Source organism: Dermacentor albipictus, chromosome 5 (genome assembly GCF_038994185.2).
Source record: "Dermacentor albipictus isolate Rhodes 1998 colony chromosome 5, USDA_Dalb.pri_finalv2, whole genome shotgun sequence".
Taxonomy (NCBI): Eukaryota; Metazoa; Arthropoda; class Arachnida; order Ixodida; family Ixodidae; genus Dermacentor; species Dermacentor albipictus.
The window spans coordinates 124,919,013-124,991,101 of NC_091825.1; the positions used below are offsets into that span (position 1 = coordinate 124,919,013).

Sequence of the window (72,089 nt, forward strand, 5' to 3'; positions counted from 1 at the left end):
CCGAAAGCGGGTCGTACGACAAAACGAACATTCGTGCGACCTCACTAAACTCTATAAAGAAAGTGACGAGAACCTCTTTCTCACGTCACTTTTTCTGGCGCACAAGGACGAGCCAGCTGCACTGGCCCGCGGTGCATTTCTGCGGCGGAAACGAATTTCCTGCTCGCGGGATGCAGACAGCGGTGCATTAATATCGTTCAGAGAGACGGCGTCCGCTCGGAACAGACCACCCCGCCCAGCTTGGATTCACGATGTCCGGCAGTGTTCTGCCTGATAGATACGTCTTCTTCTTCTTTCTCTTTCTCTCTTTTTGTTTTTCCTGCGCAACCACGGCTCCACAGTCGGCGTGATTGAGGATGACGCTGCGAGGCATTAGTCTGCAAGGTGTCCGTGGACAGGCGTACGCCCTCCCCTCATCCCCTTCCTCCTCCTCCCGTCCCACCTATACACTGGAGCAGTGTGGGTGTATACTATGCACAGTGAACATGTCATTAGGCTTACTTTATCGTTTCGTTCTCTGGCCAAGCTGGGCGCATTATTCAGGCAAGAATGTGGGTTAGGCCGGACTCGTCCTCGGGTCGGTTTCATCGTCGCCCGTTTCCTGGCGTGTAGGTGTGTCATTAATAAAGGAATATGGGAGACAGTATAGTGCGCACTATGCAAAGAATGCTGAACACGTGCAAGCGAGGTGTTCGTGATTAGGGTCAATTATTAATGAATGCTGCTCGCGAGGTGCAGTGCTGCTCGCTTGTATTCTTTTTCAGTGGCAAGAATGAAGTTTTTTTTTTGTTGCGACATTTCCTCGATGTACATACATGTACACAAGAAATTCTTTTTTTTTAATTTACCTCGAGGAGACAAGATAGTTATGGATGACTTCTAGTTTTGGTTGGAGGAGAAGATTTACACGTAGAGGCGAAATTAGTACCGTATCCTCCCAAAGCCGCTTCTTAACATGCTTTTTAACCTAATGGAAGTACGGATACTCAACGCAGAAGGGGAATAACCGGAAGTACTCTGCGAATTGCAGCCATGCCAACAGGGCAACAGAAATGAGATTGAGTTTTCGCTTCTTCGTTCAAGGACTAATAATTAAAACAATTCGAACTGTATGCAGGTTGCGAGGATAGGCTTGAAAATGCACGAAAGTTTTGGCAGTTACACCTGTTTACCACAAAGCCCAAAGCTTACGAAAGTGGACATCACGTATGTGTGCCAAGTTCGAAGCCAAGGCTGGGGCATAACGATTTAATTTGCACAAGAGTACGGGTTGTGAGGAGAAGGGGGCAGAAGTACCAAAACAGCTCTTCGTTTGTTATGCCGCGTGGCAACCCAGGCGAAAAAAAAATAGACATTGGCCTTGCGGTTGGCGAAATTGGTGGTGAAGCTGCAATTTTCTTTATCATTATGCGATTCCTACAACCTCATATTAATGTTTGCAAACTCATTGTAGGTTAACAAGCTGGGTTAATTTGTCTTAGTTCAAAGGACGCACTTTTCCAGCGGTATGTTTCAACACGTAGAGAGAGACACAAAGTACAGACAAATTGATAATTTTTTGCAATTATCTTGAATCTTTCAACAAAGCCAGATCATAAATCACAAGAAATGTAGGGTTTATTAATTGTTTAGTGACGTACCATTTCACTCGAGCAACCAATGGGAACTACTAACTTTGTAACAGCTAAATAATTATACCAGTGTGTGTGACGTGATATATACATTGAACAGCATCTTTATGGAGGTTTGACGATGAAGCTACACTTTTGGGCTTGTTTAAAGAGGCTTCTCTTTGAGGTTGTTTTGAAGCGTCATTTTTGTCCGCTACAGGAGTTACAAAAAAGGACGCTATAAAAATAGAGTCAAATGGTAGAGTCTCTGGTTCCAAGCAAGTTGAAGAGATTTCTGCACAGTTAAGATGTGCTTATACAAATGGTGACCTAGCGATATTAATATCGGTGTCTAATATCTGCAGCAGCTATGAATCAACCTCAAGCCTTTATATTGACTAAATCAATGTGGCTCTTTGTCCAGGACTACACATTTTATAGTTGTGCTTCTTCTCGCACTCAACAACATTTGTCTTCTTTTTCACCACGCCATCTTAGTCATCACACTAAGGCTGAGTTCGACGAACGAAACATCGTCAATACGTCGAGTTACTTGGTGGTTCACCTTCGCAGTCAATCTACGCGTTCACTCGAAAAGCTACGCCTTTGCTCAGACCTTACACAAGTAAACAGGTCTTGGTTCCAGCCGTTCAGAATTGGCCGAAAAGCCGCAACATTGCCTCGGTGACAGTCTAAGAAACCACAAGCTGTGCATGCCAAGAAGCAAAGATATGTGACACGTGGCCGCATTCGGTCCTACTCAATAAAACGGTGATGAAAAAAGAGTGCCGGCTGCCTGTCCTCCGTCCCGCTTAAGGTGCGTGCCATGAGGCTCACAAAACGTTGGAAGCTGCACCCCTGCACGTGTCGCTCCTCAGCTGGGATGTGACGGGAATATCGTGACAGTTGTTTCTTCGGGGCAAAGAAGATTAGCGGGCATATTTTGTCCGAAGCGGCTTGTTTTATCGTTTTTTTCTGCCGGCCGCTGTGGCAGAGAGACGTAGGAACTGGCAGAAGCCAGAGAAAGCGCGCCTATTCACTGAGTAAGGGCCACGTGACAGCCTTTCTGGCTGTTCCCGTGTTGAGTCTAATGCGTCTTACAGCGTTGATGACGTTTCAGCTGGAGACAACCAGTCAGAAACCGCATTAACAGAGACGTCAAACAGAGGATCATCAGCTATTGACCATCGCCAAGGTGTCATAATGTTTCATAGAAAAAAAAACGCCCAAAAGACACGGAAGAGTAAGAACACAATTTAAGCGCTGCTTTCTGTCTGACGCCTAACCAGCAAGTCCCAGTCAACACGTGACTGAACTATGAAGTTGTTACCTAGCATCCATGTTTCAATAATTCATACAAATCCGCACAAACAGTACACATGATTATCTGTGAAACTTATAAGAGTGGACGTAAATGATTTTTACGTATGTTATTAACTCGTAGAACGTTTGTAAAAAAACCTCATAATTTAATACGACCTGAAAGACTACGCGTTTATGGACTGCCTAAAAACAATATGCGTGCCTGTGGCCCTAGGCTTTGTGTAACTGCTGTATGTAGATGATATATATGTCGACTCTGCATAAATACAATCTATACTAGAACGCCGTAGTCTATGAGATACCTAGAAAAGGTCTTAAGGCTGGCAGAACTATTTTTACGAAGACTAACCTCGATCTTGTATGAATATTTCTGTCACCACGAACCACAAATTTTTGACGCCATGTAAAGCTTCTACGACAATGCACGGTTCATGTTTAGATTGGCGCGCTTCTACCAACCACGTTGGTAGAAGCGCGCAAGCGAAGCAAAGCTTGCGAAGCCTCTTCTTTTTAAAATTCTTACGAGTCAAGCAACGTGCCATCCTATCTCTTGTTTTGCTGGTCTGTCTTTGAGCGTGGACATCCCAGAATAAACTGTCGCACTGTGTTGCTATGTATGGATGTGCGTCATTGCCGCCTTTGCCGATCTGGATTTACCATCGTGCCCAGTCAAGGCCGTCTGACTGAGATGTAATCATTAGGAATTAATTTTCACTCGTAGTTCAGTGCATGCGGTTTTAAACGAGCTAATACATAAGCGTTCGAGGTCTGCATTTATACTCGACGAACCCCCGTCCCATACGATCCGTGAAGCTATAAAAAGAGGAATTTCGTTCATGGTTATGGTATTTTAAGGTTTCTTTTCTCGTTCTTTCGTAACCAGTAAGTGACCGAGTAGCATGCTTTTTTGAGTGCCTTGCAGTGGTGGGGCAGACCGGCAAGATTTTCATGGTCGTGGACAGACATCGAAGAGATGGCGTCTTGACGTCTGAGTGCAGGTTTGGGTTGGATTGGTAAGACGTGCACTCGTCCTTTACGCCAAGTGTCTTCGCAAAAATTTTTTTTGTGACTTAGAAGTGCATGTATTTTCAATAGTTTTTGGACGAGCAAACTAGCTAATGCCAATAGCTACTGTCACTCGACGGTAGCAAAATGTGAGAAACATGAGACAAAAAAGACGGATGAATAAACGACAGAATCACAGGCGAGAAGAGAGGGGGCGCAGGCACGTAATTTGCAGCTACCGCAACACGGACTAGAATTAACCATTTCCTAACCAAGACGCTATTTTCAAAAGTTGACAGAACTCGCCAATCACCTTCGACCATATAGCCCTAGAAGTTGAAGAAAAGAGAGAGAAAAAAAGAACACGTAGTCGTTATTTCGCACAAATGGTTAAAAACAGCCTGAAAGATGGTGTAGCATATTACCAAAAAGCAGTCGTGAAAGTTCCAAGGGAAAATATTGTTTGATGACCCGGTGCAGGGGTCATTGGTCTAGGATGTTCAACAGACTGCAAATCTCACAGAAATCTCAAGAAGGGTATTCAGCTCATCTTGGAGGGTCTTTTAACCCCTCAACTGCCTTTCCTTTACAGAATCTGATTAGACCTCTCTCTGACTCACTACACAAGCACGCGCAGCTCTCCTTCAGTGAACCCCACCAGGCTACGCTCAAGCAAGTCAGCATCGCAGCACGGTTCCCAACTAGGGGCTTTTATGACGTCCTCACTCCGTTTGCAGTTGCCCCACATGCCCTATGATTGAAAGCCACGGGCGAGACAGAGGGAAGCGGAAAGCCGTAGCCGAGCGGACGAAGCGGTGGAACTAACGAGCTCGTAGCACGTATAGGGCGTACCTGCAGTAAATGAAATTGCGGAGATAATGCTCCTCCATGCTGGGGGCAATAAACCGATGCGCTTTGGGAACTTTCGGAAAGAAAAAAAAAGCTATGGTGAGCGGTTTCTGAGCTTTGCCTGGCCTTTGCTGCTCTTGTGTGTGTCAGTGCATGATAATTACAGATACATCTTCGTTCGCTGCGTGTCATGGCTCCCTCGTGGCCGGCCACTATAGACCGGTGTCAAGTCTGTGACCCCATTACTTTGCGCCACCGCTGTTTCACCACTTCTATTTCCTACTTCACGGGTGCGCAAGGTCTCCACATCTCTGCAAGTTTGCAGGTATAGCTAGCCCGTTCGTCTTCTGCAGGATACTGAATGAGAACCGAAAGGTGTGCATACGCTGTATTTCAAAAGCATCTGAACAACTGCAGTGGTGTGCTGTGGTGTAATACTAGTGTCTCCTCTAATACTGAAAATGTTGGCATCACAGGTGTTAGGTTTGGTGAAAGCCCCATGTAATTGGTGCTATACGACAACCAGCTTACATACTGAGTTCATACGTTTACGGACTCTCTTGAGAAGTTTTGTATTAATCGTGTTAACGCACGTTAAAGAAATAAAGTGGTGAACCAAAGGCAGCCACAGATCGCAGCCAGCGTCTTGAGAAGGAAACTTGTCTTCGACGAAGACAGTGGCTTTAGATCGAGGCTGTCTGTCTCCCCACTGTTCATCACTTCAAGTGTATTCCTCTTCCTGCGAGTTCCTGACTTATGTTAGCATTTGTTATTACTAGCTCTGTATTCTATCTAGCGGACGTTTCCTGATGAATCTCATCAATTTGTTAAAACACCGTAAATGGTAGTGCATTTTAGAAATATCTGTTAGCGTAGTTCGTGACGAGCCAACTTAGTATTGTTTTGCTTTTAGGCAAGGAATTCGTGGCTCGCGTTAGTGCTGTAATTCTGTTCAGTCCAAGGGCTCATTAGTACAGTGTGAATGAAATAGAAAGAATAAAGAAATAAAAAACTGCGTGAGGAGCTAACTCCTCAAAGATACTTCGTTTTTGCGTTTTCAAATGATTCCAAAAACTTTGTAACCGTCATCGGAGTCATTGATCAATAAACTGAAACGTTGCCTAATTGCATTCAATCGTACTTGTGATCATTCACAGAGCAAAAAAATACAGGCTATTCCGATGCAAAACCTCCGTAAAAATACATTCGACTACACGCAACCATAATTACGCGCTGTTTTACAAAGATAACTGTTTAGGGTTGCTTCAGCCCTTGATGTCTCCGTTTTCATGAGTTTGCGCAGCAACCATCAAGATTATCATAATGTCCCGATGGCAAAAACAAAGTAAATAAGATATAGAAGGAAACCAGTGGTGTCCGCATCGCAGCCATCAGGGACAGCTCTCTTGAAACATTGAAAATTTATCTCAATGGCCATGCTTTAACAAAAAAATAACACAGTTTCTTCATAAGGGTGAAGCGATGATTGCAACATGTTAGAATATTACACGAAGTGTAAGACTCGCAGCTGTAGTGGCCGCACGAATGGAAGTAAACATAAGCTGACTGAGAAAAAAAACAAGCTGTTGTGCTAGGGGTCCTCTCTTTGAATCCTACCATCGGCCAATTTCATTTACGTTTATTAGTGAAAACCAACGCCTGTCTTAGCGACTTTACCACAACTTTTTCCGTGTCGGGTATGTTTCAAACCTCTTTCCTGAGGTGATTCCGGAGATAGTGCCAGCAGCGCCGATAAAACTACGTCACTTTCAGGGTTGAACTGTGTTATTGTTTCGCACTTTTCCTATTTAAGTCTCGGAAGAATTAAGTCAACAGGCATGCACTGTCGGAGTTTTGTTTCATGGCGTTTGTGCGCTGCCGTTCTCAAAATTCTGAGGAATAATCTTGTCAAGAATGTAAGACCTGGTACATGGGCAACTTCAGTGTTAGAGATGGTGCGGTAATTTAACCCGCATATACCTCATGTCACATAGCAAGGCTTGGCATAGATCATACCTATACCTAAATTTAAACGGAGTCTCACGGCGACACCGTGAGACTGTGAAATGGTTACCCGTGAAATGGTTACCCCAATTCACTTGGGGTAACCATTTTGCCCGCTATGGGGCTTATCCTGCATGCCCCAAACATTAATCGACATCTATATTGTACGCACTTAGTGCTACGCTCATGGTACTTCTGGGAGACGAACGGTGCGGTGGCATCACTGTGGCATAGCCCTCCTCACAGAGCAGCGTTGGTGGTGCAGCGTTAAAGAAAAAAGTGCATGCGCAACATGAAATACAATTGTTGCTCGGGAACAAGATGCACCTCAAAGGGTGCAAAAAGTTTTTTTTTAGTGTGCAGGCTTTCAAGTAATGCAGACACTGAAAACGCGTCATCGCCGTCATGTCTTGAACGCCACCTCTAAAAGCAGGAGAGGGAGAAAAAAACGAAGGAATAGAAACAAAGAAAAACAAAGAAAAAGTAAAGCAGCAGGAGAAAACAATGAAGAGTGTTGAAATGTATTTTTGTATATTTAATAATAATACAGTAGATAGTCGCAGACGAAAGAAGCGGTTCTCGAAACACGTTTGTTTTTTTTTTTTTTACTCCGCGGGGAGACCAGAATGAGAACCATTGTGCGGTGACAAGCTATTCCAGCGGGAAACTTCATCCAACATCCGGATTTCCCTGAAACTGCATGTTGAATTCACTGAGGCAGCTTTTCTTGAACTGATGTTGTGGATCGTTGCTGCCTCCTCCTGCCGTTTCCCCTACTTACACTATTTGCCCATCTTGTCATTTATGATTAGCTCGAAGAGCGGTTACGCCACACCTAGTTGGCTCGAAACTAAGGCACAGCGGAACTTGACGACATGGCGGGATTCATCAAGGTCCGAAATAGCAAACGCGCCTCGCGGGCCGTGTGCAGCATGTGCCACGTGTGCCACTGTCCCGACTCTATTCCTTCTGTTATACTTATTATCTGTCGCCGAGATTTGACAATAACGCACTTAGAGCGGCGGCGTGAGAATGAATGACGAATGATGGGAAGAAAAGAAACTAAAAATTGTGATAAATGCACTGTCCGGGGTGAACTTGTTTTGGTTGTGCGACATCTGTTACTCGAGGAGAAAGTTCCCCTTTGTAGAGTATACTGTAAATAGGTGGGTGACAAAAAGAAAAGTTTGGTTAATTAACGTCGAAGGATTACTGATGGTAAGAGGGATGTATGGGATAATGGGCTGTAGAAGGACAACCTGAGTTTTCTCTGAATGCTAAAGAGAAAAAAAAATGACAGAAAGAAGATAACGACGACGATGAAGCAGTAGAAAAAGAACCTTAAGTTTTATTTTTTTCTCTTTGTAATATGGTTAAAACACTCGGTGCACTTACCACTTTTTGGTTATCAATGCTTTGTCAACTTGTTGAACGATCGATGAAAACGTCGAAGACACTTAATTCTCGTGATAATAAAAACGACATGCAGCGTGCCTCACGCAGGCAGCATTCTGTTTGGATATAACATTCATCTTTATTGCAGTACAAATCGTGGCGACACGGGACATTGCAGCAGTATGAAATATGAAGAAAACAGCTTCACAGCTCTGTACAGGCTTCACCCACCACACAAGCATTTTTCAAGATGTGTGAATGTATCGAGATTTTCAGTGTCGCTCACAAGGGCTCATCTAGGACACATGCCTGTAAGGCCATAGCAGTAAACATTTCTGACGTTTCGGTGTACACTAACAACAAAGGTTAAAAACGTAAATTGGTTGGTTGTACCAAATATTTATTTTATTTGCACTACTATAAACAATGTGATCTCTATATGCTATAATATTATGGTGAGAAACACTAAAACTATTTTTAAAGTAAGATTGCACTTATCAGTCGAACAAAACAAAAATGATTTCGGTTTTGCTCGACAAAATAAAAAATATATACGAAATTATGTTATGGCAGCAAATTTGACGCTTGCCTTTCGTACCATTATAAGCACTTACTCCCACGAACCGAGAACCACGTAAATGTATACTTGTAGCCATTGCAAAATGCTTTTCAAAATGTTTTCGGTACGTACCTTCTGCATCGCAGGCGCACAGCTACGTTTCATAAGGCATATAGAAGGCTTTAAGCTATCATTCCAAGCGGAAATTGCCCGTTATCCTGAGTAATTATATAGAGCAGCCGGAGGCTGTCACATTGCAAGGGAATGGTTATACATTTCTGAAGAATAAAATGACACGGGGTAATATACATACTCGAGAGTGATACACTCCGTACTCCGTTGAAGACACGCAAAATGACTAGATGCACCAAACTAGGTGCCTATCTGGGTAAAGACAAATCTTTCAGAAAAACAACAACAACAAAAAAGAGAAACCCCTATAGTGGTATGCACTCAGAATATTGCATCTACCCGAAAAGAAAATGCAAGTCGCATGCCCGCTTCTGCCGCAAATATTCAGCTTTGGGGCTTTTAGTTAACTGCGTACATTTTTGTGTATGCAGTGCCGTTCAATAGTGCTAGAAAAAAGAAATGTCTTAGGAGGCGCATTATCACCGCAATGTTGAAAAACGGCTGCCCCGAACGTTGAAACCCGTTATAACTCATTGAAGCAGGTTCAACCTTGTAGGAACCTGCCGTAATGGGATGGGAACTTGCGGTTGTTGGTGCTACAGGGACAAAGTGAGATCGCGCGCAGAATCGTATCACACGACTACTGCGTCCTTGATCAACTTTCCGTAATACTAACCTCAATCAGCGCCTTGTTAGTGAAGGCATGCAGTCTCAAGGCACGAAATAGTGAAGCACAGCTCATTTGAGACAATAATTAAAAGTGAAGCAGAAACAACGTTAAGACGCAATGATATTGGCTTGTCTTTTTTCTTTTCTTTTACAGAACCTTGATAGCTAACAGCTGTCGTAACAAAATTAAATACTTCAAACAGCGTTTCCTCGAATGTACGAACTCTGAAAAGATTGTTTTCTGAAACTCGTCTAAACAGCAACTGTTCGATTGCGGCACTAAGTTCAAGTTGCTCATCATATGCACGTTGGGAGACGAGCGAGGTAAGAATGAAGCAAAGGAATGTGCTAGCACTTGAATATAAAACACATCTGTAAGCGAAGACAATACAGCCATTTCGCTTAGTTTAAAGGCGACGGATAGCAAAATAAGTGCTGATTTCTGACGAAAGTGTGCGGTAAATTATCCTTCGCGCAATCGAATTGACTAATCTCTCACACTAAGATAAGGGCAGAAAAAAATAAGTGAGGAGCGAGAGACAGAGAGAGATAAGTGTGGAAACCACGTGGATGGAATTTTACCACCGTTCAATATACTTTGTAGCATCATACGGCTATTATTGCCAATGGCGCCCATTCCGTGCACGTTATCCAAAAAGGGTTGCGCATCATCTCATTTCACGTGATTGCTTTCACAAGAATAAAAATGATTCGCTTTAAGAGAGCGTAGGTAGTAATAGTGCATGTTCTCTTTCATTTATTATATATCTTTGTATATCTAACACGCACAAAATGGCTTGCATGATAGAAAAAAAGAGAATAAATTAAACATTGTATTCAAGATGCATTATGTGGACGAACATGTAATTAGTTGTGGAGAATACGATATGTTTTAGCTATCCAAGAGTACATATATTTATTCTTTCAGATAACAGGCCTTACAGTGTAAGTATAATACATATAAAACACTACGTCATTTAAGAATCCTCCATCGAAATGAAAAGGCGTAATTGTGGGCTTTAAGATGAATTCTTGTTTAAGCAACTTATTGATAACATCGTGCCACCCACGGGAATACTAATACTGCTAACTTCACACAAACTCCGATGAAATCACTGGGGCAATGACTACAGACATGACTTCCGAAATGCCTGCCCCCCACCCCTCATCGCTCAGAAAGCAAAACTTCGTGATAGAATCCGAACTACAGTTACACAAGGAAAAGTTCGGTAAATGTCGCCTTTTGTTACAGTCACAGCAGCGAAGAAAGGACATTACATTGATGGCGCTGCTCTCAGGCACTGAAAACAAGATATGAAAGGCTGATTGACGTGTTTGGTCCCTGTGTACAAAACAAGTGTGACACATGCACCGGTTACTTGAGTAGATGTGTAAATACGATAAGTCGAGCTGAATGACGACATTCAACAAGGTGACGATACGATATCTAGGTTCTGTTTCTTCGTAGGTGAAGCTGAAGGCTTAGGTATACAGTCTAACCATCAGGACTTTTCGGCTAAGATATTTCTCTAGGCATTCGATGAGGGCTGTTTTAGGGCACATAAAGAATGCTGGTCGGACGCCATGAGTATTTTAAAGATAAAAACACGGTTGACAGAACTTGAGTTTTAACTGATTAGCGCTCGGTCTTCCTAGCTGCATAAAGCGTGGTTATCTGCAATTTATTTAATTTTCAACGGCTGGTAAAAACGGATACCAAAGGTGTGAATTACACGTTTTGTTTTGCTTCCAAGGGGGTCGAAGGTGTTCATTTCTTATAGTGGAACTTATTCAGACGCCATATATGCGCCGACTCTTCAGATGCCTCTTTGAAAGAAAGAAAGAAAGAGAGAAAGAAAGAAAGAGAAAAGAAAGAAAGAAAGAAAGAAAGAAAGAAAGAAAGAAAGAAAGAAAGAAAGAAAGAAAGGAAGAAAGGAAGAAAGAAGGAAAGCTGGCATCTTTTGTTTTCTGCTAGTCAAGCGGGTTGACTATATCCAAATCTGAGGGCATCTCATGGGCATCTGCTTAGACAATGCAAGAGAACACTCGAGTCCGAAGGCTAATACACTATGGCGGTGATCGCAACGCAATGCCCTTAGCTTCACCTACGCTGAAGCAGAACACACATGGTAGGTACGAGACATGCTGGTCGCGCGCAGCACCGGACAGTCGACGCTCTTTTCGATGATAAATGTAGCGTCATTCAACAGGGCGAGGAACAGTTAATTAGCATTGAAAATCTGAAACTGCAGTCAAGTGGCTTACAATGGAGTAGACTTTCAGCTTTGTTAAGTCAAGCTGGAGAACGCGCCACAATGTTAGAGGCGCAGCCAAGAACCTTTTGTCTAATCGAGCGCGGAGGGAATACAAGGAACCTCGCTTTCTGTAGCATGGTAATGGGACGAGAAATGGTTTGACAGTGTCTCGTGGAGAGTGAGGGAGATGGGACCGGCACGAGCTTTGCTCGCCGTCTACCTCGCTACGTTCGTGTACGGCGCGTATTAAAGAGAAAAAAAAAACTTGTCGTTTCGACGGTAACACGTAACAGCCAAGTTTAGAAGGAGTATGCATTGACGTTATCGCGGCCGCTACAATTTTGTACAGCCAGCATAGGAAAATTGTGCCATTTATACTGATCCACTTGTCTGCGACTATGTTAGGAAAGCTGTAAATAAGTCAAGACGTTCATGACGTCACGTGGTGCGCGTAAAATTAAAATTTAATTGTGAGGTTTTACGCGCCCGAATTCCGATCTGATTATGAGGCACGCCGTAGTGGGGGACTCCAGATTAATTTGGACCACCTGGGGTTTTTAGCGTGCACCCAATGCACGGGATGTGGTGATACCCCTCCGAATAGTACTCGGGAAGCAATCTTTGACCGACCGCCAATTCTCCAGTCCCTGCCACGTTCAACCGCAGCTTTAGTATAAGCATAGGCTTCAAACGCGAACAATTTCGAAACTACTCCAATGCATTATTCTGTTTGAAATTTCACCTACATCTATATCAGTGGCTTAATTCGAAAACGTACAATTAGGACTTCTTCATGCATAGAAAGCGGCTACAGAGTGACTAGGCGTCGCACTTTCACGTAATTATGCATAAGCGTTCGTTAAAATTATGCTGACGGTACGTTAGTGTGGCATGAAACAGTTTTATTCACCATAGCATTACCGTATTATCGTTACCATTACCGATGTCGACTACCATGACTCTGCCCGGTAAACTCTGTGCATGTGCATGCTGAGGGACTCTAGCCTCGGCGTGCGACTCCGGGGCCACTCAGCGAGGCGAGGAGGTGGCGGCGGCCAAGCACCGCCTGACCCCCATCCCTCCATGATATTTGTTTTCACTTTAATGAAGTTGTTTCTCCCTTTCTCTCTATGTGGATGCGCAGTCGTTGTCGCCGGTACCGGTAACGGTAAGACCGTACAAACGCTTCGCTAAAACTCCCTACAATCGTCGCCCTGCCCAGCGCGCCGCGACCGGCGTCCGCCCTGCGCCAGACTAGATGGGCTCCATGTGGTGCCTGTCCCCGTTCTGGACGTGTTGCACGCGGATCCTGCTGAGCACCAGGCCCATCTCGTAGAAGCACGGCGCGCAGCACGACTCGAGGATGATGCGCATGTACTGGCGAACCACGTGGCAGTTGACGCGGCAGTGGCGGATGGCCGGCCCGATGCACCAGATGTGCTGGAAGGACAGGCACGCGAAGCTGATGCCCACGATCAGCGCCAGGGGCACGGCGCACAGGAGGCTCAGCGCCCGGTAGCAGATGTTCTTGGTGTGCGTGAAGGTGAGCGTGGCCGCCTTCCAGACGCCGTTCAGCGAGTACGTGCCCTCGGGCTCGGCGAACACGTCGTCGAACTCCACCTGCGCGTGGAGGCCACACACGTGCAGACGCGCGTAAGGAAATCGCCCGTTGCATCGCTCTTCCACTCGTGGTAGGCTTGAACGCACGCTGAGAAATGTGACCAGCCTCGTATGATTCGTTATCGAAGGCTAGCAGTCGCTTCATCATCACCACCATCATCATCGTTCAGAGAAGGTTAGGAATTAAATTTTTAAAAATTTATTTTCAAGTTCCAGCATCCGTATTTTTAATTCCATTGTGTTAGCCCACGATTCATGGATAATCCACGACCGCTCTGGCAAACAACAACAACAACAACAACAACAACAACAACAACAACAACAACAACAACAACAACAACAACAACAACAACAACAACAACAACAACAACAACAACAACAACAACAACAACAACAACAACAACAACAACAACAACCATATTCTGTGTTTTACAAACATATTATGGTAGTTGATGAAAATTCCGTCTCTATCTAAAGAACACTAGGAAAGGGAGAAACGAGCGGAAGGTAAAGAAATAAAACGTAGCTGTAGCAAAGGTATTAGCATCAGTTTCTGCAAACCGCCCAATTACTGGCCATTCCCACACGGTGGGTATTTGCCACTTGCGTAGAAGAACAACGACAGCAATAACATTAGCGCATAAGTGAATGAATGGTTGGCAACATTGTGCTTTGCCGCACAACGGCATCAGTTAGCGGTCGACGCGCTACTAGAAAACAGCCCCTGGTTGGCAGATTTTCTTGAATAATTTTCTCTGAATGAAGCCTGTGTTGTCGATGAAGTAAGTGATTTTACTTAACGTTTTAAGATGTTGGCGCGAGACCGGGTGAGAAATGTTTGCGCACTGATATTGAAACATTACACACAAACGCAATAGTGTAACAGGTTTAAAAGATAATTCAGGAGAGAATTATGAGCGGGTCATTGCTCCTAAGACGATGATGATATCACCGTGATGAAGCAAACAAATGAACTCATATACGAAATATTCAATGCCCTCTGGACCCTGCTACATTACTTGACAGGGTCTTTCGAATGAATAGTTCGTTCGTACATTGTTTTGTTCTAGTATCCATTTATTTTAACTAACATGAACGGTCTTGCCAGATAGTGACAAAATACGGGTTTGAATGTAATGCATTTTTGAATGTTTGGCTTCTGATAATGGAAATACACAGCGAAAATTTCTGAACTCGAGTGTTGTCCGTGTTTCAAGAACGCATCCGAACTATTGCATTACAAGTTAAACTAAATTGCATTACAAGAGCCCCAACCGTGAAACAGTCTGTGTAACACACACACACACACACACACACACACACACACACACACACTAACACACACACACACACACACACACGCACACACGCACACGCACACACACACACACTTACACACACTTACACACACACACACACACACACGCACACACACGCACACACACGCACACATGCACGCACACACACACACACACACACACACGCAGGCACGCACGCACACACACACACACACACACGCACTCACGCACGCACGCACGCACGCACGCACGCATGCAAACACGCAGAAAAAGAAAGGCAGCTTAGTATGGCACCCTTTATATATCCGTGTATCTGTAACGGATTGGCAATGAACAGGCGTGTTCTTCATACTTTATCGGTATTCCACATAACTTCAAATAAAAAACTAAAAGACAAAATAGATTCAGTCATCATTACCAAGCAGAGTCTTTTGGAAGGACGTTGCGAAAAAAGTAGCAAACAAAAAAGTTGAAACTTTAAGGCCGATGGTGATGTGATAACAAAATATGATGTCAAAATCTGCCATTACAGACACGCTGCAACATTGAAACTAAGACAGTGCATATCGCTGGGTGTGTTCTGAATTATACTTTACGCTTTCACGGAAACAACTGGCGCCTCCAGTCCCCCGCCAGATAAATATTCACAAGGTTGTCCTACATTATTAATCAAAAAAGAAATACTCGGTACAATCTGATACGAAGTGCTTTATTGCGACCGCTTATTGTCGGGACGGCTGTCGACGGCGAGGGCAGCTGCAGGACGAAGAAATCATGACTCGAATGTTAGAAAAGATTCACGAGACGATTCCATTTCAAATGCCGTCTTGGCACGAACCTCTCGCGACACCGTGCATACGTACAGCATTGCCGTGAATAACATTTGGACCATCCTTACTTCGCGGCTTGTTCTTTCTGCTGGGTCTCGTCTTGAAAGATTTATGGAAACATGCGAAGTGGGGGGCTGTGTGCATTCCACCGCTGACATTCTTTGAATAGCCTCGACTATACACGCGGTGACTTACTCGCAATCTTATAACTTATTCCGGTAATAACCCTGCGAAATGGCGCTGGCGGAATCACGTATCGCGGGAAGACTTGTGAAAGACGACCGACTATGTTCGGCGATTGCGAACGTCAAGACACAGTACAATCCGGAAGAGGGCGTTGTTGCCTTGAATCAGCGGAAACAGCGTACAAGGGTTTGAGACACGAAAGCAATGGAAAAGGAAAAGTTGCCTACAGATCAGAGGGGCTGAGTCGTCAGAATATTGACCAAAATCGACACGCAACATCAAATTATTTACATATATTACAAAAGTAGGACTGTGATGACAAAAAAAGAAGTACTGATGTCGTAACGAAACCGCATAGGCTTGCTTCACGGCGAATATCAAAGAGCCGGAATATCGTAATAACGAATCAAATATATAACTAATATTAACGAATATAATATATAACGAATATATAACGATTCGAATATAATGAATCAAAGAGCTGGAATATCTGGGCTGAAAAGTCGTGCCTAAGGCAGCCTCTTCGTGGTACGGAATGCGAATATATATGTGGCATTACTGGTGCAAGAGTATCAGCTCGCAGAGGATTAACCGAAAGAGCAAGTAATCGCTTCGTGTGGTGTCTTTTTGTCAAAGGCCTGTCTAACAGGACCGGATGTGACGCCATGAGTGGCGTAACGGCTCTGAGGTGACCGACAGTAGGCTCAACGCTGCGTAATTCATACAGTGGTTCCTACGTAAAATTTTGGCAACTGAAGACCTTAGCGGGACAGCCCTACGTAAGACACAAACTGGGTGCGAGGAAAGCATACGTCGGTATACATCTTGGACTGCAGCAATGAAACGCATTTTGAAGTCTTCCTTTAATTCCTTGGCTTATCTTGCACTCTCCAACAAGGCCATGGGCGGCTCGTTCCCACGATATATAGATTCGTTAAATAATAAAATCAAGAACGATTGCTTATTAATTAGCTCACAAATATTGCGTGGTGCCTATAGTGGGTATTGGAAAGCAGATTTTCGCTTAGTAGTAAGCGATGCGCGCGAACGTCTTAGACGGTTCCTAAGTGGCTGCACTTACCAAAAGTCACTTTCGCTTAGCAGTGACGCTTACTTTCCCAAACGGTTCTATTTTTTATGCAATTAGTGTAATAGCACAAATTTATTTCTGACCTGATTGTTCGAACCATCAGCGTATTTCAATACGAATCATATAGGAGCGTGGGCGAATCACGTTACGTCAGACGAACGACAGGGGCAGCGAGCGAACTAACGACAATCGGCAAGAGACACCCTGTTATTTAAAATTTTTGAGAGGATATTTAGCCCAGAACACAGAGCACTTTAGGGAAAACACGTCAGACGGAAACAACGTACTGCACGAAGCAGAAATGTTGTATCAATTTTTGGTGACTGAGGAAAGATTTCATTTTGGTAACGAACGGCTCACTTGGACTCGTGTTCTAAGACCTCAGTGACAGTTGGCTTCCACTTTGTTCAAGCTAAGTTCCATGCAAAGACAAAAGAGCACGAGCTGAGTAAGACACTACGCAACGGAATCCACCCTTCGTCCAATCTCGTGGGATCCTCTTAATATAGGGCACACGAATACAAAAATAAACAAAATAAGGCTGACAGCTTTTTTGCTTTTTCCCCGAGACAGAAGCCAAACAATTGCTAAACCGCATTCGTCAAGGCTTCACGCAGAGTGAATACGACCAACGTGAATCCTCAAGAGTGCCGAAGCTTCCAGGGAGCGAAATGGCTGTGTCTGCTATATGGGGTGCATAAAGTTATTAAATTATTTATTACGAAATAATACGAGTGTAACGCAGCACGACCTGTATTTTGCTAATTAGCGAAGAGATTTGAAGGGCTCAGCTTTTTCGTTAGTTGCGACAATGTGAAGCAAACAGACAACGAAGCCAGCGGAGGGAGGCATAGGGGAGAATTACTCGTTACATTTAACAGGCTGCTAAAAAAAAGGAAAATGGACACACTTTCGTTAGATGACGGGAAATAATAACATCTTCCTTTTAACTCTAGCTCCATATACTCCGTTCTCGTGTGGTTGCGTTATATACGTCTACACTACTTTTCCACTGCCTCGCTGATTTAATAAATGAAATCTTGCACAATTACTTCAATTATATCCTTCGCTTTATTGTGGTGTAGTTTGCCGTGGTTAAAACACCTTAACGCATACTTACAGAAGGCATTGCAATTCCCCTATTTCTGTGTATGATGTTTATTACAGAAATACATATGAATACATTACCTAAAGGCTGACAGCATATGCTCGCAGAAAACTGACAACATTAATATTAAACTCACATCCCAGGTAGCCCGTGATTTCATCGATACCTCGGTAATCACTGCCCTTATTTGTGTATTCATGGTCAGAGTTTTTCGAATGGAGGTTTTATCTTGCTCCTGCTAGCGAAACGGTGGCGCTAGCGACAGTGTGCGCCGACCATTCGTTATCGATGTTTACAGTGACATGCTTTTTCGCGATGTATCCGTGTATCTGTTCCTCTGTCTTTCTCGAGCTGTGTCCCCTTTGTTGGGTCAGCTAACAAGCATTTCACCAGGAAGCAAGAAACGCTCGTAGCCGGCAACAAGCAGGTGTGAGTCAGGCTATCTGAAACGTTTGCAGACCTCTGTAGCATACGTACGTAGCTAGCTGTATTTAATCATCACAATGATCGTCATTTGACGCTCTTTCTTCCTTCTATTTTCCCTCCCGTCAAGCTTTCCAGATGTTTCCCTCGCTCAATATTTCTCTCTTTCCCTTCTGCACTTCTCGCATAACTTTATTGTTCTCGTCGCTCCGGCACAGTCTTGCACAACCTCGCTCACAGAAGAAAGGAACAAAACAAGAACAAAAGTATGCTGGGCCAATTTGTGGTGAGTAACGCCGACACGCTTCCGTCAACAAACACGTCCCTGAGGCTGGCATGCAAATATTCCAAAGAAACACCTATGTAGTGCCCCTTTATAAGGGCTGCAGCAAAGTCATAAAGCTATCTGTAGTTCATCTCTCTCTCTCTCTCTCTCTCTCTCTTGTACGCCCTATGATCACACTGTCCTCCCGTGACTGCGCGTATTCCATTTTTCATATGAACGAGATCTAGCCGATGGCGGCTACGGTTGCTCTGGCAAACACATGAGCACACGCTTGGTCACACTTTGGTGGTTGCATCTAATATTGGTACTTTATTTACGCACTCTTCTATTCTGTTGCCTTACACGCAGCCTGCGGTTTCCCGCCGCTTCCTGCGAGTCATAATCTGTTCGTGGGTGAAATATCACCTTCTACGTGCTCTTACCACACGGCTTATTGATTCGACCACGCATCACGAAAACAAAACCTCCAAGAATCACCCCAAGACTGTACCGAAACAAATGAAACCAGAAATGAAACAACAAATCTACAGAAACAGAAGAATCGGTGGGGGACGACGACGACGAAGTTTCCCTGCTAAGGTGGCTGCTCACCGCTCCTGTGAAAAATCTCGCCTTCCGCGTAAATACGTTCCATACATCAAGAGATTGGACCCCAAGACATCTGACGACGCCCCGGACGCTCATGCGCAGTCTGGTTTTCTGACATTCAGCGAATGTCACTACGTCGGCCCTGCAGCTGCATTGTACACCGGGACTAGGCCTAGTGACTCCGGTGACGCGCTGGCGGCGGTAGATTCACCGGCGGCGCTCGTCACGACGGCGTTAGCGGCCGCACAATTGACACCTGAGCCTGGATCCCAGCTCCTGGTTCCTGCTCCAAGTCCTTCGGCTACAGCCCACCCATCGCCTTCCCCAAATGCACATCAGACCGTGAGTGATCTACCCACAGGGCGGAGCCCCGCGATGGCTTCCCAGACACCGATCGGGAATGGGGCTCCAGTTGTTGTGCATGACGAACCGAGTACCCCTATGGACTTGTCTTCTGCGCTACCATCTGTGGCGTCGGCACCCCGTGGTTCTCAGAAGCGTCCTTCGGAGCAATCTGCACCAGATTCGTGTTCGGCCAACAGCGGCTCCCAAGGCAAGCGTTCCTGTCTAACGACTGACCACCCAGTTGTGTCGACACCGGGCTCGGCTTGCTATAAAGCAACCATTAAGGCTCTGGCCCCAACAAGCCTCACGGAGATTCCGAACAAGATTATTCAGGTGAACCTAGACGCTTGTCTTGGCACCACAGGCTTCCGCGGCTTCGCGGCCCGGAAGAAGTCAAATACCATCGCTGTGTGGCTCCCGACATTGGCTGCTGTCGAGCGTTTGCAAACGCTTCAACGTCTCTCGATAACGAGCGAGGTCACCGTGCCGGTCCAGGTGTACCTGGTAGAGGGCTCGGATCTACAGCGCTGTGTCGTTTACAACGTTGACGTTGGCGAGGACCAGACTGCTCTCCAGCGTGAGCTCTACTGTCCTACTCACCGTGTCATTCAGGCGCGTTACATGGGAAAGGGGCGCTCTTGCATCGTCACCTTGCAGGGCCCACCAACTCCTCCAGCCCGCCTGTACTACTATGGCTGCATTCTACGACCTCGGCCATATAAACCCAGTGTCGTCTATTGTTACAACTGTTTCCGACCGGGCCACATGCGCCGATTCTGTCCATTTACAGCGCCAGATGAAGCTGTATTAGCTGGCGCAGTGTCCTATCGATGTGGACTCTGCAAGACCGACGACCACGAGATCACTTCTCCAACTTGTCCCACAAAGCAAAAGGCCACTCAGAAGGTTCGTCGCGGGATCCCTAAGCAATGGCCTCAGCATGCTGCAACACAACCAGTGCCGACATCAAACAGGTTTGCGGCGCTCCAGTGGGATGACGACGACTGGCCAGAGCTTTCCGAGCCCGACCCGCCTGCACCCCATTCCCAACAGACTTACAGTGACAAAGTTCGCAGAGACCGCCGTCGCCCGCTGGTTATACAGAAGCAGAGCGGGCCGGAACATCCGCGTGATGATATGGCAGCAGTTGACAATCAAATTGCCCGCCTTTTAGCGGAGGTATCCAAGCTCCGACAGCACCGTGAGCTACTTGCGCGTCGGCGACGTTCAGTGGATTCTCACACCAATAGAAGTATCGATTCCGCTGCATCATCATCTCTGTCACGCCCTGCTGTATCGGTCGCAGAGTCTACCAGACCTCCAGCTCCGTTGCCGGATAACTCTACAACATCCCTTTTGCGGTTCATGGTCAGCCAGTTATCCAACCTGACATCTGTGATTTTGCAACGCCTGGACTCGTAATCAAAATGGCGGGCACAGGTGTTTGTGGCGTGCTTCAGTGGAACTGTAGAGGGCTCTCCACGAAAGTGGGGGAGCTTAAATCCCGTCTACGTATGAACAAGCTGCAGGTGTGGGCCCTGTTACTACAGGAGACCAACGCCTTGCCTGCCATTCCGGGCTTCAGTGGATACGTGTCTCCTTCGATGAGTGACCGTCGCGTGCACACAGCTGCCCCTCCAGGAAAGGCGGCAGTGTATGTTGATACGCGCTATCCTCAGGTCTGCCTTTCTCTTGAAAACTGGTGTAACTCATATCAGGAGGTAGTGGCAGTAGCTGTGAAGTTACCCAAGTCAACTGTTGTGGTAGTGTCATACTACGTAAGACCAGCCGGTGGCTCTGCTTCAAGAATTAATCTGGGCTGGTTAGTGAATGTCCGTCGCCAATACCCAGCGTGTCCTATTTTAGTTGGTGGTGATTTCAACGCCCCTCACCCAGATTGGGGTTACCCTACTTCTAGCCCTCGAGGTAGGCGTGTGCGGGACGCCTTCGCGGATGCGTTGTTTGTACTACTGAACCATCCAGATTCAGCAACGCGAGCTGTGCCTCAAGCTCGACGTACAACATACGCACCGGATCTTACGTGGTGGTCGGGTCCCGGCACTCCTACTTGGCACCTGGAGCCCGACTGCTGGGGTAGTGACCACCACCCTATCATCATCGGCCTTCATCCGTCGCAGGCCCGCCGATTGCGCCGCAAGTGTTCTGTGGTCAATTGGGACAAATTTCGCGCCGTTCTCCAAGACACCTCTGTGGACTCGTCATCACTACTTGTTGACCGCATACAAAGCACGCTCAATGAAGCCACAACCATCAGCTGGGTAGACGTCAATCGACCGGCACCGGATATCGGCCTGCTCAACTTGTGGGCTGCTCGCAGACAAGCTGAGCTGGCAGCATCCCGAGACCCCACTTCTGCACAAGCACGTATAAGACTGAATTTCCTTACTGCTAAGGCCCGCAGATATGAACGCGACCTCTCGCGGAGGCACTGGCATACGTGGTGTGAGCGGTTTTCATCCAAGACATCGAACGCTTCTCTCTGGCGAACCTTCCGCGCCATGGAACACGGTGGTAGCCGTCCAGACGCGGCAGCCACAGCCTGCTTCGCTGCTGGCTTGTCGCCGGATGATTTCGCCAGAGAAGCAGCCCGGAGGTTCTTCCCGCAGTACGACGTGTTGCCTCAGACAGCCAATGGTGCTTCCTTGGCAGGCATTCCGACACATATCGACAGGTTACCATCTACGGCAGACTCCGAGGGGATTTCAAGCTCTTTCACCATGCCTGAGTTGCTTGCAGCGATAGATGGTACCAGTCGCAAGACAGCACCAGGTCCAGACTCTATTACTTATGAGGCCTACAAGAACCTGAGCTCCGCTGTGCTGCCTCAACTCCTCGACACCATTAACAAGGTATGGCTAGAAGGCGTTGTCCCTACAGGCTGGAAGTCAGCTATTGTGATCCCGATTCCAAAACCAAGCAAGCCGCCGACTGACCTTGGCAACTTCCGACCCATTTCCCTAACGTCAACGTTGTGCAAGCTTGCTGAGAAAATGCTTGCCACACGAATGTCTTGGTGGCTAGAGCACCACGGTTTCTACCACCCTGCTCAAATTGGCTTCCGTCCATCCATAGGTACTGAAGATGGGCTGGCTGTCTTGGCATCCTCGGTTTTATCGTCAACTCGTAGCCACAGTGTCCGTACTGTCCTCGCTATGGACGTCGAAAAGGCGTATGATAACATCAGTCATGCTGCCATCTTGGCTTCAATTGACATGCTGCATTTTCCCCCCAGAGTACGGAATTTTGTCAAATCTTTCCTTGAAGACCGACATTTTGCAATTCGCCTCAGTGGTGACGCCGTCGGCTCATTTGTCCCTCTTCGTGGCGTACCCCAGGGATCTGTATTATCACCCACATTATTCAATATTGCTGTCATCCCGCTTGCATGGCGCTTACACGATGTACCCGACATAAAGTTCTTGTTGTACGCTGATGACATCACGGTATGGAGCACTCATCACGACCTGCTGACTCAAGCCGCTGCCCTTCAATCAGCTTTAGATATCACGGCGACTTACGCTTCTTCGGTCGGCCTTAGGCTTTCCGTCAGCAAATCTGCTTACATGTCAGTCGCCAATCGCTGGGGCCGGCGTAAACTCTCTGCAACACCCATTCGTCTTCATCTATCCGGAACCCCTCTTCAACAATGTTCAACTATAAAAATTCTGGGTCTGACGGTACACGAGTCGGGAACCGGAACTGCTTGGCTCTCCAGCGCTAAAAAGCAGGCAATTCAAACGTTGGGTCTGATTAGGCGCATTGCTCCTAAAATGGGCGGCGCCAGCTCATATGTTGCGCGACAATTGGTAAAGGCGGTAGTGCAACCACGCCTTATTTATCAAGCCCAATTCCAGCATTTGACGAGGGCACAATGGGATCGCCTTGAGGCTGTTAATCGCGAGGCAATGAGGGTCATCACTTGCCTTCCCCGCATCACCCCGATCGTGGCTCTCCAAGAAAATGCGCAGCTCAACACACTAGATGAGCTGGTGCAGCAGCGGCGTGATGCTCGCAGCCTTAAGGCCAGCCTTTCACACGCAACGAGTGCTCTCAGGGCTTACGCTTTCTCGAACTCGCTTCAACCACCACCATCGCCAGTTCTTCCTCCCTGGAGTTTTGTACAGCTGAGTGACAACAAGCCAACTGATATACATCGCCCGACATCAACTCACGCGGCGGCATCGCTTCGTGACCGAATTGTAGATCAAGATGCCCACCTGCCGCTTGGCTCCATCGTCCTTTACGTTGATGCAAGCATTAAGGGCTGTGAAACAACCACTGCAATTTATTGCCCATGCGCACCTGCCCTTAATAAGACGACCCGGTTTCAAGTCCAAGAACCTCCTTCCTCCTTTTGTGCTGAGCTCCTTGCTGTCCGAGAAGCATTGTGCTCTGTGGCCGCCTTTCCCTTGGTCCCCACGGCCCGCATCGTCATCCGCACTGATGCTCTCCAGGCGACGCGGCTTCTGCGACGCGTCAGTCGCAGCCCTGACATATGCCAACAGATCCATCTTCTGGCGGCACGCATCCCGCAGTCAATATCTGTCGAGTGGATCCCACGCGACCTTCTAAGCTTCCAAAGCCGTGCGGATTCTGCGACCCGTCTAACGACATCTCCATCGTCACCGCCTCACCTCTTTCACCTAGATAATGCCACCCTCCTTTTAACAAGAAAGGAGCACCTCCGGCGCCGCACACGTGCTCTCATACCTCCGTGTGCGGTAAACCTTCCCCGCGGTCTTACCCGTGCAGAGGAGGTTGCGCTTCGGAGGATCCGGGTCGGGGTTGCCCTCACTCCTGCCGTGACTGGGAAGTGGCCGCACTTTCGCCCGCTATATCCTCGTCCTGAGTGCCCACTCTGCAAGTCGCCAAACGTTGAAGCCGACATCCACCACCTGCTGTGGGTTTGCCCTGCTCTGAAACCGACGAGGCTCCGGCACCTCGCAGCAGCGGGACTCTCGCCGCATAATCTGAGCCATTACAATGCTTGGACGCAGGGACCGCATTATCGATCCCTCTTGGACTTCATTAGGTCAGCAAATCTATTTTCATTCATTTAATCATCCTTGTTCACCCCCATCCCATACCCTTGTATGCCCTGAGGCATTTATCCTCGCATTAAAAAAAAAAAACAGAAGAATCACTCAAATAATGGTGAGTTTTTTTTTGCTTTCTGTCCTACACTATCGCCGATACGCGCTACGCAGGAGACTACGTGAGCTTCCGCCCCAGCGATGGCTACACACACCTCCGCAACACCACCGCAGATTATGAGCCGAGGACGGGCTATAGCCCATTCGCTGAGCGTGACACCACAAAAAAAAAAGAAAAAAAAACACAAACATTGCTATAAAGTGGGTCACGCGAGCTGCGAAATCATGCGCTCGCTGGGACTTTTCATACTCGGGTAAAGCGAGCAAAAACACGCTGCTGGCCTTTCACGTATGCGGGGTCTAATAGTGCCTCTTCCCTTCCCGCGGTCCCACCTCCAATCGGCTAAACCCCCGTTCTCTTCCTCTCCTCTAGCTACCCTCTCTCAAATGAGGTACAAGGCTCCCCGCGGGCGGTTGGTTACGGGTCACAAAGCCGCGGGTGTTCCACTCAAACAGCGGAAACCGCGAGTGCCAACAGCAGCTATACGCACAACGCAGGAAAGTGCTCGTCGCGTCGATCGATGGAACGGTACGGGTAGGCACGCGCTCCGAGAACGACGGCGTCATTATTCGGAGAGTTGTCGCTTTTTGGAAACGACGCGCGGTATTGCGGTTGCGTGGCCTCGTGCACGAAATAGCAATATAGCGTAGAATCACCGGAAGAAAGTAACAGAGAAAATCTTGAACCATACAAACATACAAATACAATATGCAGGTACATACAATAGTGCAGAAAAGAGAAAGAGCCTGTGCTACCTTTGCTGTACAGCCTTTATCACGCCGTAGGTTAGTTTCTGCGTTTTTGTTCCTTGTTTGTTTTTGCTTTAGCCTGGAGGCATGTAACAGCGGTGTTTAGTTTACGTAGTTTTTTATATTTTTCTCGTTGTTTTGCCTTTTAGTGCCCACCTGGCCGTCTCAGGCTGACGCTGGCACTGGCAGTATGTAGGCGTCAGGTTCGTCCTTAATTACGTGGGCGCAGCGAGAGAGCTGCACCATTACTTATGTCTTATCGGCAAGGTTTAGCGCTGCACGTTGTACCCATATACCCCCCCCCCCCCCCCGCCCTTCCCGTTCACCCCCTCCCCCGCCATCTCTTGCGCCTATAGGGGTCTATAGAGCGTGCACATAATACTTCTAAGCATCCCACCTAGAGTGTACAGATGCTTATCACTAGAGTTACCTTATACTGCATCGATGGTATGCCGGAAATCTTACAGGATACATATTTAAGCGAGCGTGTAAATACGTATTAAAACGTGTCGTATCTCATTTTGCTACATATTGCGTACGTCGACATACACGTCACCATACGGATCGTGCCCTGATGCACCTGTACATGGCATCGAGTTGGCTGTGACGGCACTTCAGACAACAACGTTAATCTGTGTACAGGACGTCAGTCGAAGCTTTCTCCTTTCGTAAATGTTAATACTGATGTGCGTAAAACCTGGGTTATCTTCCAAGCTCAGTTGTTTCAAAGAACCTAAGCACTCGAATTACATCACCAGTGCTCTACTGTAGCCGACTGCGTCGCGGAAAAGCAGTGTATTGAACGTATGACAGGAGTTCGTGTTAGGAACGTTGTAATGTAACAGGGGCTGTTTCACATAACAAGAAGAAGGTCGAATAACAGGAAAATACAGACAAAGACATTTAGTAAAATTAGGCGGAAACAGTCAGCGTTCCCTTCGGGTCGTACGAACGCATTGGGGTGTAACAAAGTTGACGCACGTGTTCTGAAATCGCTCTTGCGGGCGCTCAGTACTCAATCTCGCCTAAGGGGGCGGGGCTCTATGCGTTCAGTGGCCCGATGAGAAAAGAATCCCGTTAAAAGGTCTCATTCAGGAGAACGTAGCGCGGCTCGGAAAATAACATAAAAGCAAAACACAAATTAAAAAACAAATAATCTATCTATGCGTCCCGTACACACGTCGCATTTGTGCCCACAGGAGCGCGGAATCGGTAGTTATTTGCTGAACGACTCGTTGTTCCATGCCTAACTGCAACAGCGGCGTTTCGAATTTCAGTACAGGCGGGAACCGTGAAAGAGAGCCGCCGAAAAGGATTCGCTTCATCATGGCTGAATTCGCGGTGGGGTTGTTGGGCGTGACGGATAGAATCACGCTTAGGTCAGTATCTGGAGCCAATTGAGAGGAAACGGGTTATGGTTAGTGGGAAGGGTATAGGGTGGATAGTGCTGGTTCGTTAAGTGGAGACAACAGAAGGACCATTGTCTCCCATTTGAAAATAGTTGTTAACTAATGTTTCACATATAATGTTTAATAACACATTGCGTTCGCTCGTTATGGCAGCTTAGGGATTCGCGCAGAATGGTTGAAAGCTAGCAGTGGATCCAATGTCGAATAATAATTCCAGACATATAAAGTGCGAAAAAAGCGGGGCTAAAATTAAAGCAGGGAACACAAGGGGCACGATGTCTATAGCGAGAAACTGTATTAATTTGAAGGAAAAAAAATAACGCTGACTAAGGAATCACATCCTGTGCGAGTTAGAGAAATATTTATGTGGTTTTATTGCCGCGATTTTTTTTTCATATCACATTATCTTAGCATTCTTTGCTGATTGGATAAACTATAGTTCGTGGAAAAGGCGGTGACACAACTCTTGCCAAGATTTCCTAGTGTCTTCAGAATAAATCACTCAGAGTCACTAACCTCGTTCTCGTTCGCAGGGCTTCTTCAGAAGATTGTTTTTGCCGAAAATTGCACTGCCGTAGTTGTACGTAACCCTCTAATTTCCTACAGGCCAATGAAGTAACTCTGCCAACCAATATCAGTTTCGGGCGCTCTTGCAATATGAATTAGGACATGAGGAAGCCAGGAAAAACGAGCGAAGATTATCAAGAAACAATTACTTTTGTGATCATTCACGGGTTGCGTGATTCTTGCTTGATTCGGCGTGATCTTCAGTGGGGGGTGAAAACACTAAGTATGGTATACGGCTTTAGCATAAATTATCTCCCCGATTGTCGGCAATCACTCTGACAGAGCTACTTAGCCAATGACAGCAGCGGGGCTGAAAGTAAAAGTGCGTGTAGTTTTATTTCAATGAAGTTGTTTCTACCTCTTTCTCTTGTCAGTTTGAAAACTTAGTGAATATTAGTATTATCTCGTGATGTCGCCTACGTCTCATTCTCTCTCTCTCTCTAACACACACACACACACACACACACACACACACACGCACACGCACACGCACACGCACACGCACACACACACACACACACACACACACACACACACACACACACACACACACACACACACGCGGCGCGCGCGCGCGCGCGGCGTCTTTCACGCTCGGAAAAACACTTTTATGTAGCACATATTTAGCAGCAAAAAGCTGTATCGGGAGTTCTTTTTGTTGCTGTATAATTTTCTCATTGACACATTTCGTGGATTTATGACATTTGAGAAGTTCATTAATTAAGACTAATTATGTAACTAGGTGGAACGTTAAAAAATAATCTTAGTATCTCCAAGCGACGGCAAACAGCTTTACCTTAGTTCTGTCTAGCTACGTGGCACTTGCATATCTTTAAATCTTGGTGCATGATACTTGGGACACCCTGTACATACATTATGCATGCGATGCTCCTAAAAATTGAGCTACGCGGCTTCGTTTTCCGATCCACTTTCTGGGGTATTCATGTTTACCTACCAGGACTAACCCTGGGAGTCTTAGCGCCACCACTCGTGGCCTTGGCGGCGGATGTGGAACGTCCTTTCTGCCGCAGGCCTCACGTCTACGTGAAGTTAAAGCTGCAGATAAGTTCCCCTATGCTGTTCATGACGTCATTGTTGGTTGGCTTCTTATGATATTGCCAATAAAAATTGGGCCTTTCGCTTTCCTTTCATCGTATGAGCATAAGATCATGCGAATATGTTAACGATAACAGAACAGCCAATCATCGCCGGTAGAGGTTCATCCAGTACCGAGCTTAGGCAGTTGTTCACTTGCGGTGTCGGTGCACTTACAGGCAGTACGTTTATCAAAATATCTGTCGTACTGCAGCAACTTTAGTTACTTGCAATCCCTTACACTTAGCATGTCAGTGGAGAAAACCTATATAATTTTTTTTTGTGTGTGAAAAGGTCCAGCAAATGGGTACAAAATTATCTATGACCCGCACATGGCCGGTATAACTGTGAAAAGAATTTTAATTATCGTGGTGTTGTTCGCATGATGCAAATTCAAATTATGGAGGTCATTCCTGCTGGCTTTTGGCGTTATCAGGAGCCTTCTGAATAGCTTGATTTTACCTCTCCCTCCCCACTCTCCCCAGCGTAGGGTAGCAAACCGGATCGCCTTTCCCCTTTCCTTTGTCGCTCTCTCTCTTGAATAACCATCCCGTTAATTATACCACTTGCACGGGACTTCACAAATATTCACTTTGGGCTCGGCGCAAGGCATGGCATTGGGCGTTCGCACAGCTTAGGGAGCTCGTCGCCGGCATTCCTCGAATGCCGATGCCCGAAAGCCATTGTTGTTCATTCGAATTGTGCCTAACTTGAACGTGGTAAAACTTGGAGTGTATCACGCATCTACGGTGATGTGCGACGTGCATATGTCTGAGTGCCTGTGATGTGTTTATGAATGCGTTATAAGCTTCTCGGTTATTTTGTTATCAGATTTGTTGATTTGCCACAAACTGTACGCGTAAAAACGTGTAACTTTAGCACCAGCAAATATTGAAACGCGAATGGGAAACAGAATATGAGAACACGTATAATTACATAAAAGTGAGACATGAAATCACTCCGTAACCGGTTTCTAATTGTTGAAACTTCTTCCAGGCTGCCCTGCTATCATGATCATCGTCATCCTCACTTTGTTTTCAGTAAGTGCGACCATGTCCCTGAAGACCATCTCGTAGAAACCCGCGAAGGTCTACACAGGCAGAGCGGTCGATGTATAAACGTTTCGATTTTATGGAACAACAATGATGATGAAAGCAGGTGAGCGAGGAAGAAGTTTCAGCGCGCGGAGGTGTGCCAGGTATATCTTTTGGAGTCTGAATTAAGCCACTGTTACAAATGCAGGTAAACCTAGAAACCAAATAACGCACTGGAGTAGTACTCGGAATCGTTCGCGTTTGCATATATTCTTATAGTGTCTATTGCCCTGCGTAATGTGCTCGCGTGAATTTTCTATGAACTGCCCATGAAATCCAGTACGACGTCTTTCCGCATATATATATATTTTCTGATTTCTGCAATCTTCATTAATGCTAGCTGCTATTTCTTGCTCGGCTAGGCTAAAATTAATTGCAAGCACAACACATGATGCCAGTGTCTCATATACATACACGTTTCATGATAATAATAATAATAAAATAATTTCGCAGTGTACCAGCACAACCAACCATAGTTGCGGAGAAATGAGAAGCGGCATGTCCGAGTTAAAAGCGCCAAGGTTGGGTTAGATTATTATTATTATTATTATTATTATTATTATTATTATTATTATTATTATTATTATTATTATTATTAACCACGTAGACGTATATAAACATCACAAAGAGAGGAAGAGAAACGGGCTAGCAATTTTCTACCAAGGGCGACACCACGCTCACCCGCTTGAAGAGAAAAGAAAAATGAAGGAAAAAAGAATGGCTGGGACTTAGCTAAGGTTAAGCCTGGATATCTTGAAGCGAAAAGGTTCGGTGATGCTTACGGTTTAGCTTATGGTTATGCTTTATGATTTACTCTATGGTTATGCTTACGGTTTAGCTTATGGTTATGATTTATGATTTAGCCTATGAATATGCTTGCGGTTTAACTTATGGATATGCTTATGGTTTAGAGAGAGAGAGAGCAAATGATAAATGAAAGGTAGGGAGGTTAACCAGGACTGAGCCCGGTTGGCTACCCTACACTGGGGAAAGGGAAATGGGGACGGAAAGATTAAAGAAAGAAGAGAAAGTCCATCGGGGATAACGTTCAGTCACTCAGTCCGGATTACAGACGCTCACTCAATCCTGTATGTTTCAAATATCGCAGCAACGCTTTTGTGGCCTTTTGTAGCTGCGATATACGAGGCCATGGTCCCAAGATCTTGTTCAAGGTGAACGGTTTGCTATCTAACTTGTTGAGAGCTGTGCAGAGATCTTGTCTTTCATTTTCAAATGATGGGCAGCAGCACAGTAGATGGTCGATAGTTTCTTCGACACCGCAGGCATTGCACTCGGCGCTATCTGCCATGCCAATCAAAAACGTATATGCATTCGTGAATGCGACGCCCAAGCGTAAGCGACACAACATTGTTTCCTCATTACGCGGAAGCCCTGGTAATAGCCGCAGTTGCATAGATGGATCGAGGGAATGCAATCGATGTTGAGTGAAATCAGGTGTGTGCCACTTCTCCAATGTCATACGGTGCGCTAGCTTGCCTAAGTGTTGGGCTGCGTCAGTACGCGATAAAGGTATAGAAACAAGGGTTGCTCCTTCGTGTGCTTTCTTAGCAGCGTCGTCAGCGAGGTCGTTGCCGGAGATACCGCAATGGCCAGGCAGCCACTGAAACACGACGTCGTGCCCTTTAGCAATCATGTGATGGTGAAGTTCTCGTATCTCCGATACGAGTTGTTCACAGGACCCGCGACGAAGAGATGACAGAAGACATTGTAAGGCCGCCTGTGAATCACAGAATATTGCCCACCGATTAGCCGGTTGGTTGCTAATATAATCAACGGCACCTCGGAGGGCAACAAGCTCCGAACCGGTCGATGTTGTCATGTGAGAAATCTGGTATCGAATGCTTAGTGATCGTGATGGTATAGCCACTGCCCCGGTGGAGCTGGTCTGGGTGGAAGAGCCATCCGTATATATGTGGACTCGGTCAAAGTAGGAAGTGTGCAAACAATCCAGAGCTGCTTGCTTCAAGGCCAAGGTAGATAGGTTGGTCTTCTTTCTTATTCCTGGAACCGTAAGACGCACTTGAAGTTGTTTTAAACACCACAAAGCTGAGGTTGAACGTGCTGATGGTGTAAACCCCGATGGTAGGGAGGCACGGTACTTGCGCGAACCTGCAGGCGAGTGACCGCTGATGTCCAGATGCAGATGTCGTCGGCGTATATTGAAACACTCACTGTTTCCGGGAGGGATTCAGCCAGCCCCAGAAGCGCGAGGTTGAAAAGAACAGTGCTTAGAACACCGCCTTGGGGAACGCCTCGGCACGTGTAGTGGTCGGTAGTCGGACCATCTTCCGTACGCACGAACAAGGACCTTTGTGTCAAGTAGTTTTTGATCCATCGATATACTCGCCCTCCTAGTTCAACTGTGAGAAGTGCGTCGAGAATGGTTTGATGGGAAACATTATCGTAAGCACCTTTCACTTCAAGAAAGAGTGCGGCTGATAATCGCTTCCGAGATTTTTGTTGTTCTACAGAAGATACCAGATCGATGACACTATCGATCGATGAACGGCCTCGTCGAAATCCCGCCATTGAGTCAGGGTAAATTTTGTTGTGTTCGAGGTACCATTCGAGACGCATGAGGATCATACGTTCCATGAGTTTCCCGACGCAGCTGGCAAGTGCTATCGGCCGATACGATGCCAGTTCGAGCGGTGACTTTCCTGTTTTTAGTAGTGGTACCAGGCGGCTTCGTTTCCATTCCTGTGGGACGACACCATCTCGCCATGAGCTGTTAAAAAGGCTGAGGAGTTGTCTTCGTGCTTCTTGACCTAGGTGGCGCAAAGCACTATATGTTATCCCATCGGGCCCTGGTGAAGATGAACTCCTACAGAGCGCCATAGCAGCTTCTAACTCTTCCATAGAGAATGGAGCGTCCATACTTGTATCTCGCGGACCGGGGATGTCACCTGAAGTCATGTCAAAGGCTAAAACTGTGCCGCCGGCAACTTTCGCACAAAATTCCTCCGCAATTTCTACCTCACGGCGGTTTTCATAGAGAGCAAGGGCGTTGAAAGGGTGTCGTTGCTGGGGGCTTGAGCTAAGGCCCCGTAGGGTACGCCACACGCGGGATAATGGCTTGCGGGGGTCCAGTGACTCGCAAAAGCATTTCCATCTTTGATCCGCTAGCTTATCCATTCGCCGCTTTATCTTCTTTTGCATACGCCGAGCTTCTCTGAGGTCATGAATTGACTTCGTGCGCCTGTACCTCCTTTCTGCTCGGCGACGAAGTGCACGAAGCCTTTCCAACTCAATGTCATTCTCTGTACGCTTTTTCGAATGTGTGAAGCAACGCGTGCAATCTTGCATTGCGTCTGCAAATACGTCTTCCAATCTGCGTGCGATATGTTTCTTGCAGGTGTCTTCTACTCGATCTTGAAAGACTGACCAGTCGATTTGGCGAGATACAATCGGTAATGCGGCGTTGAGTCCATCGATTCTCACATAGGTCGGAATGTGATCACTTCCATGGGTTTCAATATCGGTGAACCACTGCACGCTCGAAGTCAGGCAACGTGACACAAAAGTCAAATCAAGGCAGCTGCTGTACGTTGTTCCTCGTAGAAATGTCGGGCTTCCGTCGTTTAGAAGACATAGGTTGTGGCCTGATGCAAATGATATTAGTGACCTGCCCCTCGAGTTTATCCTGGAGCTTCCCCATATATGGTGGTGGGCGTTGAAATCCCCTGTTATTATCCAAGGACCGGGAGTAGCAGTCATAATATCTTCTAGTCGTTTGCTATTAAACTGACTGGTTGGGGATAGGTAGACGCCAATAAGAGTAAAAGACAGCGTCTTCTTTTTCACAGTAACACAGACGTATTGGTTACCGTCGTGTGGCGCTACGGGTTGGGAAAAATACGTAAGGTCTTTGCGGATGTAAACCAAAACCTTACTACTACGGACACACGTGGTTGAAACAAAAGGTTCATATCCTGATAGTCTTATGGAGGCTGATAAGTTCGGTTCGCAGATAACCAGTATAGGAAAGTGGTTGTCAAACACGAACTGCCGCAACTCCGAAATACGTGACCTCAGGCCTCTCGCATTCCATTGGAATATGGAGGCACTTCTGACATCATCCCGGAACTATCGCTGTTGCTGTCGATGAGCCATGGTTCTGCTGTAGAAGCCCTTAAGCACTGGACTTCTGAAGGCTCTCAAGAACCGGATTGATGGCATCCAGCACTTGCAACGCACTTCGAGCTATTGGTGTCTGTAGCTTGTCCAGAAGAACACGAATAGCACTCATCAGAGAGCTTATCATGACAACAACTTGTTGATCCTGGTCTGACAATTTATCAGGTGCAGATGAGGTATCCTTTGCTGTAGAGCTCTGGTTTCGCTCAGTAGGGGCATGTAGCCGCGGGAGTGCAGGCCAAGCGTCAGCAGCCATGCTGTTCGATGCACCTGTGTCCTTTGAGCTGACTGTGTTTGGCCGGGGCGGAAGAGCGGGTGGTAATGTACGCGGCTGGCGTTCTGCAGAGGCTTTGGAGGTTCTTGATCGACGTCGGCGACGTGATCGTCGTCGCTTAATTGATGCTGCTGCTTCTCGGTGAGACGAGTGGTCTCTAACCATTTTTCTCAATATGGCCATTTCCTTTCGTATCAAAGGGCATTCCTTCGAGGATGCATCATGAGGGCCGCTACAGTTTGTGCACTTCAGCACATTGGCCTCGCACGTGTTAGTGGTGTGTGGCCCAGTGCAGCGAGAACAGACGGTAGTGTTCTTGCACACACTACTGACATGTCCAAACTTCATGCATTTCCAACACTGCAGCGGTTTTGGTATAAACGGGCGAACTGCGTGTCGAAAGTGGCCCACTTTTACATGCGATGGGAGGGATTCGCCCTTAAATACGATCTTAACACACCGTGACGTGCCGAGGCGAAACGCGTTTGTGATGATGGTGTTTTCGGTAGCCGGCTTGATTAAGATCGACAGATCAGAGTCGACAATGGTCTCGTCAACATCGTAAATTACGCCAGTACTGACTTGTTTGCCCAGCGGAATATGAGGGCGGACTTTTATCCCGTCAAGTTCCGTGACATGACGCAAAGAATCCAACGCAGCTGCGTGTTCTACGTCAATCGCTAGGACGTTCTTGCGGGTGTTCACTCTGACGTCTTTGATTTCGTTCGGAACTAGCGCCTCTAGATGTGAAGACACGGCTTGCCTGTTGAGGCGTCTTAGGTTGTCAGTGGCGAGAACTGGCGCGAACAGGATGGTGAGTTCCTCGGTATTGCGCGAAGATCTCACGGTGGACTCACTCGAATTCGATGATGCGCTGAGAAATCTTCGCTTCGCTTTACGACTCCGCACTAGCTCGAAGGTGTCGTCACAAGAATCTTCACTGCTGACATAGTACTGCATCGTGTCGTCGCTGTCAGTGTCGCTCTCGGTGCCGTTGCGCTTCCTGGAGGCAGCCGCCGCGGGCACTGCCTTATGGCACTTATGGTTTAAGTTATGGATATGCTTACGGCTTAGCTTATCGTTATGCTTTATGATTTAGCCTATGGTTATGTTTACGGTTTCACTTATGGATATGCTTTGGTTAGCTTATGGTTATGCTATACGTGTGCCTTGTGTAGTTATGCAAATTGCTTATCAATGATATATACCGTAAGTTATGCAGGATTATTAAACTTCTTTTTTCATCATTGTTGGGCACATTGTCTTGCGATTTCTGGCAAGCGGTTACATAGTCGGCCTCCGCGATAAACACGCGCTTGCGGCGAACGTCAAACGATGACGCATAGCGCGCGGCAGTGGCCACCTGCGCCGACTGCGAACACGCTTACGGAGCCAATTCAGACATACGACGGCTCGCGCGAAGCGCGGGGTTGACCAGCGTAGTGAAGCTTTTCGCTTCAAAAGAAAAAGGCACAAATCAGTTACATATCACGGGCCGCATATGCGAGTATTACAGACGAGAATCGAATCCCGTGGTTGGCAAGAATTCCATTTCAAGTCTGTGAACCTCACCTCGAGACGTTGAAGCGCGATCTTTAGGAAGCGAAATGTCGTCAAGTGTTGCTCGATCAAGATTAGGTTGCCCGAACTTGCTCAGCAGTACACAGAGACAAGTGCGGATATAGTTGGCCGGGTCCTAACTTTGAGAGCTCAACCAGCAACGCGCTCACACAACTGCACGCGTTCGATGCCCTCCGTAGTGCGCGTTGCACCCGATCTGCGATGAGGCGCAGGTGAAAAGCGGCACCAGGCGCCGGTTCTGTTCAATGCACGGTACGATCATTAGCGGAATGCAATGAAGCCAATTAGCCTCCGCCCAACCCACCGCGTCTTCTCCCTTCGCTCTTTTCTGACCCGCGTTGCAAGCGTTCAATTAAGTGCCCGGACGCCCGAACCCTGGCGCAGCTGTTAATGGAGGATACATATAGGGTGGAGTTTGTGGGGAGCTGTGGGAGGAACTTGCGGCGCTGTCGTCAGCCGCGGCGTTGCGTACGTCGAAAACAAATGGGAGTTGTACACTTGCGCACTGTCTCGTCACTCCTTGAAATGTGGCGGAAAATTTGAGAACGAGCAAAGTGACAGACACCGAGATATATAAACAAGTCGCGGTCGTTTAGTGGCTATGGTGCTGCGCTGCTAAGCACGAGGTCGCGGGATCGAATACCGGTCGCAGCGGCCGCATTTCGGTTCGGGGTGAAATGTAAGAACGCTCCTGTCCCGCGCATTGGGGGCACGTTAAGGATTTCCTGGCGGCCAAAATTAATCCGGAGTCACTCATTACGGCGTGCCTCATAATGAAATCGTGGTTTTGATACGTGAAATCCCAGAATTCAATTCAACGAGACTTGTAACGCCTTCGCATGCTGTCGCATGTTTGCTTATTCGTTTATTTCTTTATCTTGTTACACATAAAACAAACTATTTCCAAAACCACATGCTGACTAAAGTCGAGGTATATTCCTCAGTAACAACGCACGATTGCCCAGCTATCGTTAACTGTTTGAGTATATATAGGGCGTTTTTTTTTTAGGTGCACTAAGTTAAAGAAAGAAAAGAAAAATCTGCGACAGATAGCAAAATTCTAACGCTTGATATTAATTACTCGCTGGGGTGGCCATACTTCTACCAGAAATCAAAATGGTTAATTTAATAATTAACATCATCACTTCATTGTGTTATCATAATAACATCATCACCAGAATTGTGTTATCTGCGACAGGCAATTTTTCAAAAATTTGGTGGATCTAAAAAATGATACCTTCTATAGCTGGGCAGAAAGCGGAACGCTCGAAAGCGATCGGCAAATGCTTATAAGTATTGTCTGACATATCATTCGCTACTGAACCTATATACAAACGACGGTTTTTTTACCTGATTTTCTCAACGAATCTGATCTACGGTAATATTTAATTCTGCTTGCAAAGAGACTGTCACATCAATATTCCCCAACTCAAGAACTCTACATTCTCAACTTATTTCTTTGGTGCTTATTGCAAATTTCCTCGAATGTAATGTTTCTTTTCTTCTGTATATTTTGTGAGACGTATCTTAAGGGAGTGTTTGTTTAAGCGACGCCAATAGCTCCTTCTCGTGTTTTTTCTACAGCCGTTAAATAACAAACCACTGCTCCTGCCTTACGTGTGCCAGATGGCTCTAAGAGTAGCAAAAGACATTGGTACATTGCAATAAATGAGTTTGTTGCAATGAATAGAAAAACTTTAAGCGCGCAATAAACTTGGCATTTATTAGCTACAACTCATATTGTGAATTATCGTCAAGGAACAGCAAGGGTAGAACGTCTGCGAGCTGTACGGGTTTAGCATTTCACCTCGATGACCCTTCGAGCGGTTCGAACCGGCCACAGAGTTACTCGGATATGCGCAGCAGTCCGCCGGTACCGAAAACGAGTGACCAGGCAGGCGTCTACAACTCTGAACGATCGGCAAATGACCCACAGTGAGCTTATAGTGCGTTGGACCTTCTTCCGTTATCGACTGCTATAGGAGCGGGCCAATCCGAAGAAACCAGCCTGTTGCTGAAGGCCACGTAATTCGAAGGCGATTCGTTTTTATTTATTGCTTTCTTTTTTTTTCTGTCACGTACCAGCGTACTCCGAGGAAGGGACACGCGAATAAAATAAAATAAAAGTGGATGATTGGGAAAACTTTAGGAAAGACCCAAATGATATGACGCAGCGTAAACACCGGAACATTCAATAGAGCGAGAGAAAGATAGAACGAAGAGGACACCAATTGTGTGCTTCGGCCTGCGCATTGTTGGCACGAAGTTGTCCCGCAGACACACACACAAAAAATAAACACTAAACAATAAACAAGGTAGAAGTAGGTTGATCGTGTGGAGAAAGCATGGTCGGCAACAAGAATAGGCGAAGACGGCGCATGCGCATTGGGGCTCGCCAGGTGGACGCTGGGTCGATTTGTCAATGCGCGTGTTTGTGTGTGCCGAGACGTGGCTGGCTGCGAGGGACACGCGGTGCGCTTCCACGGCGTACACGCGGGCGTTCCACAAAATGGCGCGCGGCACGTGAGCAGCCAATTCCATTACAGGGAAAGCCTTACACCGCACTCGTCCCCCATCTCGCTCTATCGTGAGCGAGGGTAGCGTCCTTCACCACGTGCGGTTCGCGAAGCCCAGAGCGGTTAGTGCACTTCTCTGCGGGAGGCGGCCGGAGTTACTCGCTGAGAGATAAAGTATATTGTTGCATCAAAGTGCATTCGCCCGGTTTGTTTCGATGACCTTCATGCAGAGGCTGTATAAACAACAATGGACGGACGAGGTGGAAGCAAGGGCGGACGTTTTCTTTTTTTCTGAATGCGCACGTGAAAGGTAACTATGGTAATCGGGGGGTCGTGGCCGAATGACAGAGATCGGAAAACGTATTATTTGTTGCAAGTATTTATGATTCGGAAATGAATAGTCTGTGTTGGTTTCTCGAGGAGATGTAGTAGCAGTGACACGTTCGCTTCCAACATTGATAAAATAAAGTTTCACAATTGTATAGGGGCCCCTTGGGCGAAGAACTCTAAATTTGACACTCGGCGAAAGTTAACTAAATAAAAAAAAAATTATGGGCTTTTAGGTTCCAGAGAGAGTGAGAGAGAGGGAGAGAGAGGGAAACAAGGAAAGGAAGGGAGGTTAACAGGCATTGTCCACTTTGCTACCTTACAGGTGATAGGAATTGGGGAGTGAAAGAGAGAGAGAGAGAGAGAGAGAGAGAGAGAGAGAGAGAGAGAGAGAGAGAGAGAGAAGACATGGGTCTTGATCAGACTTTCAGATGCACTGATCCACGTACAGCCTATCTCAAGTATGCGGCTTTCAGCTAAAGCAGAGCTCGAGCGGCTTTCTGGCTGGTGAGCTGTGAGACCAGGCTCCCGGAACCTTTGCTTCTGTAAAAGGCCTATCATCCCCAAAACGTGATCTGATTCTGATATGAGGCACGCCGTAGAGAGAGATTTCTGATTAAAAATTATGGGGCTTTACGTGACCAAAACCACTTTCTGATTATAAGGCAGGCCGTAGTGGAGGATACCGGAAATGTCGGCCACTTGGGGTTCTTTAACGTGCACCTAAATCTAAGTACACGGGTGTTTTCGCATTTCGCCCCCATCGAAATGCGGCTGCCGTGGCTGGGATTCGATTCCGCGACCTCGTGCTCAGCAGCCCAACACCATATAGCCACGGAGTAATCGCGGCGGGTAGATTTCGGATTAATTTTGACCACTTGCAGTTCTTGAATGTGCACCTAAATGTAAGTACATGCGTGTTTTGTAATGTGGCCACCGTGACCTGCTATAGCGACGCTACGGCGAGTGAGCAAACCTGGCAGGTGGCTCAGTAAAAAATGTGTATGTCAATTAAAATACTACCTGCGCACATCAGTAAGAGGAACGTGGTCTCGCTACACATTTGCTGTAAATTGTTGTGAAGTGAAAAGTCCGCTGAGATATCTTATCTAGTCTAGTCCAAAGTCTGGTCCAAAGTCTATTCTGTGATCTAGTTTGTGTATATAACTGGTCTTACAGAATGTCGGCATAATTGTGGATGTTTTTAAAGAAGAACGTGCTAAACAGAAAACAATAAAATTAAGTGCAAGGTATGGCTGAGTGAGGCTAAGACCCTTACTTTGAATTTGCGGCTGGGAACATGCATCCAAGATGAAGGCGTCTTATGTGTGTATAGCTAGTTAGGAATAAGTGCTGACAGGAGTAATAAGCTTGACGTGAACGATTTGTACATCAAGGCTACTTATGACGCATTGTTTGACTAGCGCTGGAACGAAGCAGAATCGAATTTGGTAAACGTCGATAATTGAAAAATAATTCAGACGGTGCGCTTCAATTGCAGTCTACTCAGCTATAACTGAGAGGAGAACAAGAACTTTTAGTTACATTTGCCAGAAAATCCGAAAACAAAGCACAAGGCTGTAACAGAGGCATGCAGATTAACACCATCATCATTATTATCATATTTATGTCCACTGCAGGACAGAGGCCCTTTTCAGCGATCTCCAATTACCCAAGTCTTGTCAATTACCGATGTCCTGTAGTTTCATTAGTCAATTTATACTCGCGGACAACTTTCTGTGGCTACGAAGGGAAAGCTAAGGAGGCCAAGCGAGCACAAGTGACAGCGCTCCTGAAAAAGAGTCCCGCGTTTTAATCCATTTTAGTTTCGGCTGAGGAACAGAAAACATGAGCGCCTTATTAGCAGCAGGTAAATAAGACAGAACACACCAGCGAGTGTAAAAATTTACTTATTTCGCGGCTTTTCCTTTCCGTGTCTGGGCAAACGCGACACCATCGTGAAACATGAAAGCTGAGTTGATCCAGCGTCTGTTCAGAGCAAACAAAAGCACCGCCAACGCTGCCGAACTACTTGGCGTGGTAACACATGTGCAGCAGCCACGCTTCCCTAGCTTTCCCTTCATAGCCACAGAAAGTTGTCCGCCATCTCCAACTAAGCTTCCCTTCTCTTGGCCACCCCTTTTGTAACTTTTATGCAACCCGGGTTACCTGCCCTGTGCATCATGTGGGGTGGTGCGAGATTGTGAAATCGGGCGAGCTTCCTTATCGCTACTCGATTTCACATGTGAAAACACATGAAAGTCTAGTGCACGCAGAGACAACACACGCTTCCCCTTCGGCCTGTGAGCGCTTAAAGGGACACTAAAGCGAAACAATAAATCAGTTTAGACTAATGAAGAATTGTTTCAGGACCCTGCAGGCAGTCATTTAAAAATATAGTTTGATTATTATATGAGAAAATCAAGGTCCAAGCACCAGTATTTGAATTTTGCGCTGAAACCCACGCGCCGGTACGTCAGGGTGACGTCAGGGATTCCAAAGTATGTTTTCGCATTTGGGCCGCGTTGGCTGAGTAAAGGTTCCCGAAATTTGCCCTGTTCAATATTAGGTTCCTTTAGAACACATTGAAATCAATCTGTACCACTATATATAATTAGTAGGCCCTAGAAGACGCCATAAAAATCCATGACATCACAGCCACCAGGTGCGGGAACTTAAGTAGGCGTCGCCACCCGTATTTCGTTCTTGCGGTTTTTCTGGCTTACCAAACGTCTTATCGTTGTAAGAGTGGTGTTTTTGGTGTTGTTGAAAGGTACTTTTCTGATGCACAAGAAATCATTTTTCACTTTAGTGACCCTTTAAGCACTACGGATGACTAAAGCTATTCATCAAAGAAGGTAGACCTACTGGCAAACGAGTAAAAGCACAATATATGAAGTGGCTAAAAAGTGTACAGCTTAAAACGTACCCGAGCACATGAATGCGCGAATCCATAATCTCGTGCAATAAACGCCGAGCTCTGGTTGATAATGAGTAACTTGAGTCAGTGTGCTGAAAAGAAATCTATAGCAGTCAACCTTCTGATAAACAGGTTTTCACCGGGCTGGTTCAACAATTCTGGACGGGCACACTGGCTGAGATGATTAGAAGTTGCACGGGAGGGATGCGGAAGTATCTCACAAGAACCTGAAGTGCCTCGTTGTCGCGGAAACGCTTGTGCTGCGATGGGGGCTTTGACCTCCGAGTCTCAACCTCAGCTTTGCTGGAACCTGGGCACTGATTCTGGATGTCACAGATATCAGCAAGTTTTAATTTTTTTTTCTCGCACTCTCGTTCTACCAACATCTTCTTCATGTCAACGGCTAACGGTGTGACTTTGTACATCATACACCTACACTCACATGCACGCGCTTCGGTAGGAACGTGGTGTCGCAGCTTGGCAACCAGCTTCAATACGGACGTCACCAACTCCCTGTTGTAATGCTAAATATGTTATGTTATGCTAAATGTCGAGCATTCCCAACAACACTTACCAGCAGAATGCTTACCTAAAGTTTCTTACTGATAATTTGGGTGCTGACAAGAAACGCAGACGATGCTTGCGTGGAAACCGTTCATCCCACCTTATTAGATAGCTAAGAGCGAGACAGTTCTTAGCGCCGCTGACGTTGCAATGTCGAGAAGACAGCGCATCTAAAGATAGGTAAGAGCGAGACAGTTCTTAGCACCACTGACGTTGCAATGTCGAGAAGACAGCGCACCCGCCCAACACCCACCGCTCACCTGTAGGTACTCGCTGAGCACGTTCGGGTCCCTCTCGCTACCTCCCCGCATCATCGTCGACGAGGGCCCCCCCGCGCCGGCGCGCCTGGCGCCCGCCGCGTCCACCACCATCACGCCTCCTCCGCCGGCGTTGGAAGAAGGCGGCGCGGGTCCCGTGCCGACCAGGGTGGCCGCGCTGCCCAGCATCACCTCGGGACGCACCGAGGCCGTGCGCTTCTTGCCCGCCGCAGCCCCGACGAAGCCGGCGTCGAGCGGGAGCGCGGTCGCGTGCACCGCCGCCGAGAGCCGCTTCTTGTTGGAGCGAGCCGCGGCCGGAGCTCCCACTCCCGTCGGTGGCCCGGAGACCGAGTGGCGCGCTCTGGCTTCGGCCGCCGCCGGTGCCACGGCCAACACTGCCGCCGCCGCGGCGGCCGCCGTGGCCCGCGCGTCCTGGCGACGCGACGCCGCCGCCAGCGCGGGCCCGCCGTGGGCCGACGCCCCTCGTTGGCCGTCAGTCACCCCGCCCTTACTTCCCCCCTCCTTGCCTTTTCGTCTTCCTTTCAGCCGCCTCTTCTTCCTTTATTCATGTCCCCCGCCGCGGCCGATTAGGGATCACGCACGCGCTCCAAGACTGCCGACGCACGCACGCACGCACGCACGCCCACGTGGGCCAAGGCGCAGGTGGAGCTGGGGGAACAAGACGACGACGGCGACGGCGGAGAGCGGCGGGCGAAGGCTGTGGGCGACCGTGGGGAAGCCCCTTTCCGGCGCTTCCCTCCTTTTTCACAGACACACACGCACACTCCCTCTCTCTCTCGCTTGTGCTCGTGTTGATTCCTCCTTTCTTCCCCACCGCTTCCCCTAGACCGGCGTTTTCGCCGACCGGACGGTCGTCTCGCTGGCACACCGGGTGTCTCCTGGGGGAAAGCGACGCTTATCTCCGGCCCCTCCTCTGCTCGCTCAATTCCTCCTCGCCGACGAATGTCGCCGGCTACAATCGTGACCGGGCTAGCCGCGCAAGCCGCCGTCGCCGCCGCTGGTTGTCAGGTTTCTACCTGCCGGACCCACCCGTCTTCCCGCTCACCACATCCGGCTTGTCTAGCCTAGCCACCCCCGCACCCGAGCGCAGAGCAACTGAGCTGCCGCACAGCGCGGGGTTCGTTCTCGCGCACCGGGCCCGGGTTCTAACCTCGATTGAAACTGAAACAAGCCGGTGACCTGGTCGCAACGGCGACGCCACCGCCGCCGCCACTGCAGCCATTTGCTAAACATTTTCTCCCTTTATCATTTTTCATACGCACACGGCTACAGTATATATTGAGGAAGGGGTCACCCGGGGTCCAGCTCGCTTGATATGTTGTTTCACTCGTTTTTATGTTTTATTCTTGCCTTTAGGTTTCACTGTCCCTGCCCCGAATGGGTTATCTTCGTTTCTTGTTAGATACGTGTTTTTTTTGTTTTTGGCGACTGTCTACCTGCCCTCACGGGTTTATGGATGGTTCGCGGGCTCCGCGCCGAAACGCGTTCGGAAAGAAAACTATAACGACGGTTCGCTTGCAAAAAAAGAAACGAGGCCTTCCGCTCTTTTGCTTCGCACGTTAGGAACAGCGGGGCTTTTTGTCGTTTCTCTTAGCCAATAATTGGCCGAAAACGGGAGAAAGATGAGACTCATCAAAATTCATTCCGCAGACAGAGGAGGGGTGGTGGGGGAAGGTGCCGCTGAGAACGAGTTGGGGGGCGCTGGTGAACGCTTTCTTTTTTTTTTTTCATTATTCATCTTCTCTCCGATATGAAATTAGGAAAATGCAAAAGCAAGGTATACTTGTCGTAAATCTGCAATCAGCGCCGCTGTCATCAGCGTTATGAATTTATATTTTCGTTCGGAAATACGGCTCCTCGTGGCGAAGTGACGGGCCTTTTATAGGCAAAGGTTTTTGGGTGACCTACCTCGTGAATTAGGGAGGCGTGTCACAATCTGCTGTCATGGAAACAGGGAGATCATGGCTTTCGCCGTTGCTTCGCTTCTTCTTATGCATCGCTTTTTGCGCTTTCTGCATTCCGTGTCATTTTTTCATTGACTGCGAAGTGAAAAATTTAGAACACTCTTCCGGCATATACGCATCAAAATATTAGCATCACCATAGGCTGCGTTTCCGCGTCAACCATGGCTTGAATAAATGTCAAAAACTGAATAAAAAAAAAGCATATCAGTGTGGAGTGTACTGCAAGATATAAGTTGTAATTTTTTTCTTTTGTCGCACAAATGCAACTGAATAAAAGATCACGCATGCCTGCGGGGTAAGCTGAACTGAAGACGTGTGAGGTGCGGTAAGATTGACTAGTCATGACTAAGACCAGAACGACACAACATCGTATGCGCTAGTAAGATCGTTACTAAACAACGGTGATCTTACAGTATAGCAAGCCCAAGAAGCGAACAGTGAAAGAAAATAAATAAAAAGAAGACAAGATTGACAACATCAAAGTCATTTGGGCTTGGAAAATCGTTTACTGCAACTCTCCTTGCGTGGCGACACTACATTTTTATTCTCGCTACAAGAAAGGCGTGTTATATAACAGGAGGGAGGGGATGGAGGCATTAGATATTCCGGTTATGGGGTTTGTGAGCTTTACAATGCAGCCATGCAAGCTGCGAGGCCTACAAAACTGGACCCGTATTCACAGAAGACTTACGATATAATTGTTCTTAAGAGGAAATTTAGGCCAATCTAGACCGTGTGAATTTCATTAGAGAGGGTGGCCGGCCAATAGCTAGCAACACTTACGAACAATTTGGCGACACAGGGTTTGCTTCTTAGCTGTATTTCTTTTTCAATCAATCAATAAATATTTATCATATACCTCAAGGAGAACCTATCTGTCGTGGTACTGGCGCTGTTGGCAAAAGACGTCAATACGGATTATCTGAATATGGAACTATACGGCAGTTATTGAAAGACAAACTGAAGACAATGGGACGTCGTGACATAGAACAGCTGCACATATGTACAAGACATATGCACAGATCGGAAAATGTTTTCTATAATGTATATAAAGAGACAGTAAGCGCATTCGCGGACGGTAGGGTGCTGGGTGCTGTGATGAAATTAAGAAATTTGCAGGCTGGTGTAAGCTGGCACGAGACAGAGATAATTAGAGAAAGCTGGAAGAGGCCTTCGCCCTTATGGAGACATACTATGATGCTTGTGGTGATGATGCTGTCGTTGTTGTTTATGACGATGGTGATAACGTAACGAACCTGTTGTTCAAAACGAAACACTGAGACTGCTAAATGTACAGAACAAATGTATAGACACGAAAGAAGATAAATGTGAAGTACGAACAATAGATACCGTGAAACTAATAACGAAAACTTAGAAGCTGCAAGAAACAGTGAACGTATCATACATTCAATGTTCCGTAAACCAGACTCAAGCGCGCACAGTTCTTTTTCCTTGCTTATTCGCAGAAAGGGTTGAGGCTGGTATAGTTAAGCAGACACCCTAATCTTACTTGCTACAAAACTACTACACTGAGCTGTCGAAGATATACGTCAGAATGGTAAATATAAGCTTTATGAATATGTCTTTTTTAAAATCTTATTAGAGCATCGTGATGTGGTGTAGAAATGTCTATGCACTCTTCCGTGTCTTTTTTTTTTTTGCAATCCTAAATGCAATGGTAATGAGTAGCTCTGGGCAGTCGACAGAACTGAATAAGGTTGAGTAGGAACACCGCGTCAGCTTTTGTCCGTTGGTTGTCCAGAGACCCTAACACAAGGGAGGTGTGCTAGGACAGGGCGCGCTTTCTGACGTTGTTCTTTGCTACAGTAGCGGTGGTTCGGGATAGACATAATTTCGGTTGAATTCCCTCACTGCAATCTTCCCTGGATTGCCATGTGCCATTCCCCACAACAGATACACACGCCAAAGTTTGGCGGGACAACAAGGTTGTAAGTTCTCTTGAGAAGCCACTTTCCTTGCCCCAGGAAAGTAGAGCACGCTTTATTATGCAGTTTGTGGGAGCAGCGAAATTGAACTTCGAGTGACAAACAACCGCCAAGTAAGTCCCACGCATTCAAAAAATAAAAACAAAATTAGAAAAAGAAAGCCACAGCAGAGGTAGATAAGAAATAAGCATGTGCCAATGAGGACTGTGAGAGGTCCACAACGACCATAAGTGCCTCACTGCGTTGCGGGCGCCTGAACTATCTCGCACCCAAAAAATGGTAGGGTGAGTGTACGGTGTCGTTGCTTATTTCATCATGAGAGAGATGTCATCTTTATTGCGTGTTGTGGCTGTTGTTTGTTGTAGTAATAGTAGTATACTAGTTAGAAGTAATAGTTAGCAGTAGTAGTTGTAGTAGTAGTAGCAGTTGTAGTATGAACGAGACACGTGATACTCATACCAAGAAATATTGCGCAATACACAGGACCTTAGTAAACCATTTGATATGAAATATGATCTCATTGACTACACCTGAAACTCGATCTCCAAACTCCCTTCGATGTATAACCTCGAAACTCCATAGCGCAAGAATCCATTATTATGCATAATAAATACGCTTTCCATACTCAATTGACTATGCAAGGCATGACGCTTACGCGTTTCATTAATAGCAGAGAAAGTGGAGGGTAAAAACTACAGACACGAACTTTGTTACCAACTGGTATCAATTCGTTATCACTTGTCGTTTTCTCCGATCGTAAGAGACAAAAGTCGGCATTAATGCCTCAGTGCGGGGGGATCAGAAAAAAAAAAGAAGGAAGAGAATCATAACCTAGCGCACAACTTGGTCGCTTTACTATTGAGCGCAGCCAGCCCACCAAAGAACGGTTTGTCCTCGCAGACACACACCCCACCAGCCTCTTTCCTGTTCGGCGCTCGGGTTGGGCCATGAAGCACGTCCCACGCGACGAGGGTGGATAGGGAAAATTAATCTCGGGGGGATTCTTTCATGGTCCCCCTTCCCTACAACCTCCTTCCTACCCACCCATCAGGGGCAGGTGTTTCCACGGGGAAGTTAGCGCGTTTTGACGAATCTATTTTCACTATTATTTTTCTTTATTCCGAAACATCGGCTGACCCGTCACCGAGCTTTTTGCTTTGTTGTGCGGCGACGTCTTGAGAGCACGATGGAAAAACGCGAAGGACACGACCAAAGACCGCAACAGCGCGCGCAAGAAATATGTGCTGAATGAACACTCCCTACGCATATTTTTGCACATGGATTGAATCATGGCAGCCTATTAGATGGCTTTATTGACAAACTTTAGGGGACTGTCGAACCTGGAGATACGTGCAGTAGAATTTTGCGGGAAGCAATATATTACTCTTTTTTTTTCGCCCAACAGTCGTCAATGAAAGGATGTCAATACAGTCATTGAAGGTAGCAACTGCTTTCCTTCTTCCAGCATTTATGTAGATAAAACACTGCCACCCGTAAGGTAGGGAAGAACATGTAAGCTCCCCCTCCGCTCCTCACTTCTTCGCTGCGTCTTCCTTACCAACTTCCCTTCCCCTATACTCTACGCAACCGCTTATTCTGTTGGAACCTCCGGTGTATCACATACTGAAATAAACTTGAAGCTTGAACTCATAAAACGAGTACCAAGATGATCACCGCACTGCAGCAGAAATTCGCAATATATCGCTGCGTGTTGTACCATCTGTACGTTCACCCTTTGTTTGCCGCGCTAGTGAATAACCTCCTTTTACGTACGGGAGAATTTATGAACTTGACACATATGAACGCCAGCTACTGTTCCTTTCGCTTTGTTATTCATCGTGTTTTTTTTTTCATCGCGTGTCAGAGGAAGTGAGTACAGGCACCCTTAACAGGAGCAAAATCTACTGACACACATTTATGAATGCAAAACAAAAAGAGTCTACAGATGCTTCAAACAAGTGTGGGATCCCTCGCTATAGTGTCCCTTTAGGAGCGGCTCGATAAGGTAAGTGTTTTAAGCAATTAAGTTTAGAATTTGTCCTTGAACTTGAAATCGTTCTTCGCAAAAACTTAATCGCTAAGTACACTTTCAAAAACACAATGATTTAAAGGTCACCTCCAAATAAGCATCCTGGCAGCTGGGAGGGGTGGAACAAGTATGGCGGTCCTTTCCGGTACCGTATATAAAAAATTTGCTGAAGGCGCCAAGAAGCCAGAGTACACCGAGAAGGTCAGGGCCGGGCCTTCTCGGTGTTATTATTCTTATGAGACTAATATACGTTATTTCCTATCCCTCCGCCTTTTCGGCGCAGTCTCCGGTGACACTGTATAGGCATCCTAATAATACACACAATTTAGGTTTCTTTTGTCGCGCACGAGCTTTTGATGACACACGCACCACGAGGCACCCGAGGGCGCCACCCCGTTATTTTCGCATGCCGAGCTCGCTACGCCCATCAAATACGGAGGCTACGATAGAAAACTGGACCACTGCGGAGCCATTCGTTTTCCCTTTGCATTGTGTTATACACACCTGAAGAAAGGTTGCAGTAGCTACTACCTAGTGTCACTACATTTGCTACCTTGGTAACCATAGATTTAGTAACAATACTGACTAAGCAGAGAGAGAAAGAGACAGAGGGAGGGAGGGAGGGAGGGAGGGAGGGAGGGAGGGAGGGAGGGAGGGAGGGAGGGAGGGAGGGAGTTACAGAAAGGCAGAGAAGTCGGCCTGAGCTATAACTTGCTCTGGCCTGCTACACTACCTTGGGGAAAAGGGGCGGGGAGGAAAAGGGCTGATGAATGATGGTAATTGTATCGGGAAGAGATGCGTATTACAAGTTCACAGAGTTGTGGCATCTCTAAAGCCATGCGTCGAGCCCAGTGGCTTGGATGAATGCTATAGTGGTATTTGTTATCAGGGCTGCGCTGTTTGCATTAGGCCTAGGACCTAAAGGAAACTCGTCTGATAGCGGTCTCTTATCGACGTTTGCAATGGCAGAAACCAGTTGCTGTCGTTCCTACGCGTGCGCGGGACACACGCAAAATATATGATCAAGTGTTTCTGGTACCTTAGAGTATTCACATTTTGGGCTAGTATCACTGCAACCTATCAGATGTCTATAACAGTTGGGGAATACGACACCAATGCGAATCCGGTGCACCATGCTTGTTTGGCTTATCAGTGTAGTCACTGTTACTAATGGGTCTCAGCTACCGATTCCCAACACAATTAGAAACAGTGGATCCAAATCTTTTGGTTTATAACACACACATCGGGCCCACTCTGGAATACGTCACAGCTGGTCTGATACGGGGCAGAGGCGAGAATAATTGTGTCAGGTGGTGATAACTGCGTTTGGTAACCTTTTTTATTTCTTAAGAGTGTAGACATACAACCAGTTTGACGCCTTGGAAACAAGGCGTTTCTTGCCATCGGAAGATTTTTGCTACTGCGGCAATAGTTAACATCTCGAAAGGGGGTTTGTTGTGTCCACTTTTTCTGTTGCTCCTTTAGCGACAGAGCTCACAGGTCACATAGGTCACAGGTCATCATCAAGTCACCGTCGTTATCGCTTCCTCACATAGGAAAGTACTTACTATGGTACTCCGGCAAAGTTTTTTTTCTTTTTAAAATCGAGTTGCTGCATTGCGATTTTTTCGACTCGTATTATCAACATTCCAGAGCACACCGGGCCTTATGAATAACTCGTAACATTGTGCAACTATATTCCGCATGTTTGGCGTTGCCAAACTAATTGATTTATTACCATCCGAATGCTTTTAGTCAAACTCTTCAGAAACTTTTCTAATTGACATTTTGAGAAAGCCTGCCTTATGTACCTCGCATCTTTTGTTGTCGGAATCAAAATAGCGCGTGAAGTTAACGATGGTGTAAGGAGGTCAATGTCATAGGCATTGCTAAATAAAGAAGTCAGAACTATAGCAACGTTATGTTTGATCACATTATAAAACGCATTGCTTTGTGAAGCAAAGACACATGTCACTGTCACGACATAGTTGGCGAAATGCAGGATTCGAGTCTGTAAAAAAACTAGTACGACATTCTTGCAGGCAAAATCATTAGTCTGAGTGGAATCGCAGCTATTGCCGCACGCTAGGAAACCGACGATGATACCAGACGATCCAGCTGGGGGAGACCAAGTAGCCAACAGGGAGAAAATCAAACAATTGCGTACCCATGGTGGAGATCGAACCTCGACCGATCTCTCAGCACAGCAACTCAATGCTCTAACCATTATGCCACAGTTGTATCATACTTCTCTGAGGCCAACACCAAGTCGGAAGTTTCCAGAACATTGAGCAAACATCGCAAATGTATGTTCTGTTAGAAAAGAGACAGCTGCCTGAAAAGTGTTATCATATTCACTGAAGAATATAGTGGGCATGGGGCAAAGATTAAAGAAATAAGCTACTGTGAATTCGATACTTCAGCCGCCTGGTTGAGAGCCCGACAAAGAAAGTGACCGGCATGGTAACTTTTAATGCCTCTACGACTACAGAGCATCTACGAAACAAGAAGTGCGAATATAAGAAATATCAATTTAAAGTGCCTAATGTAACACTAGTATTAATTTATGCATGACTGCCTCTGCCAGCGTTATGTTTTGAAACGCGCCACCTGGTATTTGCGGTGCAACATGGCGGAGAATACTTTTACGTGATTTGAAACAGTCGAGAAATACCTATAAGGCACCGGTCTAACATGCTTGGCCGAAAAATCTGAGCTGTTGCTGTGCAGACCAACGGGAGATCTCCCAAGAACTACAACATACAAACCTACAAAGACATACAACTCATGACCCAAGGTGGACAACCCATACCCAATGTCGAGAAGATAAAGGTGTTGGGAATGATCATAGAAGCCAAGGGCACCAACGGAGAAACTATTCGAAAAATCGAAGCCAAAGTTTCTCAGACGACGCGATTGATCAAGAGAATCACCAACAGGCATGAGGGAATGAAAGAAGCAAGCGTCATGAGAATCAATTAGGCGTTCGTCATAAGTCAGATCACGTATGTGACGGCATACCACAGACGGGGCGCCGCAGAAAAGAATCTAGACGGCCTAATTAGGAAGATATATAAACAAGCGATTGGACTCATGCTAGGCACGAGCACGGCGAAACTGCTAGAGCTGGGACTGCACAACACGTTAGAGGAGCTAATAAAAGCGCTATTTATTTATTTATTTATTTATACACATACCTCACAGGCTCCAACTGGAGTATTGCGTGAGGGGGGTAAGAGAAACAACATGTCGAAAACAGGAGCAAAAAACATAGCTAACAACAAATCAAACAATTGAAAAAAAAAAGTTGAATCGAAATACGCCGAACAACATCAAGCAAACGAAGAACAACAAAAACACTCTGGACGATCAGAAATGCGCATGGCTCATCCAATTCCTGCAAAGAACTGCAAGTGCATGTCAAGTGACATGCTGTCCACAGAATGACAGTCAAGTGAAATGGTACAAATGAAACGTGTGCGCATAACTACGGAATCAATTTTTTTAATGTTTCTCTAAACGTGTCCAGATTATTAATTTCAACAATGCGGCTTGGAAGATCGTTCCAAGCTGCTATTGCCAGAGGTAATGCAGATTTGTTAAATGCATTTGTGTGGCCGAAAACACGTGTGAAACTGTGTGCGTTATATAAGCGGCGAGTATATACGTATATTGCACGTATATAGTGCAACACGAACGCCTCTCCAAGGCGACGGCGGGCAGACACATCCTAGATAAATTAGGGAGCCGCTACCACACACAACACGGAGAGAAACGGGACATACCCAAGGAAGTAAGGGCCAAATTCACGGTACCCCCCTTACCCAAGAATATGCATCCTGTGCACCACGAGGGCAGGAGAAAAAGCAGGGCAAAGAACATGGCGAAGAATACGAAAGGAACAAGGACGCGGTCTTTGTAAACGCTGTACGTTACAAACACAAACGCAGCTTTGTCGCAGCAGTACTTAACCATAACAGACAATGCTGCACAAGCTTGACTATATACACGACACGCATCGAAACGGCGGAGGAAGCGGCTGTAGCGTTAGCCATATAGCACAAACCAAAGCATACGATATAATCAGTGATTCCCAGGTGGCAGTACGCAACTTCGCGAACGGCCGGATCTCAGCTGAGTCACTAAACATACTCAGAAAAGGCAAACCAACAAGGGAAGACAGATGCGTCCAAATCCCATGGATGCCAGATCCTATGGATGCTAACTTTCAACAACCTCTTTATTTCTAGTTCTCGCAGGCGTATTTATACTCCTCAAAACGTCATAAGAGGCGTTTACAGTGCTTGTCAATGAAAAAAATCGGGAAGACCACACACAGGCACTATTGTGACCACACTTATTATTTAGAAGGGTATCCGTTCAACGAGAACGGAGATAATTGAGCTCTTTTTTCTTATTGATAAAGAAGTACTGGAGCATGCGCTTGAATTTTGTGTGCCATAACGCCGGATGGTCAATTTTCCGACCCGTGAGCCATCTAAAACTTTCGTTTTAGAAATACGCCAGATTTCCGTCATGTCTTAGTGAAGTGAGAAGCCTGTATCTTACGACGCCACACGAAGTACTTGCTATCAGTAGCTGCTTGTGGCCCATTACCATAAGAAATCATGGTGCGTCTAAATGAAAATAACAGGTGCTGTGGGAGATGATAGAATTACAGCACCTCGTAGGCTGATCCGAAATAACCTTTGGAACCATGAATAACCTTTGGAACTTTGGAAATTGGAGCTTTGCCCGAATTGTCAGCAGTTACCTAAGCGCGACGGAGAAGTGTCAATGTCTCGCCGAAAAAAGAAAGTGCACCGAGACCTTTACGTCTCGAACACAGAAAATAATTGGAGTTTATATTCGATGGAGCTCTAAGGACGAAGCATTTTAAGTTCACGAGATAACGGAGACGCGCAAGCGCGAAGTGCATCTTTGTCGAATATTTCTCAGCAAAGCGTATTGCTCGCATGTAGAACGTTAATCAACTAACAAACATGGCCCAATTAAAAAGAAATTACCATATGTCAGAAGTGTGGAACAATGAGGAAGAGGGCCTCTATGAATACCTTGAAGAGTGCTTAAAGGGACACTAAAGGTTACTATTAAGTCAACGTGGACTGTTGAAATACCATCACAGAAACCTCGAAACGCTTGTTTCGTGGCAAGGAGAGACTTATTTTAAGAGAAAATGCGTTCTGAAGCGTCCGCGTACCTCTAGCGCAGTTCAAATCGCCCGCCCTCCGATCGAGGAGAACTGACATCATGGTCTCATAGTGACGTTGCGCCATCGGTGAGTAGAACGGCGTCCGCAGACGGCGCTACGGCTTTTCTGCGCAAAACGCAAACGCGCGGCCAGAAACAGAGCCAAGACAGAGCCGACAGCAGCGCGAAAGCGGGATTATGGTGGCTGGCGGAAGGAGAAACTAGTTACGTCGCACATTACGTACCACGGCACACGGAAAGTCCGTTTTCGTTAAACTATAGGCTGCGGCGAGCTCGCAGCGTGGTCGGCGTGGTCTGTGAGAAGTGACGAGCCTTTCCGCACTCGCAACAGGGCATAAAAAAGTGCGAATCGACGCAAAACTCGGCCTAGAAACGTGCTTCGCCACAGCCGACCCAGATGTCGTTTCCCGCACCGCCACCAGGCGCCGCTACTATACCTCAAGCTCTAGCGCAAGACGCCCATAAGCTGGTACTTCATTCTATGACGCAAACTTCGACGCTCGTCGCAATGGACCCTGACACCGACAGATTGGCTCGCGATGGTGGGCTCAACTTCAGCGATTTGAGCACCGACGAGCGCGACCTGCTGCTGAGGGCTCGCACTGCCGGCGTCGTTGCGTACTACGACGGCGGCCTCGACACCGGCTCTCCGGAGCGGGAAAGCAACGAGGGCTTCCCACGACATCACATGGACGTGGCATTCTCGCTGCTTGTTCCAAATGAAAGTTTCGCGAGCCAGCAGAACCCTCACAGCACGACGCGATAACGAAAGTATTGAAACTCCAAAGCGTGCGCGGCGCAGAGTCGTGCGCGCAGAGTCGAGCGAAAACGAAACCTTTCGACCACCCATACTACTGAAGGGTAACGTCAAAATCTTAGTTTTTGTTAGAATCGAGTAGACGTAGACAAGTAGCATTTTCTTCCGTCTTATAATCGAATGAAATGATATTTTAAATACGAGTAGTTGAGTATTAGTAACATAAATTACGGGGAGACCTTTCGTCATCGGTTTAGTACCGGAATGTCGCTGGGGGGTCTCAAATCGTGTCATGCATTTACCTCAATTTCTCGGTTACTAAAGCTCTGTTCGCGATTATATTGACGCCTTAGACGTTCTAGAACATTGCTCTGCCACTTTAACTTGACTTTCTGGTAACCTTTAGTGTCCCTTTAAGAGAGAAAGGTAATTTATTAGAAAGGGAAGATCGGCCTGAGTGATTGTGCTCTGGCCTGATGCTTAATTTTCTTAATTTGCTCAAGGATATTATTGCCCTGATTTTTATTTTCTAGGCCTTTCTTGTTTCGCTATTGGTCGAGTGCCTTCTTTCTTTCTTTCTTTTCCATCGCATCTCACAGGGTAAGAATAGCGGGCGCCTCCGATAGGAGCAGCCATTCTCTTACATACATTTATTAGTAATAAACAAAATACCCAGCGTCCCTCATTGAGATTGACTTGAGGACGTAAATGCTATGAGCAATCGATTTCACATATCTCGTTTCGTAGCTGCCCAAGAATTGAATTTTTGAAAGCGCGGCTTTCTATGGCTGTTATTCCCACTTTACAGGAGCTTGACAGTCCTCACTCTGGCGTCATCACTGCATCGTCTTCATTTTTGTGTCGTCTTTCGTTCGTCACATAGCGACTTCGTCACTTGGTCGTCGACGCGCCATTATCATTCTGTCATCTTCACTTCACTGTGCACTCGTGACCTCGTCGCCATCATGATGTCGTTGGCATGCTGTCAACGTCAAGCAGCTGACGTCGTTTCGTCGTGGTCCTCATGCGTTCGTGGTTGCATGGTCATTATTCCACCACTGTCCCTAATTCATCGTCCCTCAGTCGTCGTCATTTAATTGTCATCACTCAATTATTGTAACTCATGCGTCCTCATTCCTTGTTCACATGCCTTCGTGGCGCTTCCGCAATTAGGCAGTCGATGGCAAGCCGACATCGCCATGTAACTGTGGTCACTCCGTACTCGGTATGCCGCTGTTAGGAAATCGTGGTTAAATCATCATAAATATGTCGTCATTAGAGCGTTGCCCATTACATTGCTCTCAATGCCGGCTACCCATTTTCACAGGCAAGTAAAGAAAAAGTCGGCTACGTCATCCCCGTAGTGAATGTTTGCATTTAATGTATACTTGAAGAAAAAACAGCGCTAGAAAGACGCGGACTAAAAGAAGAACATGTTCGGCAGGCAGCGCCTGCCCGTCGTACATGTTCTTGTTTTATACCGTTTCTTCATGGCGCTGTTTCTTTTTCAAGTATTTTCTTCAAGTGTTTTTCCTTCAAGCCCACATCAAGCTCCTGCTGCATTTATTGTGCATTTCTGGCAACGTTAAACAGAGGCCGCTGCGCGCCTGCGTCTAAAGATGCGTGTCATTACCTTACACTTGCCTGAGTGCGTTGTGTTTGCTTAAACACTGAGTTACCCTTGCGTCATTTGTATTTTATTTGCGTAGAAGGACACTTCATTTACGCAATTTACGCAAGGGGAGAGGGTTTCTACTCCAGGCTGCCCGAGCGGCCGCGCGCACTTGTCCGGGCCGCTGTATATTGAAAGCCATCGGCGACGGAGACAGAGCACACCGTGCGCTGTGTTCTCGCGGCTTAGTTCGCGTTAATGCGAGACGCAGCACGAAGGTCATTTCGCTCGCTGCTGCTGCCGCACTTCCTCTCTCAAGCGTTTTGACAGCGGGTTCCCGCGGTCATCGAGTGAGGTGTATATCACACTGACCGCAAATAAAGACGGAGACAGCGGAAGAGAGCACAAAAACGACGCGGGCGGTAACTTTCAACTGGTTTATTCACGGCAACCCGTGGCCATATACAGACAAATAGAGCATGCGCAGAACGCAGCAGACAAGAACGCTCATCAGCCTAGCGGGGGCAACCAATTATGTGATACTTCTATTAGATTGCTTCAATCGGAGATATATTTTTTTTTATCATTGGTTGCCCCGCTAGGCTGATGAGCGTTATTGTCTGCTGCCTTCTGCGCATGCTCTATTTGTCTATATATGGCCACGGGTTGCCGTGAATAAACCAGTTGAAAGTTACCGCCCATGTCGTTCTTGCGTTTTCTTCCGCTGCCCCGTCTTTATTTGCGGTCAATACGATATGCAGTAAACACCAACCAAGCCAAACTGAAGTTCTTCTGGAGTGAGCTGTGTTCATGGTTGCTGGTGCGCTCGTGACACCAGGCTTGGTAATTTAGTTAGTAAGTCTATGTTTACAAGTTCATACGGCCGATAAAGCTACTATCCTTACTTCGTAAAGCTGCCCACTAATTTGCTATCGCAATGGATGCTTGGTCTTTCGGGCGAAGCTGCGACTTTTAAAAAATATTAGTATAAAATGACGTTTTTTTTTATCCGCCACCATGCCGCATCTCTGAGACTAGATTTTAGTGTACTGTTTACTTCAGGTTTCCAAAAAGGAGGTACGGAACCCGGCAAGCGTTCTTAAATTGTGGAAGCGAACCTACACGAAGCGCAAACTGGCGCAAGACGCATTGACAACTGGCGACGCATCGACTAAATTAGTGAGTAATCTTAAATCTAACATTACATGTTTACAATATGCTAAAATAAGTGGTCAATGTTTTGACTATCTCAACTATAACATGATTGTAATGCCTAGGGTAGTTGCTAACACGCTCCCAATACTCTGCAATAAATTATGCGAAATATTTCCACCGTCTATCACTGAAGTCTGGCGATGGCGCATCATGTCGCCTTACGAAGTAGTATCACAAGAACTAAATCAAATCATGGTGCGTCTAAATCGCACCAAGACGTGCCACAAGAGCTGATAGAATTACAGCACCTTGTTGCCTGGCCTGAATTTGAACCATGCGCAAATTGCGAGCAGTTCTAAGCAATGCCACTTTCTTTTTTTTTTTCACAGCATGTTTACAGGAGGTATTCAGAGACCTGGAGTGGGAGGAATTGGGGATAAAAGTTGATGGAGAATACCTTTTTTCGTCACTGTTACTATAATTCTTTAAATTTGTTGCTCAGTTTTACGGTATGATGAGTTATCCTGTATTACAGTCACGAGAGAATGTTGTGAAATACGGAAATTATACAGAAAATATTTTATAAAAGTGCGCGTCAGCAAAAAAAAAGAGTGGTTTTATAACTTTTCTATATGTTCTCCTTAACTTTGTTTTTGCTCGTTCCGTATGTTATCATTATTTTGTTGTTGCTTTGTACGTTAATTTGATTTGTCCCTTCCTGATTGAACGCCTTTGTGGATATTGCTATATTTAAGGACTCAACATCTACAACTTCACAAAGTGAAGTATGGAATAGAAATGTTTTTTCCTTTTCTCGATTGGTCGTTTTCTTTTCGCCTTCCAGACAATTTGCCTGTCTTTCTAACTGAATTTTTAGCTGCAGTTCTAGTCTTCCATGAAAAAAATACATCAGCAGGTTCCGCAGTGCTCGTGACGGATGCAATTTCTTTGTGCTCCTCCCTCACTGTTCCTGGTGACTCGCAGATTTCGAGAACTTTCAAATCATTAGTGTCTCCTAATATAGCTTTCATTAGATTTGTTTGGTTGCCTTGGCATAAACGCCTATTTGTAAACGAAATGGCAGATTTGTTCGTAAAGGTCTGCCTGAATAATCCGGTTGTTCAAATGCCGCCATCAGCCTTCATCGTAAGATCTAGATTTCAGAAACACACGATGTTGCGTAAATTTTGCGCCCCATCTTTAACAAACTACTTAGATTTTCAGCCCTTGTCACATCCGTGGAACAGTCAGTTCTGTCATACGCGAATACTTGAAGTCGCGATCGCTGGACTACTTTGTCAAATACAGTTTCTAAATTTTTATTTACGCAGAGCCTTTCTGGCCGAGCTGTTCCTTTTGAGGGGCGCATGAAACAATGCATATTTTATTTTTAGAGCGCAGTTCTTGGCGCCCGTTACTGCGTTGAGCGTCGGCGTCGGTGTAACCAAGCGAACGAGCACAGCGAAGGATGAAAGAGCGAAAGTGATTCGCAGCGGGGGATGAAAGACGGCGAGAGGGAAGATAGCGCGAGGAGGGAAGTGGAGGAGGAGGGTACAGCGGTAGCATGAGGAGGAAAGCTGAGGAAGAGAGCATGACGAAATGGCGAGAAGGAAAGTGGAGTGCCGCATGAGACGTACTTCACGGCGGCGACGAGGCATGCGGCGAGCGCGTACATGGAAACAAAACGCTGGAAAACCATAATGAAAGACGGCGAGAGGGAAGATAGCGCGAGGAGGGAAGTGGAGGAGGAGGGTACAGCGGTAGCATGAGGAGGAAAGCTGAGGAAGAGAGCATGACGAAATGGCGAGAAGGAAAGTGGAGTGCCGCATGAGACGTACTTCACGGCGGCGACGAGGCATGCGGCGAGCGCGTACATGGAAACAAAACGCTGGAAAACCATAATGAAAGACGGCGAGAGGGAAGATAGCGCGAGGAGGGAAGTGGAGGAGGAGGGTACAGCGGTAGCATGAGGAGGAAAGCGGAGGAAGAGAGTATGACGAAAGGGTGAGAGGGAAAGCGGAGTGCCGCAGGAGACGTACTTCACGGCGGCGACGAGGCATGCGGCGAGCGCGTACATGGAAACAAAACGCTGGAAAACCATATACGGAAACAAAACGCTGGCATGGAGTTCGGACCCACTGCGCATGCGCTACTTCGCCTGCACCGCCGCCTCTAGAGAATGTGCTCCACGCGAGCCACGCGCCCCCGTGTTCACGCTTTCTTTCTGAACAATGAACACGACGGTACCGGTGGAAATGCTTTGTCTGACACTGCTGCTAAACGAGCTGCTCGAGCAGAGGCTCAGCGCTGACGCCGGGAGTACTCTGTCGTTCAGAATAAAAAAAATTAGCAACACTATATCGCGAATTCAAAACACCTAAACAGCTGCGCTCCAAATTCGCCTTAGGGAGTAGCGTAATATTCAGTGAATGTATTTTTTTTTTGTCATGGCTTGTGAGCGATTTTCTTGTTTGCCGAAAAAGAAACTTAGAAACACCATTCCGCCTTCTTAGGTTAGATATTAATGCTCAGACTTTACTATCCTTGGGGGCCTCGACTATTGGGCACAACGACAGGAGGAAGGTTTCCCGAAACCATGCAGGGTTTTCTTGCAGTCTATGAGATTTAGAATATAAAATTCGACTTCAGGGTTTCAGTTTTTTTCCGCCAGGTTTATTTACGTTAGTTGTAGATAACTTTCATTTATTCCTTCATTTTAACAAAATCATTATCTACAATCTATCTATTGCGTCTGAACTAAAGAATCTGAAATTTTGTTAGAATTCATTTACATTTCTTCTTTCTTACTTTATATTGAACCGCCCGGCTCTAAGCTAGTCCCCCAGAGCGAATACGTGTCACTTACTTCCAGGCTTTACATATACATCTACAGCCGTCAGCCAGTACGGCCAGTACGGACGCAGCGATTCCATAAATTTGCAAGCAAAAAAGGTTCTGGGTACCACGTCCTTGAGGCAGTTGGTCGTCTGCGGCGAAAGACAAACCGAAGAGGAAACTGCATGCGTCACATCGCTGTTGCAGGCCCCGGGGTTTACACTGTCTGTTCGCTATGACCTGGTGATGAGACTTATACTATATTTTTTTGTGATTTCGAGGTGGGCTGCCATGAGGCACAGAAAAAAGAACGAAAAAAATATCTGCGGATCCCACGCATTGTGGGAATCAGCGTAAGCGCAGCTTTGTGTGCTCTTTGCTTTGATGGACGGTAATCAGCGGTGATGTTGGTGGCGAATATGTAATTTCTTCAGCATTTAGTCCAATATGAAAGTGGGGAGTTAATGTTAAACGTTACCTTGCGTGCACCACTGCTGTTTGTCTGCGCAGTCCGAACCGAACACACCGAGAAACGTGTTTGCTTGAGTCATTGATGTGCGTCATTGTTCATAATCTCTGACAAGGTTAAGCATTATCATTGTCTGATATGGCACGTCGCATCGTGGCAGCAGCGGTCTGCACCACGTTTCGCTGCGTAGCGAAGACGATCATGTTCCGCGCGACGCTTCTTTCGGGCCTGGGTGACTCCAAAGTGCTCGCTTTAGAGCCACTTTGCTCCATAGTGCGTGTTTACGTGCTCCTTCTGCCTACGTGGCCAGCAAGCTGTTGAGGCGCCCGCTCCAAGCGCTCTCTTGAGGTTATATACGAGTGTAATGTTACACTATCACAACCCAGCACGCGACTTCCACAGCCCAGCACCTGCATTTTTGTCGCATAGGAAAGCAAGCACAGCACGTGCCATACGCACAAACTGTGAAACGCTGCCGCGAAGGCGCTGGCCGGGATGGATGAATGGATGCTATGAGCGTCCGCTCTTTAACGGGGTGGTAGGTTGCGCTACCAAGCTCTTGTTATTATATTGCCTAATAGCCTACGTATGTTATAAAACGAAAAAAAAAGAGAACCATGAAGAGCTCCTATCACCAAACTTTCTGAACCCATATATTGAGAACTTCGTTTTTTCCCCACATTTTTTGCACCAATCTCGCAATCGCCTCTTGCTAACCTCTATTGCGGACATGTTTATTTTCCCGCTCCTCTCGCTGAGCCCAAGGGCTTCAAGGAGGCCAGAGGTGCCCAAACCGACCGCTGGGCAGATAGATATCTTCACATCCTAATAAAACATGCTTCATAGATTCCCTAGCTTTACCGCAGCAAGCACATGCTTCTTCCTTGTTGTTGTGCGGAGGCAAGCGCCATATGGTGGGGTCGAAAGAAACTTAGCGGCGCGCGCGAGCATGACCACAGCATCAGTACAAGCGCCCGGAAAGTCGGTATAAGAGGCAAAAAAGCTTCGTTTTAAAAAAATACTGATAATAACGAATGCAACCCCACATTGTGATTAAGTCCAGTAAAACTTTTTGATGATAGTCATCTTGACTGCACTTGAAGTCACCATGATGGCCACTGCGGGGACCAGATCATCTGAGCAAGGGCTTTCGGGTATGCGTTGTGTGGCCCGGCCAGTACACAACACGTGTTACACATCGGTGTCGTGCGCCAGAATCGCACAGTTGGGGCAGGTGCCGTCATCCTCGATGAAGCCCTTCCACTTGCAGGTGACAGCGGGAGTGATGGCTAGCCCAGCTCACATTCCTCTCATAGAAACTGCCTCCGCCCTCGTGATGTTGTGGGGGAGGAAGCGCGCACCCGGAGGGACAAGAGCACGTGACGTTTCTGGACGGAGGAAACTTTTTTTTTTATTTCCTGGGGGTGAAATAAAAATAATAGAGTCTTGCAGTGTGCTTTCTTATCTGCCGTTTCATTGAAAGGGTTGTCTATCCGGTCTTCTGTATCGTAGGCCAGATAATCCGCTGGACATGTCAATGCAAAACAGTGTTGAACTTCCCCTGACGATCCAACACTTCGCGCAACGCCACAAACTTCATGGTGCTCCGTCTTCCCGAGAGCCCACGCTGCAGGTATGTTTTACAAGTATTTCTTTAACTGGCTTCATTATTCTAGGACTGGTCATAACAATGCACTGTCTTAACATTCAGTCTCTGCTTGCGCATGGCCTGCCCTTGATGCTCTTCGTATGTTAGTACTATAGCGGACGTACGTCTCGGAGAAACGTGCGTCATGCCAGTTGCGGAAGGAAATGCACTCGTATGGTCTATTAGAAAGACTGCTACTCGGTCTCCATCTACGTACTCTGTCTACGTAACGCACCAAAGCATCGACTGCAAACGGTTCCTCAGATGAAGCGATACTGCCGATTGGCGGCAACTTATTCACGCACGACTTCGACGCGATCTTGGCCTCAGTAGGCGTAGCACTTAAAGGAAAGCATTTCATTTCAACTGCGTACATTGTGTAGTTGCACCGGAATTTGAATGTAGGAATAGTTATAGCTTAATTAATTAGGCGATGTTTACTAATAAAATGTAGAGCAAGAATAAACCACGGAAACTGCGGCTGAATATTCGTTTTGTAGAAACTTCCCCAGCTATCATTCTTATATAATAAAACGGTCGACAATGCTGCACCGAAATTTGCACCGGCACCCTTTTCTCGTGCTAAGTTGAAGATAAGAGTGATGTGCGTGTTAAATGAGTAAATAATTTGTTTACATGATCCTCAAGCAATATCTTGTGTCAGCCACGGGAGTTTCTGAAAACAATAAAACGGGAACGTGCTATATCTGTCCTATAGGAACTCAGTGTTGTGTATACCATGGCGCCATCTCGTACGCAGCAGGCGAGGAATAGCAATATATCGATCATTGATGCAACTGGCATCCTAGCATCCTAGCGCCATCTCCTCGGCAGATTCACAAGCTCAACCCATATTTCCTGAACTTGGCACTGGGGTAGTCAAACAACTTTAAGCAACGCATAAAAATTTAGTAACATATTATTTGACGTACCAGGTGCTTTGATACAAACGTAACCACGTGTAACATCAACAAACACAATTCGATTCGCAGTAAACAATAAATATTAGTAGAAAAGTTACGTATTCTCAGCGGGAAGCATTTATAAACCATTTATCCTGACTTTACAGCTGTTCTGTTGTATTAATATGTTCTTGTATATTTCCTACACCCGCTTCACACCTTCCTCCCACATTTATATTCATACGCCCCTTATTTTCAGTTTTCTAATAAAATATATGACGAAAGGTGGAAAGGAACAAAGGTTTTTAAATACTTTAGGGATAACATTAAAAGAATCTCTTCTATTTATAAAAGTACTCTGAGAGATAAAGCCTGAAATTATTAAGCATAAAAAATTATCGAATTTTAGCATGAAAAGGCCCTGGCAAATGCCATTTGCCTAGAGCTCTGTACGCGTACGATAACTTGAAGTGCGCTTGAATGTACAATACCTACGATATCACCAAGGTAGTTTCAGTACAAGAAGGCGGCCCACATTCACCAAGCACCTGCATGAAATCTAGCGCTATTTATAAAGGTTCGTTATATTCGACTCGCTGCTGCTTATTACATTTACAGTTTACATACGCGAAGCTCTATGGCTCGGAGAAGTTCGGAGACGTTGAAAATTCTCAGTGTCTCTAATGACGTCAAAACTATGCCCGTATTTGTGCTTCTCTTTTTTTTTTTTCGGGGTACACGGCGGTCAGGCGATCGCATGTTCGTGGCATCCTACATAAGGGTACGCTTGGAGCAGAAAGCCAGTGGGAAATCGTGCTAGCGCGCTGCGTCGACAGTCTTGGAGTCCGTAATGTAGCGGAAGGCGATCTGTTTCCTGCCACCAGATGTCAGGCCAGGCCTACCTGAAGGAGAAACCTCAGGAGAGACCAATGCTCGCGGTATTTTTAACGTTGAAAAGCCAGAGGAGCAATGTCGCTAGATTGATTTTGCCACCGGCTCGCAAGGAACGTCGTAGCTCACGGAATGAGTGCAAAGGATGTAACCATGTGACATACTCTGGCACGTCGACCAACGCCTAAGTATTGAGCTCTCTACCTTTGTAGTTACGATGTAAATTATAATGAGACGGCCCAGCACTCTTCCTTGCTTGCTGAATGAAGGCTATATTGAATTATGCGAACAGAAAGGTTCTGTAATAAGAAATGTGACACTTGCACAACCACCTAAGAAGCTGCCCCAGAATTTAGAAAATTACGTTCTTTTATTGGGCTAAAACTATTGCTAAGAGAAGACATTTGTCAAAAGTGATATCGGGCATGCTATTAGCGCCAACTTCCTACTAATTACTAATAGCGCTTACGTACGAAAAGCTTTGTGAAATTGAACCCTGATTATTGAACATATAGAACCTTCTCAGCCCATTCGGTGATCCTTAAGATAACTCCTATGGCTGCAGACAATGACCACTATAAGGCAGGGTTCGAAGACGAAGGGACGCTCGTTATGATATTTGCAGCGTTCTACAGTGGGAACACAGGCATCTACTGTTAAATGTGACAAGAATCTAGTATAGCATTTCACAAATAGATTAATAATAATAAAATAACATGCCTATATAAAGACGTAGTTGCCACTCAAATCCTAAAGGGCCCACGAAAAATTTGTTTACGTGGCAAACAAACTATATACGTTCTATGTAGTCAGGTCATTTTGGTACAAACATCTGCCGCAAACGCCATTTTTTCTCAGCGCAGTACAAATCCAGGGCTTTAGAGTTGAGACGTTCGCTCGCGTTACATAAGCTTTCCTGAAATCCCTGTCACTGTGAAGCTGCTCTGGGAGCGTCCTAGAAATAAATGGTTGCTGCTTATCCTTTTACAGAAGGAGGTCTCAGGTGGCACGAGGCACGAATGCGTGCTTATTGAATTGGAACGCGCTTCGCTGAGCGACAAAGCGCGGGGAATGGACACAGGATACAGGTAAACAAGAATGTGCCGCCAATCACGCGTTTATCAGTCAGTCACGCAGTGAAAACCAGCTTCATTTGATTAGCCTTCCCGAAAACGGACGTGATCCGGTACCGATACATCTATTGCAGGTCACGGAGCGACGGAAGCATAAACGCAGTATCACCTTTGCTGTGTGCTACTTTTTTTTATTGCTGGTTATTTTAACCAGTAGGTGTCAAGAGTCGTCAGAGCAATCCGATATGGTTTCTTTCTTTTGCGTTCATGTCATTGTTACGCTACTAGTAGGACAATGCTCCGCCGACCAACAAGACAGTCGACTCTAGCTACATCCGACAGGATGCAACAGCTTATTAAACGCACAGAAAGGAGAGAAAGAAGAGAGAGTGAAAATTAAGAATGCAAGAAAGAAAGAAAGAAAGAAAGAAAGAGAAAAAGGAAGAGAACAAACAAACCAACAAGCAAACAAACAGAACGTAATGTACAGGCAGGCTGCAAGCCTGCCTGTACTGCGAGAAAAAAACAACTTACCCAGAAATATGGCACTCTGTGTTACTGGATGAGTTCGGTGATTATGATCGCCTAAAGAGCGGTTATATGTATAAACCAGAAGATGTAAAGTCAAATAATTGACAAATAAATAAATAAATGAATAAATAAATCGTCCTGCTATATGAAATGGCGAAATTAGAGCGTAATAATTTAAGCTGTAAAACACGAAGGACAGAATTGTGAATGGTCCCGACGTGTCGTCGTTCAAGATACTGTTTCGAGTTTGTTAAAAATTAATCTACCATCCCTTGTTGAACGACTGTGACGCACTCGTCTTGATATTTCACAAGTAGAATGCCGGGCATTTTTAAATAATTTTTTGAATGCATGGTATTTAGGTGATGTTGTTGCCCTTAGGTTGCACCAACTACTTCTTTTCTCATAGAATAAGAATATACTAAATATGACATAACAAGCCGGAAGTTAACAAAATAATGGTTGCAAAGATTTAAAAAAGATATTTAGGTGACGTAAGTACACTGAAACAGTTCATCACACAAACCACATCAAGAATAAATTTCAAAATATATTTATTTCACATAAATGCAGAAGAGATAGCTTAAAACACATTAGAACGGTAAAGTTATTTCACATAAAATAAGTACAAATAACATAAGACACCATAGAGCGTAAAGTGAGCTGTATACATTAAACAAACAAAATACAAAATCAGGCCACAGCAATTCGAGTGATTATGGGCACAGAAAGGAATATAAACTGCAATAAATTATTTCCAACAATATTGCCCTCTTCCGAAAATCATCAGAGGGACTATAGCGCTCGAATTTGTAATGCATTTGTTGGCCGTGGGCTTAGGACTTTCTTAATGGCTACGGGTCTGTGGTCTAGTTCCCCTAAGGGGCGTGTCAGATGAGCCCATTTATTTATTTTGTAATGGATTGTTGTGTAGACTGTACACTTGCATTTCCTGTTATTTTTGTCTCTATAAGTTTCAAGTACCACTGGGACTTTTCTGAGGTATACATGCGTGTTGCTTTTTTCTAGCGGACATTTTGCACAACATACGTTTCATGTACAACCGCGACTTTTCTGGTGTATACACGCTGGGTTTCTTTTCTTTTCTCGCGGACATTTTGCACAACAGATTCTAGTTTATGTTCGTTGATTATAGGTTTTATCCTCATCATGCATTTTTTTTCTTCACGGACATCTGAGGCTACTGATGCTGGTTTATATAACATGTTTCTGGTTGTAATTAAGCTCTGTATTCTTGTTCCAGTAACTCTTGCTTCTATCAGTTATATGAATGTTTTATTATTTTGCTTCTTTGCACGATTTTCACGTTTTCTTGTGCTGCGATGTTGCCAGAGCTGCTGCAGGAGGTTGAAAACTTCTCAAGCCGTTCATCGCGGCTTTCTATCTCCTATATTTATTTTGTGTCAATGAAAAAAGAAATTATGTTTGATCTGATTTGATTTGATGAAAAGAAAGAACTGTATTGTTGAAAAGTGTTGCGGGATCCATTAAAAAGCTGCTGACGCAAGGATATTTTGTAAGGAACGAGGGTGAACTATCCCCTAGAATTCTTATTTATCGTTTCAACGAAGGTGACATTATTGCGAGTTGAGTAAGTGCCCAAACGCTGAAACAGCATAGCAGCCTGACACAGCAATGTTGAGATTCTCAGAGGCTCTTGTGTTTGTAATTGGCAAGGAGCGTACATCCCGCTATGACGTGCGCTATAAACGGAAGCCTCTGAATAAACGTCGGAAGCCCGTGGCCCCCGAGATGTATACAGCATGGCCCCTGATGGGTTTCATCTATAAATATGGGTGGCGCGTCTCTTTAGGCTCCCTAGTTTTGCCGGCGCCTTATAGCCCCAAGCATTGACGGTACATTCTTTATTGAAGAAAGAAAAAAAAAAACGGCCGCAGAGCACGCGACGTCTGGAAATAATACACAGCCCGAAAGCACTGATAACCGCACCAGTTTCTGAGAGAGAAATATTAAGCAGGCCTCCATAAAATTTTCGAAACCAGTTGTTTCGTTGTTGTGTCAGGTGACCAGTGGTTTATTTATTAAATTATTATTAACTGATTGTAAGGTGATGGTGAGTGCCTGTTTGACGGCAAGAACTACTTACTCCTCTTATGCCACCTTATGATGAGACAAAAAAAAAAAAAACCTGTCATACGAAGAATAGTGAAAAAGGCTATAGTAACAACATCGAGAAAGTTCACATACACGCAACAAAAAACAATTGTTTCTGAGCAGTTCACAAGCGTTCAAATGTTCATGTTGCCGCACACACGGCGGGAACGCAGCGACCACAAACGCATACATAAGAACCACAAGAACACGATACTAAGAGGGAACTTGGGATACACGGATGAGTAAAGCTATGGAGAAAAATAAAAAAAGTATACATATATGGCTCACTTGGACAAAAACAGCGTCGTTATCAAAGTTACAACTATAAAATTTAGCCACTTTTCAAATATTCCCAATTTTTCAACAAACTGTACGTATGCGCGTGCTGCACTGTGTCGAAAGTTTTGTGGTGGCTTCTTAATATACCTTTTTAATAAATTCTTTAAATAAGAATGAAGAGGCGATATGATATGGCAATCGCAGTCCATGCGGTCAAGCCAGTAAATTTCTACCTATATGATCGGAATACTAACATGTAGAACACTTTCAATGTTACCTCATGCACACTAATTCTTATGAACAGGTGGAATGAAAATAAGTACAGATACAATATTAAAGAAAAATGAAATCCACGACGTGCCATTTTTCTAAATGGCGGGAGTTATTGACTTGTCAAGGCGTCATATATAACTCTCCCATTATATCTCACTCACTCGTCGGCCTTTCAGCGTGACAAACAGGAGATGTCGGCCAGTTCAAGGAAATGCTCCAAGGATCTGGACGATTGGCCGTTGTCTGGCCAGGTGCTACTTGAAGACCGTACCCATCGTTCGTCGACCCACAAAGCTACGAAGGCAATTTTGTCTTTCTTGAGGGCGACTGGCCTATGTGAACGCCTTTGACTCGCTCAGGCCCTCCACGTGGGTGCGTGAGCTCACCGCGGCTTTCCCCCTCCTCCCCCCTCTCTCTATCTTATCTTTCTATTCCCTCTTTCCCGTCCCCCAGAGTAGGGTAGCCAACCAGATGCACTTCTGGTTAACATCCCTTCCTTCTCTCTTTATTTTCTCCTCTTCCTCCTCCTCCTTCAGCAAGGTATAGCCTAGAAGTTCAGTGCGAGCTCCGCCAATAAAGCCACACTGCGCTTTCACGCTGTGGCTCCGCGCTTCAAGATAGTCCCCAAGAGACGACGATGTTGAAATAAGTTAGCCTCCGCCGTGACGCTGCTTGACCAGGCGAACGCAATTGATTAACGCGGCTGGCTTGTCGACCAAGACAAGTTCCCTGAGCTTCTCAGCGGTGTATTTGCCGATTCATTCGTACGTTGTCACCCACTATTTATAGGTGGTCAACAGTAACAGGTGACTTTCACTCGCGAAGTATAATTGGCAAATGCAGTAAAATGCATTGCGATTGCGCAGCGTTTCGAGGTGCTGTTCGCAAAACACGTCAATTGTACTATAGCTGGCTAACCTACTGCTGCAGCATTAAAAGTTAAGCTAACGCGTTTACCTTGGAACTCCCACTTTGCTGTCTGTTGCATGAACAGCGTAGGAATCACAAGTACGCTTATCTAAAAAATTATTTTCTTGGATTCAAAAAGAAACGTTCGATCAAGGTGACCGACAGAAACAAAACTGCGGTCAATATGTCCATCCTAATTGCGCAGACTTCTTGATTGGGGAATACTGAAAACTTTGAGAACGGCGTTTAGAAAATGACAAGGTCGCACGTGTTTAGTCTGCGAGGCTAAAACAGACTCATGCTCAACGTGGCGAAAATTGGGATTTGAGTGACCCTTTGCATAAGAACAGCTAATGAAACATAGGTATACGTTTTTCGGTTCAATACCATAGATCAGCACAGAAGGAAGCCCTGCGGCCTGATTTTATGGTTTTCTCGCGTCATAATAAAACTTATCCGCCACCGTGTAATCGGCTCGGCGGCTGTTAATGCGATTACTTCTACCATCCACATGCGCATGAAGATAAAAAAAAGTGCGGTAACGGGACCGAGGTTAACGATTTCTTTAGTTGGCGCCTTGCCTTTGTTTCCTTTGACTCGAGCCTGGTTAGTGCTCACATCTGGCGGCGATATCGAGAAGCAGCTTCGCGCCCAGCAGAAAAAAAAGAACACGTCCGCTAGCGCCACGGCGCCGTCGCGGCCGGAGCGGGTGGCCGGCCTGCTGCTCGCGCGTCGAGAAGCCTGGCGTCGAGAGTGCGAGGTGCGCGCGCCTGGTGCCGAGAGTAAAAAGCGGCCGTCTGGTATGGCGAGATGGCGAGTCTCTCTGGACGACGGTTTGTTCTCTGGGCGATTTTCTGGAGCACGTCGACTCTGGCCGACTTGGATTTCCCCAAAAAAGATTTGTAAGTACACAGTACTCAACCTGTCCGCTTTTTGAAAAGCCTGTTACGCGCGCATTGTGACGCATTCTCGTTTGTGCGGGGCGAAAGCTAGCACCTTTCGGTGCGTAGAGGTTGGGTTCCCGTTCGTACGCCGTAAGTTTCCGCGCGGTACGGGCAGGCGAGCCGAATCCCGTACGGTGGCGCTGTTGATACCGCGAAGTTCCAAACGCGTTATCGTCGAGGAAGACTCGAGAAATCACGAGATGGTAGGTGTGACAGTCCGCCTCGGAAAGAGCTTGTTCGTTTATTGTGTGTATTTTCGAAAGTGAGCTGCCAGACGTGAAGCGAAACGAGATAGGATCCACGAACCGGCAAATTCGGGAAATTTTGCATGTGCTAGTCACCTGCTACGATCCGTAACATTTGTTGTTTGTCGCTGCTAAACGCGTTTCGATGCCTTGGCAGATTCCCCGCAAAACTAAATGCAAAGATCTATTGCAATTGTTCGGAAACAATACGTCAGTGAAAGCGCTATCTCTAAATATGAAGCGAATTGGCATCCTTGAAGGCACCGATGATTCCTTTGAGCATGAGCCGTCACCTTCTTCGAAAGCATTATTCAGACTACAGTGCCTTAAGTTTTGCGTTCGCAGTAGATGAGTATGAAAATTGTGCTTCTTCGTTAGGCTGAAGGGGCGCGAAAAAACCGAAATCCCCATTAGGAATTGCGTCCTGTAAGGCGTGCTGCGCTGCAAGCACTTCCTTAGTGAGGGAAAGACAACTTACGTTGTGATACGGTGTTTGGGATGCTGGACTGATTCAGTGATGACAATCGTCTGGAAGAGTCTATGACGTGAGCAAAACAAAAGGGGAAAGTGAATAAACTCAGGCAGAAAAATGACATATGTGAACGAAAACAGAGTCAATATGTAAAATGCAGTCACAAATGGGATCTGGTTTTGCAGAAAACATCGGCTAGTTTTCCGGGTTAGAACGGGTGACCAGAATTCTTATTGAACAACGCTTGAAAATTGTCGGCAGTTTTTCAGTGCAATAAATGATTCCTGTGTCTGGTACGCTTTCTCTTTTGTATAACACGGTATTTTGCGGGCTTCAATGGTCAAAAGCAGCAGAACTAGACTGTGAAAACTGGTTTAGACGCGCTGTTTTCTTTTTTTCTTGCGGCGAGCTCATTGAGTTGTAGCGATTCGCAGGGAGTAGATGAGTTTGGAGTACCTTCAATACACTTATCTGCACGTATATGATTCTAGAACGTTTCCAGTTCAATAAAATATAACTCACCAACAAAGCAGTGCTGTCAGCATGTGCTATGTTGACCGAACATGGAAGTGTCGCTATTGCCTTTCGAACATCGGTCTTTTACATCCGTGAGAACGTCTGGTGACTTCACATCTAATTATTAGCGGGGCGTTTGTGATTGTCTTACCTAAATGGACTTGCTCATCCAAGGTTCTTTCTTTTATTTCAATATATTGCCCAGGTGAACACGTAACTACGTCTGTGCGCACGCCTGTATTCGCATGGCATATCCAATGAAACGGGAGTGGGGGATGATCTGAAGCCAGGAACTATATGATGTGAACTTTGTATGAAGGCTTCCTAGCATGGAGGACGGCTGCGCTCAGGTAGCGACATCGAAGCACACCTGAGGACGAAGCATAATCGCGGCACGTCATATATACGCGTTTCTGATGTCTTCGTAGCATGGAATGTGCTCTACGTACTTGCTCCTTTTTCATTGTAGACGAATGCAGGCAAGTTGGTTTTGGTGTTGTGCTTGCTTCTCATCTATAACTCTTACTCTTATTTAACGATTTTGCACCAGCTGTTAAATGAACAGATATATAGGACCTCTCATTGCTGCTAAATGAAACTTAACGTCTAAAACACTTCGGGCCTTACGGCCCACGACAAGTAGTCGATATAGCTGATGTAAGTGGCCTTTTTCAGCGCTTGTTGAAGACACTTACACCCGTCAGTAGAAACGGCGGCGTTCTGTGTATATATATATATATATATATATATATATATATATATATATATATATATATATATATATATATATATATATATATATATATATATATATATATATATATATATATATATATATATATATATATATATATCATGTGTTCCTGGAAACCACACTGTGATAAACATTGTAGTCTCAATGACGTTATCGGCACGTCATCATGTTAGACGCAGGCTCAGTAAGCGAAGAACGCGAATAATCGCTTTACATAAATACGAGGGAAAAATGA

At 46.1% G+C, this 72,089-nt stretch overlaps 2 protein-coding genes across 2 annotated transcripts in view; one reads left to right on the plus strand and one right to left on the minus strand.

The window, feature by feature from the left end:
• Window positions 1–8,310: 8,310 nt before the first annotated feature.
• On the minus strand, window positions 8,311–43,332 carry LOC135913974 (uncharacterized). Its single transcript, XM_065446680.1, has 3 exons — window positions 43,328–43,332; window positions 42,265–42,820; window positions 8,311–13,421 (listed from the first exon to the last, which is right to left on the minus strand). Exons 1-3 carry the CDS (start codon window positions 43,330–43,332, stop codon window positions 13,056–13,058), a joined length of 927 nt encoding a protein of 308 aa, XP_065302752.1. The 3' UTR covers window positions 8,311–13,055.
• A 26,358-nt stretch (window positions 43,333–69,690) lies between these two features.
• LOC135913958 (voltage-dependent calcium channel subunit alpha-2/delta-1-like) overlaps window positions 69,691–72,089 on the plus strand; it is a 154,910-nt gene continuing 152,511 nt past the window's right edge. Inside the window, exon 1 of the mRNA XM_070538859.1 lies at window positions 69,691–69,825. Within this exon, the coding sequence (XP_070394960.1) occupies window positions 69,734–69,825 (92 nt within the window). The 5' untranslated portion in view covers window positions 69,691–69,733. The remainder of the gene's footprint in view (window positions 69,826–72,089) is intronic.

Excerpts from the sequence above, each read along its gene's own strand:
- LOC135913974 (XM_065446680.1), bottom strand. Across the intron at positions 13,422-42,264 it reads TGCTCAGCGAGTACCTACAG|GTGGAGTTCGACGACGTGTT; the intron begins GTGAGCGGTGGG and ends CTCCACGCGCAG.